This window comes from Polistes fuscatus, unplaced genomic scaffold, assembly GCF_010416935.1.
Source record: "Polistes fuscatus isolate 324 unplaced genomic scaffold, CU_Pfus_HIC Scaffold12, whole genome shotgun sequence".
NCBI lineage: Eukaryota > Metazoa > Arthropoda > Insecta > Hymenoptera > Vespidae > Polistes > Polistes fuscatus.
Window position 1 is genome coordinate 5,040,209 of NW_025113020.1, and position 65,244 is coordinate 5,105,452.

The 65,244-nt window shown below is 32.4% G+C and overlaps 4 protein-coding genes and 1 pseudogene across 4 annotated transcripts; 3 read left to right on the plus strand and 2 right to left on the minus strand.

Moving 5' to 3' along the window:
- Positions 1–1,683: 1,683 nt before the first annotated feature.
- On the minus strand, positions 1,684–8,520 carry LOC122513204 (facilitated trehalose transporter Tret1-like). Its single transcript, XM_043629469.1, has 5 exons — positions 8,398–8,520; positions 5,772–6,423; positions 5,404–5,637; positions 4,764–4,836; positions 1,684–1,837 (listed from the first exon to the last, which is right to left on the minus strand). Exons 1-5 carry the CDS (start codon positions 8,518–8,520, stop codon positions 1,684–1,686), a joined length of 1,236 nt encoding a protein of 411 aa, XP_043485404.1.
- A 16,330-nt stretch (positions 8,521–24,850) lies between these two features.
- Positions 24,851–25,538, plus strand: LOC122513205 (fatty acyl-CoA reductase 1-like). Its single transcript, XM_043629471.1, has 3 exons — positions 24,851–25,030; positions 25,167–25,312; positions 25,382–25,538. The coding sequence occupies exons 1-3, from the start codon at positions 24,851–24,853 to the stop codon at positions 25,536–25,538; spliced, it is 483 nt and encodes a 160-aa protein (XP_043485406.1).
- On the plus strand, positions 25,535–30,587 carry LOC122513206 (fatty acyl-CoA reductase wat-like). The gene is made up of 5 exons (XM_043629472.1): positions 25,535–25,683; positions 25,783–25,956; positions 26,062–26,076; positions 26,166–26,423; positions 30,362–30,587. Exons 1-5 carry the CDS (start codon positions 25,535–25,537, stop codon positions 30,585–30,587), a joined length of 822 nt encoding a protein of 273 aa, XP_043485407.1.
- A 1,217-nt stretch (positions 30,588–31,804) lies between these two features.
- LOC122513207 lies at positions 31,805–39,034 on the minus strand. The gene is made up of 5 exons (XM_043629473.1): positions 38,215–39,034; positions 37,691–38,133; positions 36,980–37,050; positions 35,711–36,937; positions 31,805–31,937 (listed from the first exon to the last, which is right to left on the minus strand). The coding sequence occupies exons 1-5, from the start codon at positions 39,032–39,034 to the stop codon at positions 31,805–31,807; spliced, it is 2,694 nt and encodes an 897-aa protein (XP_043485408.1).
- Positions 39,035–45,438: 6,404 nt separating this feature from the next.
- LOC122513208 lies at positions 45,439–47,398 on the plus strand (annotated as a pseudogene).
- The last annotated feature ends 17,846 nt before the right edge of the window (positions 47,399–65,244 follow it).

Sequence of the window (65,244 nt, forward strand, 5' to 3'; positions counted from 1 at the left end):
TTGAGCATCCACAACACAACTGGAAAGCCATGATTCAGAGACAGCAATAATGTCCTGATTAGTTTCTCTAAAAAATTCACGAAACTCTTCAATATGGGGAATAAGTGATTGTGCATTTAAGTGACATATTTTTAAATTAAGCGAAGATTCAGCTATAATATTACGCTGCTGAGAACCAATATTACAATATTATTTACTAAGACCATGGATATTTGATAAATCCATTGATGGCAAATTTTTACTGGTTCCGACCCGTTTTTAAGGTCTATGCAAACAGAATTAGCCGTGATCCAGATTTTTTTTGCTGATTTGAGGAAAATTCTTAATAATATTTTGCCGCAATTATATAATGCCGTTGGATACCGCTTATTTACAAAAATTGGAGTCTTTTGTGACCCATCGATGATTAAATTTGCTGTAACATCATTGCGCTTCCTCCTGCGGGCAATAAACTTGTCGACCAAATTTGATGAATGGCATTTAACGATGATGTCGCGAACGGAGTTTCCTCTAGCATTTTTTTTTATTTTGTGTCCGATTCTCTCTACCAATGAAAAACTATTTACACTAACGTCAGGAACCTCTAGAATTTTTCCGAGTTTAGCCACAGCAGCTGGTAAGCTCTCCAAAGCCGCCTCTGGGAGACCCGAAATTACAAATTGGTCGCGCAGTTGTTTAGATTCCATGTACAATTGACGCATTTCTATTTCTTGGATGGCTTGCAATTGAGAATTGATTGATTGGCCAACCATACCAGTTGCGTCCGATGATGACGCAGATTCAATTGCACCAACTCGCTTTTCTAAAGCTTTATAATCTTCATGTAGAGAGTCATATTTGGCAGTAAGTCGCTTTTCTAAAGCTTTATAATCTTCATGTAAAGAGTCACATTTGGCATCTATTCTGTCCAGTCTTGCAGTCATCCCATCCAATTTCATATTAATTTCCTCCAAAATAGAAATTGGGTACTCATTCTTCCCTGAACACATAGGACATTTGCTGGTAACAAAGTCCTTGACTTCGGATCTTGAGTGAAGAGCATATCTAACTTTGACACAAGCCAAGTGAAATTTATGTTTACAAGAATCCTGGGTCGTAGCAGCGAGATTATCAACAATTGGCCGTATACAAATACCACACCACTCTGTAGTTCTGTCAGGCATGGTGTAGGTGGCAATGCTAGATAATAATAATAGAAATAATATGACAGTACTGTCTGAATACGATATAAACTGTGGTTGAAAATCAACGGCCGAAACACAGATTAATGGCTTTTAACATACACCCAAAATAAAAAAAACTCCAATGTTACAAATAAAAATAACGAAGCACTATGTAAAGCAGTAAAAAAACATAAAAATTATTTTAATTATAAATTATAACACAACTAAACACAGCAAAATGCAGGAGCACGCTATTTAAACAGCCGTATACTTTACTACGCCATCTATTGTTATCTTTTGGCGTAATTAAAATGATTGAAGGCGTGAAAGAATGTTATTAATGAATTAATTATGAATTATATAATATATTAATGAATATATAATAATAATATATAATATTAATGAATTTTGAAATTAAGAATGGCATTTCAATAATTGTTTACACGTGTAAATTAAAATTATCAGTACTTTCAACATGGAGAAAACGTCTAAACAAAGAAACCATTTTAATGTATTAGATTCATACTACTGAAGTTTTAACTCTTTCCACTACAACATTCATATGTAATCTAACGGTATCAACGAGTTTAATCACTGTTGAGTTTGTTTTAAACTTTTCGAGAATCGTCTGCTCATCTGGTTCAGTTTTGAGTCCGCTTGAGTTAGGTTCATGACTAAAAGTTATTCATACATTAGTTGAACGGATACTTAATTAAAGAGAATTTTTTTTCAACTCTCCCATTCTGTAACAGCTGGCATTAATCACGTGACGTGAAGGACAACAGGGCTTAAAAGAGTAATCATAATAGTTTCAGGTATAGTTTTAAAACTGTACACGTTACAAAATCCGGACCGGTGTACGCGTGAATATCAGGCTGAAGGAAAAAGGTGAAGAAAAATAAAAACTAAGACCACCAATAAACACTCGCTGGAGCGCCAAATTTGAAAAATAATTTTACTGTATAAAAAAAAAAAATAATTTTAATGCATGCAATTGTATAACAAATAATGTTTTAAAGCTTTATTCTCAAAATTGGCTGGGCATTTGACGAAAATATTTTACCACAATAACACCTTAAAAGTATACTACTAATATACCAAAGCTCGTTAAAATCCGTTGGTATCCCAGTGTAAGGTTCCCTTGTGAGATCTGTAGAAAAATAACGGAAATATTGAAGTCATCTAACGCTAGTTTTCATACATGTGGGATTAGAATAAATATAGAAGCAAGAGGCGTTGAAATATGAATATTCAAGAATAATCGAGAATCAGGAAAAAGTTGTTTTTCGGTTAGGTATAGGTTTAAGAATTGTTTTTTTTTATTATTGTAGTATGAAGGGAATGAGAGAGTATGTATGTATGTATTTAGCGTGGTTGCGGGGAAGACAAAAGGAAGAAAGGACATAAGGTGAGAGAATGGGCAGAGGAGTACGAGTTGGACGAGTGTAATCTGAGTATATTGATGAGTTTAATGAGTATGAGTTTGATGAGTTTGACGAATGTATTAACGAGTGTAAAGAGTATCATTCATATAAAGTAAGAGTTTAAAGAGTAGAGTAACAATATCAGAGTAAAGAGTAAATTAGAGTATCAGTAGGTTAAAAAACTATTTCCTACATACATGTGGGAAGGGAAATTAGACAAAGGGGCTATGAATTAAGATATGAATATTCGAGAACGATCATTGCTAAACATATCCGTATTTCAAGGAAAAACAAAGTTGTTTGTCAGTTAGGAAGGGATAGAAAAAATTTAAGAAGAAACGTTAAGATAGGAATATTGGGGAACGATCGTTGCTAAATATATACGCCTTTAGAGTAAGAAAAAAGTTGTTGTTCAGTATGAATGTTCGAGAACGATCGTTACTAAATATTCGAATAAGTGAAAAGACATAAGAAATATCGCCCTTTATTGTGATGGTGTGAGGGAAATGAGATAGTATGAGTGAGTACGTTGCTATGTAAGTTAGTCATCGTATAGCCTTTAAGCAGCAAACAGCTATTATTGCATTTACATGGAAACATTCTATTCATCTTTGTATTGAATCCTACATATATATATATATAATAATAATTATTTTTTTTAAAGTTATTTTTGAGGTTATTGAGGTTATATTCGTTTTGGTACGGCAAAGAAGTATAACTTCTTACGTGCGTACATAAGTACACACACCAGTTTTTTTATTCTTTCTTATATATATATATATATATATATATATATAAGGTATATTCTATACAGTTCTTATAAGGATTATGTCTTGGAAATAACTGCCTTGAGTTTCTGCAAAGAAGCGTCTCTCTCGATTATTTTATTAATATTATTTACACTAAACTACATTATCTGCATTGCTTTAAATTGTACAAATACAAATTACACTTAAACTACACTATGTACATTAGTTGCATTACCTGCAAATAAGAGAAACAACATTTACAGCTAATATTCACTCTTATTTATTGGCATATTACTAGCTTCGCAATTTGAACTCTAACCGTCTCTGCTTAGCAAATTCCTAACCGTTTCTATATTTTCTGTCCCGTTATTAACGTTCCGAATCTTTCTAAGCCTAATACGCCTGCGCGTCTTAACTGTAAGACAGCAGCCAATTTAAATCATTAGTGAAGGTGACAAATATAAATGGTAATATTTCGTTACATATATATAATAATTATTATTTTTTTTTTAAGTAATTTTTTATTTGAAGTTTTTTTTTTAAGTTATTTTTGAGGTTTTTGAGGTTATATTTGTTTTCGTACGCCAAAGAAGTATAACTTCTTACGTGCGTACATAAGTACACACACCAGTTTTTTTATATTTATTTGATTACACTATTAACTCTTACAACAATGGATTTCAAGTTTGTAATAGTAAATTTCCAATTAAAATCCGATTAAAACTAATTCCGATTTAAATTTAAAGTTTAAATTAAAATAAAAAACAAATAAAAAATTGGACACACGTGGATTAAGTGAAACAATGTCGTTCTAAAAAGCGTCGAGTCATCGCAAATAAAAACAGAGTAAAACTTTTAACTTGGCATAATTTTTAATCTTAAAAATAATACTTAAACGATTGAGTTTAATTCGTGACGCAAAAATTATTGGCAATTAATATTGTTATATGCACGTGTGCACGTGTGCACCTTTTTCCTGCACGTGTGCGACCCGTTTGTCCTCTACAGTGCATGTTTTCTATTTTCTTTGCACATTCCTGTTTGCTTGTGCTGTCATCATCATTATTTCCGTCCAATCCGAGGCTTTATTGCTAATTCCAGGAGCATTTTTATTGTTCTTTACCGAGGGTAGTTTTCTAGCCTCGCCTCTGAAATCTCCTCCTTTGTCTGGGCTTGGAACCAGGTAGGTATTAACTAGGAGGTATTAACTAGGTATTAACGGAGAGTCTTGACGTCAACGGCACATCAACGGTTTTTTCTCAAGCGGTTCATCCATCCAAGCACTAATTGTGCTCAGCGCTGCTTAACTTACATGATCGAGCGGAAGCTAGTGCTGTCACCGCGCCATGGCCGTCGAATATTTTTTTTTTTTTATTTATGGCAACAACACACGGTGTTCCCAAGCGGTCATCAATCGAACTACTAACCTTGCTAAACGATGCTTGACTTTAGTGATCGGACTAGAACTAGTACTCTCAGCGCGGTAATGCTGTTGACTATCTGAAAGTAATCTCTCAAACACAAGCAGTTCCGTCAGATTATTTATAAAAACAACGGCCGTTAGTTTTTCGTGCTTTAATTTCGTCGCTCCCGAATAACTCGTCGGATTGTAATGTATTACACACAGATTGCGGATGAATTAATATAATCTTATCGATCGTGTTTTCACCAATTTTCTCCCAAAATTGATTCATCTTTTACTACAAACTATTTACATGCTAACTCATTGTGCAATATAAGTCACCGAATCTCATTTCAAATTAACGCCGCCATTTGTTTTCGTTAAAACTATTTTATATTTTTATTTACCAGTTTTAAGAAAATAACTGTCTGATATGGACATAGATCGCCTTAAGAAAACTAGGATTTAATAATGACGTTAGAACAAAGAAAGTTTAGGAACCGCTGCCGTCATTTCGAACAACACGATTCTTTATAAGTGCTTCAGAAATTTATTCTCATATTAATAATACAATCAAGAGTTAAACAATCAATAGAAAAGAATAATCAAAAAATGAGTTAACTTTCAAGCTTGAAGTTCTCTCTGAATCTCTATGAAAGTCTTGCCTTTGGTTTCCAGTGAAAAATGATACAACAAAGCCGTACTTAGCCAAACGAGAAGACAGAATCCAAAAAAAGGAAGACCATGACCATAATTCAAGGATATTGCTAAAAGAATATAAAGCTGGTCATTAATCATTGCAAGTATACCACCAATGATACCGAGAATACATGTACTAAGTACTTTGACTTCCGCAGCGAAGACCTCAGACATCATGATCGACAAAATACTACAGAAACCTAAATTACAGAAGAAGATTGTTGAAATAGATGCTATTATTGGTATAAGAAAATACGATGATACGTCAATGTTAAAAAAATCTTGGCATAAAAATAAGAGCTAATCGTTAAATCACAAATGCCAACGATGATACCTGATACGAGAATTATTAGTTTACGACCTAGTCTATCGACAAAACAACCAGTTACGATAGAAGATAGTAGCAACGTAATACCCGCAACTATATTTATTGTGTAATCTGAAACTGTACTTAATATTTCTTTAAAGATCAATTGTCCATAAAAAATTAACGGTAAGTAACTACTAAAAAAATTATTGAAGGTTAAGAGAAAAATAATAAAGAAAGCTCGTCGATGTCTCCTGATCATAAATATGTCTTTCAACGTGCTCCAAAATTTAATTTTGTTATTTTCTTCTTTTTTTATGAATTGGTCTATCTTTGTTAATTCATCGGATACATCTGTTCTTCCTCGAAGTTTTTGTAATGTCTCCTCAGCCTCTTCCATTCTTCCTCTCATCGCCAAATAATATGGCGATTCTGGTATAAACGAAAAAAGAAACACAAAACAGATCGACAGAAAAATGAAACTAGCCGTTGTGTTTCTTATCGAATAATAGGGCACTATTATAAAAGATACCAAGATACCAATATTGCACATGATGCTAATCATGGTTCCGTTAGCACCTCTCGTTTTTACCGATGATATTTCGCCTAAGTATATTGGAGCTACGACGAATCCTACTCCTACAGAAATGCCAGACAAAAATCTTGCTACGTACCACATCTGTAAGCATTAAAAGAGAGAAAAGAATATTAGACACTTTGTCGCACAAAATTTTTATTATTTAGATTCAAATCAGGTAAAGTTTATGCACAGTTACTCTTTTTATCTGATTCTATGTGATAAATGAACTAATTGTGTACAACAGAAATATACAGCAGACGAATCAAAAATGAATCTTTACGAACTATTTTACTAGAGCATATATTTTACTTTGAAAGACCAAAATAGAAAAGTGTCAAGATTAACATGCAGTATGTCCGAAATAATATTGTATAATAATAAACTCAAATATTTGGTCTTTTACCGACTGAATCTGTTGACATTTTACTTTGTGAATCTTGATGTTCCCAAATTTCGATGTTTTACGATAACATATATATATATATACAAAGTTTTTCAGCAATATTAGATAGCATAAATATATTTTTTGCTTATAGTTGTATGAAAAAACTATATTCGTAAAAGTGGCACTATTGAGTAAAGGAAATATAATATTTAGAAGAATTTTTCCTTAAAGTTTTTTTTTCACGAAATTTTAAGAATATTGATGTTTTTTCAAATGGAACCCTTTATTTTTGGCGATATTCATAACAATACGAGTTTAATAATTTTAAAATATATATTGTAATCTCGATCCTTTCTTACTGGGCCATTAGCAAAGATACTCGTCCTATTCTTCAACTGGACGCCTGCGATCTTACAAGGAGACATTATATTGAAGCACTAGCGGATTTCAACGAGCTTTGGCATATCAGTAAAATACTTTTAAGGTGTTATCGTGGTAAAATATTTTTATCCATTCGCAAGCAAATTTTTAGAAAAAAACTTTTGAAGTTCTGCTTTTTTATATATCCGTTTTATATTCTTTGAAATCTATCAATTAATTAAGCGGCACTCTAGCGTAAATAGTAGCTTTTTCGCTTCTTGCGTCGATTGTTAGTCTTCAAACCTTTTTGGGGGAAGTTTCTTTTGTATTAGTTTCTCCATCTATAAATTTAAAACTTTTTTGTCTCATTTCTTAATTTTTAATTATATACAGGGAAGAGAATTAAAATAATTACAAAACAAAATTAGAAGCAATCAACTTCTTAACAAGTATATAAAATATATAAAATTTCAACAGTAAAAAATAACAATCATATATACTCTATTTATTAGCACTCTTGAATAGCTAAAATCCGTTGGTGCTGCAGTGTAATGTCTCCTTGTTAGACAACCAGCGAAGAATCCAGACAGAAAGCGATATAGCAAGAGAATTACTTCCGGAACAAGTATATCAAATACTTATATCAACGATAAGAGTGAGACAGGAGCCATAGGTGAGAATCCTTAGTACTTTGTACACTCGAAGTGAGACGGGAGCTATAGGTGAGAGAACCTATAGTACTTTGTACACTTGAAGCGAGCGAGAGGCTAGAAACGAGTCCAACTTTTGTTTGGATACCATTACTTTATATTCGAGTTATCAACCAGGGTTTTTATGTCGTAAGGCTTTTCCCTGACGAGCCAATAAAAGATCACATTTTCTATTGGCTCAATCAAGTGTTTTAATCTTATTTTAATTCCACCTTTATTTTCTTCATCATTAGCTAAAACCAATCACCAGAGGACTCCGCGTTGAAGAAATCTGCGTAAATACAACAACTTTTGTTGATATCTGATTTAAAGAAATGGTATAGGAATATAATATAGGAATACTGGTAAAACTTAAACCCTAATCTTCTTGATAACGGCTGCACCTATGGAGTTTTTGATAATATTCGTGTACGTAGGGTCTGTAGCCTGAAGGAACATATATAAATTTATAAAATTTCATAAACGTCAAATAAATAACAACTTCGGGGCCCTTCTTGTAAGTGTTGACATGCAATTGGAACGGTATAGGGGCTTTGGTGAATAGCATGAGTATACATATATGACCGAAAAGATTGTAAATTATCTTTACTTCGTTACAAATGAAAATAAAATACTTACGTATGCGCTTCTTGTTATTAAAATTATACTCCAGCTTGCAACGATTGGGAGACCGCATAATAAGATCGTATATTTTCTTCCAATTTTGTCAATTACTAATACATTTATCACTGGTGCTAGCATATGACCGGCTGATAGCAAAGCCGTTAAAGTTGAAATATCCAATTTATTATCATGAATAGGCGAATCCGGTGATGATAACAACACGACCATTGGTGAATTCCATCCTACCACAATGCCAAGAGATAATATTAATAGTGTGCCTAAAATTTCATTTAAAATTCACATTTTTGCTTTTATCATGTCTATTAACATAATATAAAAGAAAACTTACAAGCGAATATTGAGAGGTATTCCCACGTTTTCGAGCCATGTGGTGATATGTACCTTCCTCTTCTTCTTTCCCAATTCATTTCTAATATTTAAGAATCACAGCTTTTGTTTCCTCACTTAAGACGAATGATCAAAAGACGAAATTCGTTAATATCTTTTTGTAAACAATTCTTTTATTCTGAATCGTCAAACTAATTAAGAAACTATTTTATTCAGCTGTTTCAACAAGTTACCTGAAATAATGCGATTGCCGTAAAAAATATTTTTCTGTAGCAACTAACAACTTGAATCTAACAAGGGAACTATCTGTGAGAGACACTCTCAAGATATTTTTCAACTTTGCATACTTGTAGTAGTCGATGCAAATATATATTGTGTAAATATAGCGTATCTATTCAGCCATTTGCGATAAATGGCGGAATGAAATTTTACGTAGATTCTTATTCTTTTAGTTGTAGTAGTGTATTAGTCTGTGGTTAGCAGTGCTGTCTGTGTCCTTGATGCCGTCGATATAAATATCTTATCTCGACAATGTCAAGTATGTTTTTTTTTTTTTGGAATTTACTCCTTAAGAATCGATTTTTATAGAAGGCGCCCGGTATGAAAAAAATATGAAGAGTAAAATTTAGTGATCGAATGACATCATTACATTTTTTGTGCGAAGCGTTTCATGCGCACCTTTCATTTTTTTGTAATTTGTGTGTATAACTTGTATACTTGTGTGCTGCCGACGTACACAGGGTATGTTGCGAGGCAGTAGACGCATTTAGGTATATATGTGTATATACCTATATGTTATGTATATATATACTGTACAGCGTCTATACAAATAATAAATATGTATATATATATATATAATATTTTATTTTATTGCAGTTATACGGATAGTGAGCATCATTTTTTTTTATTTTAAAGTTTTGTTGTGTTATTGATATTGATATCGATAATTAATATTATTATTATTGTGGATTATTAATATTTGTAATTATATTCACATAAAGTGAAGTGAAAATTATATAAACTATGGAAGAAACTGGTGTATATAATAGTGTCGAAACATCCAATGAACACGTGGGTGCTAGATATGTTATAATTCATGTATTATGCTCCTGAAATTAGTAGTAGATCCTCGGATAGGACGGAAATAGCGATGAAAACACGGCAAGCAAAAGGAAATATATAATGAAAACGGAAGAACATGAAAACGCTTAGAATAGGATGCTGGAGCGTAACTTCCATAAAAAACAGAGACCCGTAATTAATAGAGGAAATGAGAAAATGCAAAAAAACTAGATATCTGCAATTTTTCCGAAACAAAAAATAAAGGCAAAGGAAACCTTCGATATGGAAAATATATCCTATTCTATAGCGGGAAGACAAAGACGAAAGAGCCACCTCAGGAGTAGGCCTTGCTGGTAAACAAGAGATACGTAGATAATGTACTAGAGTAAAAATACATCAGCGACAGGATACTACAGGTAATGCTACAGCTCCAAAAGAAGACAAGACACCGCCACACACAATCAGTGTATATGCTCCAAATATCACAAAATCACAATACGAGATAGATGAATTTTACGATCTGCTGCAAGCGCACCTAGACAACATCTCTAGACGAGATGAGATTGTTGAAATACCCGGGAACTTAATAAATAGGACTATTGGGAGAAATTCTCGGCCGACATGGAACACGACCTACTCGAAGCACAGAAAAAAGTATGGAATATGCTACGAAACCGAAGAAAACATGTAAACGTGTCCATGCAGACCACCAAAATCACAACAGTTGAATAGGAAAAACAATGCACAGAGCTGTACAAAAACGAGACGGAGGAGACTTATAACAGATGCAAAGAAGAAGAAGAGGAGGCACTAAACGATTAAACTATCCCATCTGGAGAAATACAAAAAACATAGACATATTAAAAAACCGAAAAACACCAGGAACAGATTAGCTAACAAATGAACTAATAAAATATATGGAAGACAACTAACAGAACAACTAAGTACCCTATTCAATAAAATAGTAGAAAACATAAATGTGCGAACCCAATGGAAGGAGAGTATAACAGTTCCCATATTTAAGAAAAGAAATAGACAGAACCGAAGAACTACCGCGGAATTAGCCTCCGAAATGCACTACAGAAGGTGATAACTACTAGTGTGTGTACTTATGTACGCACGTAAGAAGTTCGGCCAATCAATTTAAAATTTGCCACTATATTAGTGTAAAGCTACAGAGTTATGCTGTTGTGTATTTCCTTCTCTATTACTTGTTTCAGAATCCACTATTGTCTGCCAATAAAGACGATCATGCGAGAATGTGTTACTCTTTGAAATTTATTAGAATAATAAATAAAAATAAGGTAAACAATAAGTAGATTATAAATTGAAGTATTATTATTTAAGGTTATAAGTAGTAATAGATAAAAAATATATTTGGAGTTATTTGAAGAAAAGATAGGAGAAGAGAAAAAAAATAAGAGAACAAAATATAGAGTTTTCTTTTCTTGTCATTATTATCACGCCCATATCCAGCTATATGCGTTGCAATGCCTACATTTAATTATAACAAGAGTGAAAAATTTCTTTGATACTCAAAAGCTTAAACGCTTTGAGACCGAATACTTTTTTATCTATTTTCTAACTAAGTATTCTAGTTTGAGTGATCTGGGTCAATTACTGGTTTATTAACTATAAACTATTTTAATGAATTTATTGTTGGGTGCTACTTAGATTATAAAACTAACATACCTATTATGATTTACTCCGGGTATTCTCAACTAGCTCGACTATTACTTGAGACGATCAAAAGACGGGTAGGACTAAATGATCTGAAAATTTATTTGTTGCGACAACAAAGGAAGCAATTTATTATTTTCTTAAACAAGAAATGAGATTAATTAAATGATACTTACCAGCGTTTATTCGAATTTTGAGTGCTAATCTGTTTCTTTGACGAATGAATCTGTTATTGCAAGTAGCAAAATGATAAAAAACGTATTTAGAAATTAAGATTATTCGAGATTGACTCAAGAGAAATCAATATCTAGTTACAAACTATCTACGAGACTCTTCTGGAGCTTACTCTCATCGCTCTAAGACGGACGGTGAATAACACGTTTACTTTTCGCACTTTATGACAGTCTATTGAGAAATATTCGTTCTTTGTCAATATTTCACAATCTATATAAATTTCGGCGTACATGCAGTACGTTCTAAGGCTTCCTTATCTAGCCCGTGAATTATTTGGCCGCATTACACAACTTGTTCTAGCTCGTTAATGCTATGCCTATCTTTGTCGGTAATGAAGATTTCTGTTTTCGAAATCTATAACAAATACAGTAATAAAAAAGATAGTATAGAAGATAAGATAATTTTAATAATTATAATCTAGTGACATAATTTACTTCGCTTGCGCTCAAGGAAATATGACGAGGCCGATGTCCTCGAGAAACGTTTCATTTTCTAATTTTCTGTGAAAATATATAGTGTAAAGTTTATCAAGTCGTAGCCTATATGAAAATAGGCGTATAAATTGTGTGGTTTCATGTATGAATAAGAAATATTTTTTTTTCCATAGTTTCTGTCAACATTGATTTCATTTATTTTAATAATATTCGTAATATCGATACGTTTCTCCATGAAAGTAACAAAACTTATTAATTAAATATAATATCAGCACGACTAAAGAATAAGGGTCTTAAATGCCTTACTAACACTTAAAAATGTAGTTAGAATAAAGATAATATAAGGTGATTTTTATAGATAATAATTAAGAAGAATCAGTTTTAAAACTTATTTCTTTTTTTCATGTTAATTCCTGCATATAGATCATGCATTAATATTTTACATAATAGTAAAAAATTAAACCTAACCAAAATAAATAACAATAGCGACACATCTCAAAAGAGAAACCGTCTACGTGCTATCTTTTTTTCACTTATATAACAATTTACCAAATGTCTATGGACAACTTGTAAAGATGTATGGATTAAGAAAAAATAAAGATAAACTTGTGTGTGAACTTATGTATCCATGTAAGAAGTTATACTTCTTTTGTGTAACAAAACATTTTTTTTTCAGCTTATACGCTTTACAACGTGCAGCGTTTGTTTTTGTTGGATACTTTCTTTTAGATACATTTTTATAACGGTAGTATTAGACATTACACTTCTCTGCATTAGTTTTAGAAATCTCGAAAACTGAAACCAAAATTTAAATATATACTGATACTGGTAATATAGCTGCAAGAGATTATAGTTTAATATGAATTATTATAAAAAATAATTTATAAATAACTAAGATGTACATTCACTTTTCAATTTTTTTGACAGAATATTAATGGATACGGTTTCTTCCTAGTGTAAATAAAAGAAGACGGTATCTTCCGAAATCTTTTATGATTTCAGTATCGTCGGCTTTTTCTTATCGTTGTTGAAAATAATAAGCTCTCTCTTTCAGTAAAATGATTGATTATTATGCGGAGAGAATAAGTTTTCTAATGCTTTGAATAAATATTTCTTAAAAGAATTTTCATATTTGTTTCTGTTAGAAGCAAGATTATTATTTTTACCTTTTAACAGAGTCATGTCTTGCTTATTCCTGTAACTGTTGTTGAATTTTATTCTCATAATAATTCACATGAAATCTCTACGAAGGAGACATTAGTTAAAAGAAATCTTCTCAGGGTTTCTGATGACCTGTGACTTAACATTTTTTTTTATATAAGAAAAAACTTTCTGTATGATCTATAAGGTAAACGATTCGAGATAGCTAATTCTTTTAAATTCAGAAACATTTAATACTAGCTTTCAAGCTAGCTACTAAGCTACTAAGCTGAAAAAGTCAAAAGATATTGCGAGCACGAGCGTACTGTTAATAAAGAGATATAGCCGTAGAATGCATATTTTGTAAATCAAGTCACGAGAGTCATGAGTTTTTTTCGGCACGTAACTTGAATCAGGACAAACGTAGAGAAATTGTTAAAAAAGTGCATGTTTGTTTAACCTGTCTAAAACCAGGTCATATTTTGAAACGGTGTAAGGTCAAGGTGAATTGCGACTGGTGTGCGGAACACCATGTTTTTATGATGTGTAAGAGGTTCTCAGGTAAAAGTGTAAATAGTAGCGAGGGGTCGAGGGAGGCAGAGTCGACGAAGAATCCCGAGAGAGAGAATAATTTGGCTACGTTTGCGGGAACTCCAGTGGTTTGTTTACAAATTCTCCGAATTCGTCTCTTCTCGGAAACGAGCGAAAAAATAGTGACGGCAATAATAGACACGGCGTCGCAACGGTCATATATACGGGCAGATATCGCAAAAGACTTGTATTATAAAGCCATTGGTAAATTAGAAATTACACACTCGTTGTTCGGTGGAATAAAATCTGAAAGTACGGAACGTGACATTTCTCTGATGCGCGCGAAAGATTTAAATGAGACCTGTCGGTGGAATTTCAAAGTTATGAGTCAGAGCACTATTTATGATACTGTACCGGTGATCAATTCGGCTTCGTGAATGAATGAGTTGCGTAGGAATGGTATAATTTTTTCAGACGTTGGCGGCGTGAGTGAGAACATAGACGTTTTAATTGGAGCCGATGTAGCTGGAAAGTTGTTCACAGGGAAAAAGCTTGATTTGGAAAATGGATTAACTGCTTTTAAAGAAAACTGCTTCTTGGATGGACAGTAATGGGAAAACTGCCAATAAAGAATAGTAGAAATGATACAGCAATTCTGGTTACATCAATGTTTGTAAAAGAGGCCGATCTAAGCGAGTTGTGGAGTTTGGACGTTCTCAGTATTAGCGATCCGATAGAAAAACAGCAAAAGTAGATGAGAGACGAACGTACCATGGATTTCTTGCTGAAAACAGTAAAATGCAACACTGACGGTCGATAAGAGGTTAGGCTACCGTGGGTGGAAATCACGCACCGATTTCGAGTAACCTCGAGTTGGCTCGGTTGAGACTAAGTGGATTTAAATATGTTAAATATTTATTTATTAAGTACCTTTATCAGTGCTCTTATTCATTTATTTTTTTGATTATTCTGAATGAGAGATGTATATTCTAACTGTATGTTCGTCTGCATTTAGCAGTTATGTTCATCTGCATATAGCAAGTATGTTTGTACTTATTGCGATTTTTAGATGCAATTTCAAGTGCAAGCAAGCCTTTTAAATTGTTTCATTTATGTACTAAAACTAAACATTTTTATTTCAAAAAAATGTATTAATCATCCTAATACTACTTATTGCATCCTCTCCATACATCTCTTATAAAATCTTTCTTTAAATATTATATATATTAAAAATACTCTCTACAATTCTTTCTTATAAAATTATTAATTCTTTCATTTGGTATTTATTTATAAATTATTTTGGTATAAAAATGTATATTTCGGACATATTAATATGCACTTAGAAGTGCTGGCTGCCATTTGTTTTAATTCGTTTTTTTGCAAGAATTAAACGCTTCTAATAAGAATGATTAAAAAACCTTTTCATTAATTTGCACTATGTGAATATAAATCAATTATTTTAAATAGATTCAAATAAAATATTTCATTATTTATTAGATAAATTTCTATGGTTAAAAATACTACTAGATGTTAGATTGAAATATTTAAAATATTATTTATTAGATACTTTTATTAATGTATTTATTCGTTCATTTTCGATCATTCTGAATGGGAAATATATAATTATACTGTTTGTTCATCTGCATTTAGTAGGTATGTTTGTACTTACTACGATTTTCATATACACTATTTAGTACAGGCATGTAATTACTGCGATTTTTATATGACCTCGTCAGTGCATTCTATCACCATGATTTAAATTTTATTTTAATTTGTTTGCAAATATCTAAAATAAAATCAACTGTCGTATATTCAATAAAAAAGAATGTATGAATAGGATAAAAGACTATGTAAAGAAAAGTGAAAAAACACTGGTGTGTATACTTATGTACGCACGCAAGAAGTTATTTAAAACAACAAACAAATCAGAAAAACTTAGCCAGAAGGTAGGATCAATAAATAATATACCAAAATTTGTTGCCAAACAGCCGCTTCCTTTTTTTTCAAATTGGGTCCTCAGAATATTAAAAACATATACGATAGTAATACCCTGCTTGATACAATAATTAAAGTCGAGCACACTAAAACTAAACAAGAAATACCGTAATGCACACAATGCCAAGTCAATAAACACACAAAAAAAAAACTGCAACAGAAATCTAGCCTGTGTCAAATGTGTAAAAAAACATTTAACAACACTCTGTACACGAGAGAACAAAATCGGTAAAGTCATATGTTTAAACTGCAACGGTATCCACCCAGCAAATGATAATGGATGTCAGAAAAGATAAAATTAAAAGAAAAAAGTATAGGAAAAAAAAGTATAAGAAAAAGCTATTCTTGACGATGCTAACAAGGAAACTCACAACAATAAAATAAACGTAAATGCAAACAGGGATAATATACCAATATCTGAACAAACTAAATAAAGAAAACAACGACGAAGTAACCAAAAAAGCACATACAAATACAAACGATTAAACACTGAGGAGAATCGGACATTAAAGGACTACTAAAAAATCAATTAAAAATACCGAAATCATAATCACACTGATAATAGAGCAAAATTCTCTCTTAAAACAACAAAGGAACAAATTACCACAATGTTACAACTATTAACAAATACGCTAATTAAAAATAAATATAGATACACAAATAAAAATAGCTGCTTGGAATAATAACGGATAACACAACGAATTTAATAAACCAAACAACTCATATACACGCACGACATAAACATTCTACTCATACGTGAAATTTTATTGCCACAGACTGAAACTATATACAATACACCCCTCTTTCCCCCCCCTCCCCCCCCCCTCCCCCCCCCCCCCCCCCCCCCTCCCCCCCCCCCCCCTCCCCTCCCTCCCCCCCTCTCTCCCCCCTCTCCCCCTCCCCTCCTCTCCCCTCCCCTTTCCCCCCCTCCCCCCCCCCCCCCCTTCTCCCCCCTTCCCTCCCCCCCCCCCTCCCCCTTCTTCCCCCCCCTCTCCTCCCTCTCCTCTTCTTGTCGACTTTCTTCGTCCTGTGTTTCCCTTTTCCCGGTGGTTCCCTTTTTCGTTCCATTCCATATAAAACCATGTTATGACAAAAAACATTCCTTCCTGGGTACCGCGATGGTGGAACTGCCCTAATTATTAAGAATGAGATAAAACACATCCTACACAGTAAAAACAGACCACGATACCTTCAAGCCACCCACAATTACCTTCGGAAATCAGGGTAATTCCACTACAATTCTCGGTTAGTTATGCACCGCGAAATTTCACATTACAATCGACCCACGGAAACAACTTTTCAAGGAACTAGCTAATAATTTATAGCTGTTGGCGACTTTAACGTCAAGCATCCAAATGGGGATCAAAAACACACCTCCCACGAGGTAAAATTTAGACACAATTTTAAACACAAACCTAGACATTCTTGCGACAGGTGAATCCAACCATTACTGGTCCTCAGCTTATAAAAAAACCCCGACTTAATAGAGTTGGCGTTCCTAAAAGCCCTAACCTATTCACTTTAACCGAATCATCACTTGCTCTCAGCTCAGCCATTCACTTATACTTTAACATACTAGAAACAAACATCATATATAAAAATCACCAACGCTGCGCAATGAAAGCACAAATTGGCTGATCTTTAAAGAAACTTAGAATCTAAATTAGACTGAAATATTCGCTCAAGACCCCTCTTTATCAAATACAAAAGCAGTTAATAATTAAACAGATGATATCGAAGAAGCAGCCTGGGCATCTACATTCTATAATTTTTTGTTCTGAAAAATTCCGTCTTTATCCTAGCATTATCTTGCCAAAACATAACGTAAAAGGCAAGTTAAAGTTATGTTGCCAGAAAATAAAACAAGTAGTGATGAAATTCTACTAAACAAAAAACCAAACGTTGTGTGTGTGTTGTTAGGCATAGAATACGGTATCACAACATGCCAGAATTCGAAAGACTCCTGACATCATTTTCCACCTCACGAAGATAAAATTACTCTCTCTGGGAACCAACAACAAAAAGATTAAAATGACCAGTGAACTCAATACCAGCCCTACGAAATCTTGACTACTGATGGGCCTAAACGCACAGAAAACAAGCAGAACCTTCGCAAACAACCTAGAAAACCATTTTCACAGCACACAACTTCAATCTTTCTACGTGCACAAGACACTAACGTAAATGACGTTCAGAAGCCAAAATAAAATCTCATGAAAACATTAATAGCACAACAGCTGAAGAAATTAGAATGCTACGAATTCAGAATCAAAATAAGAAAGGCACCAGGTTACGATCTAATAAATTGCAGCTACTAATTAAAGGAACTGCTACCTAAGGCAATTAGGACTACTCACAATAATATTTAATGCAGTATTACGAGTTCATTACCTTTCCAAGTACTTGGAAACTGCGGAAATTATAATGCTCCCTAAACCTATAATGATCCGCATAATGTAAATTCTTATAGGACTGATATCGCTCTTACCATTACTGCACTAACTGTACAACCTAACCGTACAGTCTAACATGCGAGAAGACACGGCAATGCGTACCCTAAAAAACACCTACAACTAGCAATTTAATTGTTACAAAACCATATCAACTCCCTTGAAAAAGTCGTTACGTATAGGAAGATCAAAGTAAACTCTACCACGTCTAAACATATTACGTGTACAACTGAGGAAATAACAAAATAAAGAACTACCATTATATATTACAGAAATTCTACAAAGTAACAACGGTAAGTATTTAAGATTACACCTAGATTCCAAATACATGGAGAAACGCATCTAAAGACCAAATCAAAAAAATTCGTTTAAAAATTCGACAATTGCTTGCTAACTTGCAAAAAAACTGAAACTAGAATAGAGTCTAAACTAAGAATTTACAAAACTATAAAACCAATCTGGGACATATGCCTGATTACCGATATAGGGTATAGCAGCGAAAAGCCACATTGCTAAGTCTCGAGGCTCAACAATCCATAACCCTACGCACCATCTTAGATGCTCCATGGTACGTCCGCAATGAAGATATAAGGAAAGACTTAAATATTCTCACGATAGAAGAGACATAAACCAAGTAAACCTACAGATCAAAAGAAGAATTAGTATGCACAATTTAGACTGTGCTAAATAAATCGACTATTTTTTTTTTTCGGTCCCATATCAAAATTTCGTTGAGAGTGACGAAAAAAAATTGTGTCAAAATTTGAGCCCTCTATCTTCATTTTTCAGTTAGCGCTCGCTAAAATAGGAATTTTCGCCAAAAAAAGTTTTTTTTCACTTATTTTTTGGTTATAGACAATTCAATATACCAAATATTAAAAAACCCTTGGTATGGTTTTGTAGGAAATTAAATTCTCTACAAAGATGATTTTTTATCGAACTTAAAAAGTCAACAGCTTTTTTTTTATAGCTGATTAAATTACATTTCGTTCTAATAATTTTCATTTTTAATTATTGATGAACACTTATTAAACTACTTCCTAACGAAAAGAACATACTAATGCAATTTTCTAGGAATATTTATGATCTAAAAAAATAGTTTTTATGCCGTAATGAATGTAAATACTGTTGAGTAATTTATTTCTTTACTTTTAAAATAATGAATTACATGTCAATTCTATTTTTTTTGTTTTTCACCTTATTGATTCAAAATTCGGTGAAATTTTTCTGTTTACAGTGAGAATTGCACAAACCTATGATTGTATAAAAAATCATTAGTATTTTAATAGAAATAGATAATTACTAAAAACGAAATATCTTAAAAAATTTTAATAAATCAAAAAAATGATATGCTAATCTTTATTATTGTCTTTATTCATATGTTTTACTAGTTTTAAAGAACTTACATTTTTAAATAAACATTAATATAATTATGATAGACACACTTTTAATCTTGTTATATAAATGAAACTAATAAGATCTTTACTTGAATTATTTTAAAATCAGTTATGAGATTCGAGTAAACATATTACTCACATAAATTTCGTTTGTTACAATTGGGATATTTTTTGCGATGCTCAGCAACAACTTGTAATAAAAACTGTTTTTGTTCTTCATCACAAGTGAGACTATCATTATTTATCAATTAACGCTACAGCTCTTTCGGCAATATCATTTATAACTTTTATCGATCGAACAATTTTTAAAGAAGCCTGGTACTCGTCATCGAATTCCCATTGATCTACAGGTAAATCAAGAAAACTTGTAGATAAACCGAACTTCTCGAATAAAACCATCGACTTTGAGTAACAAAATCACTTATATCTTTTGAGCCGAATGATTTTAAATCTTCTTGTTTTGTGTCTATCATAATTATATTAATGTTTATATTCTAATTATATCATAATTATATTAATGTTTCTATTTCTATTAAAATACTAATGATTTTTTATACAATTATAGGTTTGTGCAATTCTCACTGTAAACAGAAAAATTTCACCGAATGTTGAATCAATAAGGTGAAAAACAAAAAAAAATAGAATTGACATGTAATTCATTATTTTAAAAGTAAAGAATATAAATTACTCAACAGTATTTACATTCATTACGGCATAAAAACTATTTTTTTAGATCATAAATATTCCTAGAAAAATTGCATTAGTATGTTCTTTTCGTTAGGAAGTAGTTTAATAAGTGTTCATCAATAATTAAAAATGAAAATTATAGAACGAAATGTAATTTAATCAGCTATAAAAAAAAGCTGTTGACTTTTTAAGTTCGATAAAAAATCATCTTTGTAGAGAATTTAATTTCCTACAAAACCATACCAAGGGTTTTTTAATTTTGGTATATTGAATTGTCTATAACCAAAAAATAAGTGAAAAAAAACTTTTTTTGGCGAAAATTCCTATTTTAGCGAGCGCTAACTGAAAAATGAAGATAGAGGGCTCAAATTTGACACAATTTTTTTTTCGTCACTCTCAACGAAATTTTGATATGGGACCGAAAAAAAAAATAGTCGATTTATTTGGCACAGTCTAATGCACATAAACCCGCTACCCAATGAAAACTATAACAAACATATTCCTAGAAGGTTCAAAAGTCCACCCAGAAAACCTAGTAAGAACTAACTAAATGAAATAAACGACAATAGTGACGCTATTTTATTTGAAAAATCGTCCACGTACTATCTTTTTTCACTTATATAACAATTTACCAAATGTCTACAGACAAATTGTAAAGATGTATGGAGTTAATAAAAAAAAAAAATTTATTCTCGGAATTTTGTTCCCTATTCTATTATTAAAAAAAAAAAAATTGATGTTTATACTTTTGTACGCACTTAAGAAGTTATACTTCTTTGACGTATAACAAAAGAAATTAACAAATAATTAAATTTTTCCTCATTATTAAATTTTTAGATAAAAATATAAGAAATTATGAAGTTAAATTAAGCACACACAAAGACAAATTTAAAAAATAAAATGCTAATATAAAAAATATAATTTTTAAATTGAAGCAAAAGCTTTTGTAGCAATTGTTTCATTTTGAATACCAATTGAGTTAAGAGTCAGAAACATTCGAGACCTTATTTCTTTATTAGTACCTACATATTCTTTGAGTAACAAATATTATCTCTCGGAAGAAAATTCAGAGTGCTTATACTTACCTTATGGCCTCTCAGGGAGATTTTTCGACTAATTTCTTGCTGTTAATTTCATTTCGCTTTGCGTACGCATCGTAAGGATTCACTCTCATTATTTTTTCCCAAATTGCGCAAAAGAAGTATTACTTGAAAAATAATAGACATGTAATCACCTATTCAAAGGACTTTCATTTATTAATTTTAAAAAATATTAAACAATATTGTCAAATTTTGGCCACATTTTGTGAATTTGTGATACTGTTCGCTGTCTATATTGATGGTTTTCTTCGAAAGAGCGTTGCAGTCGAAGTGTTATTAGGTAACGAGAACGACTCGCAATGCGCTCTTGAATTGAAATTAATTATATACGCTATGTTAAAATAAACGAGAATTCTCACGATTAAAATGTAGTTTCCGGTTTTATTGTATGTATATTAAAAGTATGATTTCTGTTAATCGTATACGTTTGGGATTATTATATATAAATTCAGAGACCACCTAACTCAGATACGGCAGTCGAAATTTAACTGCAGTTGAATTCAGTTACTAAGAATAAGACTAACAGATTTTTTTATCTATAGTACGTTTATGATTCTTTGTTTCTTATAATCGTTTAAATCATTTACTAACATACTTAGTTCTTCATAAGATTCCAAGTAAGTAAAAGTTTTGTTTTTAATAGTTTAAAGTCGGAAAACTTATTATATTGAAGTATATTTTTTGTGCTTAAAGTTTTATAGATAAATAGATAGGTTTTCTACTTTTTAATATTTTTATCTTCCCAACTGTAATAGTCAAAAATTGCCGAATTTTTTGTAAATAAAATTAAAAGCAAGTGGAATTATGTTCACAGGTTTGACTTATTTTTTGAATAACATTAAATCGGCTCGCTAGCAAATAATTATATAGCTTTTTTGAATGAGATATTTTATAAATCATTGAGTATGAAAGTTACCTCAGTCATTGGTAATATTCCATACATGTTTCTTTTTACACGTTATTTTTAAAAATTTTAAATTCTACAATATAAGTATTTTTTAAGAATAAATATACTTATCTTATATATGTTTGTCATTATAATAGATTATTTTTAAATTCATTAAAACGAGATTTTCCAATTATCTAAAAACAAACAGCTTATGACCTTAATCATCATCAAATATTTCATATATTTCGATAAATTATAAATTCCTATTTATCTTTAAAATTTGCTTGGCATTGATTATTTTATTAATAGAAATTTTCTATTAATATTCTATGTAATACTTTTTTTTTTAATTAAAACAGAATTCAAATATTATAAAATAAAATTCAAAGTTATAAAAAAAATTCAATATTATAAAAAATAATTTTAAGTTAAGCAAATTCGACACGTAATTCAATTCAGGGGTCTGCGTGGGTCAGTGCACGATCCGCGGGTCATAAGTTTTCGATCCTGGTCAAAAGTCAATTACATGTATATATACGTGTAACGAGTTACGATAATAAATCAATCAATAAAATATCGATAATAAATCGATACGATTGTAAATATACAGTAACGAATATATATTCCTTTATTGTTTATCATCAATCGCTTATTGTCATTTTTTTTCTGAGTCTTTCTCCTTAACCATCATTTCTTTAGAATTCCAATTTTACACCATCGTTGATAACAATTGATAGTATAATAGCTCTGTTTTCAGTCACGTACCCATAAGCACGCACTCACGCACGCACATATACAATCACACTCTTATACACTAATGCTCATACTATCGCAAAACAATAAAATATAAGAAAACATTTTGCTTAGCTTTACTTGTAAGGACATCGTCTTTAGCTATTCTAGAAATATCTATATGTGCCATTCCAACAGTAAATATTCTATGTTATCTTAATCTTAATTAATCTGTATTTACATATACATTCACATGAGACTGAAAAAACTTCTTCCTGTTTACTCTTAAATTTTTTCTATTACAATGTTAGAGTTACAGCTAGTTAAAATAAATCCCCAATAAACTAATGTTTAGATGACACAATATACGCACATCTTTTATTTGTATACGTTTTTGAAAATAATCTTCATCCTCTTTAGCTAATTTATTCAAACGTTTAATAAAAAAGTCCTTTTGCATTCTACTACTTATTTATTTTGGTTCACGATAATTATTCTTTCTTTTCTCTTTGCTCTATTTTTCTCTTTCCTTCTATATGTAAACTTATAAAATGATATTTATTTAAATAATAATCTATTTTTCGCCAAAAATTATAATTACAAATGCATTGATATTAGTAGATGTTGTCCAGAAATAACAACGATTTATTTGCTGATAAGAGCGAAAAAACAGAAGGATTCGCAGACTCGATTCAAAGAGTATTTTAATGATGTTGTAAGTAAAGTTACGTAATTTGTATTAATTATTATGTCAATAAAAAATATCACTAATATTACGTATATTAAACTAAGTTTAGAAGAAAAGTTGGATGGGTTAAAAAAAAAGAAAGATCCGAATAATAATAAAAAATCATTAGGTTCCCTTTTAGTAAATAACTGTCAATAAAATAAATAAATGTGTTAAAAACACTAATATCAAACTAGCTTTTTATAACATAGTTAAAGAAAATTCTATTTACACAAAATTAAAAAACAAGGTTGATAAACTAGATCAATTGAACTTATTGTACAAAATACCATGTAAATATGATAGGTGTTATATAAGACAAACAAAAGAGAAACTCAAAAAAAGATTAGACCAGCATAGGAATGACTGTGAACCTACTAATGCACAAAAAAATAATACCAACTCGTTAGCTGAACATCATTTTAAAACAGACAATTTGGTACAAAGAAATATAAGTGAAATGTACAACATAAAAAATAATACAATAAATTACAAACTGACACAAATAATTTAAACAGCATTTACAATGGGATTTTAAAATTAATTTATTATAATAAGACATAGCAATGGAAGGCACCATAATATTCAGGATGCCTAGAATATTAAACAAAAATCTAGATTGAATCAGTATTGTTGGATTATGTGTTTAAACGTAACTGTTTTAGGATAACAATTTGTAAATGTTAAGTATTGTTAGTTTATGAGAATGTATGTCTTAGAAATATATAAAGACTCGTGAACAAAAACGATGGAAATAATATTAAATACCTTTCTTTTTAATTTTTAATTTTATATAATATGTATATTTCAAGATAAGTCATAATAAAATTTCAGTTGCTAATGAAGTTCCAATAAAAAGGACGAAACGTTCAACAATATCGAATTAAACGTTCAAAAAGATTTTTTTATCCGTCCAACTTTCCTACGACATTAGTTATATAATTTTATTTTCTGGACATAATAAAAACTAATTACCGTACATATTTAAATTTTCAGATTTTTGATAGATTGAAGAGAGAACAAAAAGATGTCGAAAAAAAAATTATTCTGATAGAAGGTGACATGAGTCAATTGAATTTAGGATTGTCAGAGAAAGACCGCGAACGCATTAAAAATACCGATTTTATTTTCCATAGTGCAGCATCCGTGCGTTTTAATGATAATATTCGTTTTATAGTTAATACGAATATTAGAGGAACAAGGGATCTTCTCTTGCTTGCACAGGAGATGACAAGTTTGAAGGTACTGTTTTCTAATTAAACCATCTATATAAAATCACGTTCGTTTAAGCGTTATTCCCTAAGTGATCCTTTTACTTAGACATTGAAATTACTTAAATAATAAATTGGTCTAATATATCAATAAATTTTTTCTTTAGGCCTTTGTTTATATATCAACGGCATATTCGCAGTGTGTATATAGTAAAATCGAAGAAAAATTCTATATGCCACCTATAAAGACAGAAGACATAATTAAATTGACAGAGATTTTGAGCGAAGATCAATTAGATTTAATTACCCCAAAGTAATAAAACAAGAAGACTATTGCTTTTTTTTAGAACTTAGTCGATTAGCAAATTCGTTAATTTTACAGGTTGCTTGGTAATTGGCCAAACACCTACGCATATTCAAAGGCAATCTGTGAAGATACTATACGGCAATATTCTAATGGAATTCCTACTTGCATCGTTCGGCCATCCATTGTTATCTCAACGGAAAAGGAACCAATCGCCGGTTGGATAAACATATGAATGGACTAACAGGTGTTGTTTTTGGTGGTTTTACTGGTGTTCTTCACACGTTATATTGTAATGAAAACTTTATTTGCGATATAATTCCTGCCGACTATGTTGTCAACAACATTATTGCTGCCGCATGGGACGTTGCACAAGAACGGTCATTTTTTACTTCTTTTTTGAATAATCTCTAAAATGAATTTTAAGTTCAACTTTTGAAATAACGTTTACAAATAATAAGAAAAAGCTATTATTGTAGGTCCATACCACAGATTATTAATCTCTCCAACAGTAACAATAAATATTTGCCCGTTAACGAAGAGATTCCAATTTATAATGTTGTTTCTTCAGTTCAAAAACCAATTACTTGGGGTATTATAGAAAATTATTTGCAAGATCATGGGCTTAATTATCCATCGAAAAATATGTTATGGTATTACACCCTATGGTTTAACCATAACTATTCTTTCCATATTTTTTTGACAATTTTTTTGCACTGGATACCAGCAATTATAATGGACTCGTTTGCTTATCTTAGTGGAAGAAAGCCAAGGTAATATCTGATATTATTTAAGATTAACAAGAAACTTATTATTCGTCGAAAAAAAAGAGCATTAATAAATTTATTGTACATTTGTTCAGATTGCTTAAAATCTACAGGAATATAGAAAAGTTTAAATATGTAATCAATTTCTTTACATTTAACGAATGGGAATTTACGAACGATAAAGTTTTGAAATTATGGGACAAGTTATCTGTAGTCGATAAACATAACTTCTTTTTTAATGTTTCTGATATTGATTGGGATTGTTTTTCTGATACTTACATAAAGGGACTTCGAGTATTTTTACTTAATGACCCAATGGAGACGGTTGAAGAATCAAAACCATTTTATAGAAGGTAACTTTTTGAAAATCTATTGTTTATAACAAATATTATTTATCCCTATTTAATATTTAATCATTTTTCTTATTATTTACAGACTAAAAATAGCTCATAATACGATGAAATGGTTGCTTTGTGCCTTGATTCTTTGGATCTTTTATTCGTTATTAAATTCACTTTTTTCTTCAATATTTTCTTTCTAACAATCTGTGAAAAACAAAAATAAAGAGATCCTTTCATAATTCATTCTTTTAGATAGAATAAGGTAATTTTTTGCTCATAGCATTAGTAGTTTTCCCTATACCTTAAACATTTTTTTGCAATCAGACGTGTTAACTCTTTATACGTACGAAAAGATATCTCCAATTTAAATATTATAGAAAGTATCTAAACATTTTAATTATAGTTAAATATTTATAACGGCTGATTTATTAAATTAAACTAAAAATATTGATAGTGAATTAGCAATCAAATATGACAAATAAATGATGTTAGACAAATCAAAATATTTTAATCAACTTTGTATATAAATTTGTGTACTAATAGTACTAATATATTTAGGTTTAATATACTATATAATAGAAATTTACAATGCCTATTACGTAGAAGAGGGTAAAAATTATCGAAATCTAGCTAATAAAAAGCTAAAAGATTCAGAGCCTACAGTGCAAAGGAGACAAAGTTTTGACATGTTTTCGAAAGGTTAAAATATGTTCATACTTACAAGGAATAAAGGAAGTAATACTTATATACAATTAAAATGTACTTTGTCTACTACGAATAGGACAACTAAAAACTTTGCATATTTTTCCTAGTAAATAGCGCAACATGTTTATCCGGCTAATAATATTTAAATTAGTAATAAACGTCAGTAAGAAGTGATGAAAGATTTTATAAACTTATTTTTTATTTATTCAATGTGAAAAACCGATCTTAACCATCGACATATTTAGACTTCTATTAAAAATTGAAAAAAAAAACGATAAAACTTTGTTTCGAGCGTTATGATTAAATTCCTTTTTATAGTATATATAGTTATAGGTAATCTATTGATACATTATGTATTTATTATTTTATCGTCTTTTATATTATATTAGTTTAGATGTATATTATTAGGTGTACAAATAAGTTTCCGCCGTTTTTTTTATTAAAAATCAAGTATTTATTCTAGAAGAATGGTAATTTTAAGGTTATTTAAAATACTGTCCATCACTTGCAATGACTTTTTCCCATCTCTCAGGCAACATTCGGATCCCACGTCGGAAGAACTCCTTGTCTTTTGAGGCTATCCACGAATCAACCCAATTTTTGGTATCTTCATATGATTTGAACCGCTGCTCCGACAGAGCATGTGCCATGGACCGAAATAGGTGATAATCGGACGGTGCAATATCTGGTGAATACGGCGGGTGGGGTAACACTTCCCAATCAAGTTTTTCCAAATACTTTTTCACGGGAGCCGCTACATGTGGACGAGCATTGTCATGCAGGAGAATAATTTTTTCGTGTCTAGAATAGTATTGAGGGCGTTTTTCCTTCAGAGCTCGGCTCAATCTCATTAATTGTGTTCGATAGAGGGCTCCGGTGATTGTTTCGCTCGGATTAAGGAACTCATAATACGCTACACCCAGCTGATCCCACCAAATACACAGCATGAGTTTTTTTCCGTGAATATTCGGTTTTGCTGTTGATGTTGACGCATGGCTTGGTAATCCCCATGATTTTCTTCTTTTTGGATTATCATAATGTATCCATTTCTCGTCACCAGTGATGATACGATGTAAAAAATCCTTTTTTTTATGTCTAGCAAGCAGTATTTCACTTAAGCATAATCGGCGTTCAATATCTCTCGGCTTTAATTCGTACGGAACCCAATTTCCTTGTCTATTAATCATTCCTAATGATTTTAAACGATGTGAGACTGCTTGCTGAATGACTTCTAATGTTACAGCAAGTTCTTTTTGTGTTTGAGATGAATCTTCCTCCAATATTTCCTCCAATTCTGCATCCTCGTAAATTTTTGGCCTTCCACTGCGATCTTTGTCTTCTACGTCGAAATCACCGTTTTTAAACTTTTGAAACCTCTCACGACACGTTCTCTCACTCAAAGCAGTCTCACCATATGCTTCTACGAGCAATCGATGCGCCTCAGCAGCAGATTTCTTTATATTAAAGAAGTAAACTAATATTTCTCGCAAATGACGCTTATTTGGCTCAAATTTGGACATTTTCAACTAAAAAAAATTATATTTTACCAATATGAAATCAATAATATTATTAGGTTATGTTGTTCTTAAACGTCCAAACTAATTTTTAGGCAGGATATCATCTGCGAAAGTTAACGGAAACTCCGCGCCGCGCTATCTACATTAAAACGGCGGAAACTTATTTGTACACCTAATATTTTATCGTCTTTTATATTAGTCTAGATGTATCTTAACATGCGGGATAATTGGAGTAATTTGAGATGTTATCTCGGAGATTATTGAAGTTATATTTTGTTTTGTTACGTTAAAGAAGTATAACTTCTGACGTGCGTACATAAGAACACACATGTGCTTTTGTTGATGTTACAACAGAAATAAAATCTTTCACAAATATGCCATTTCTATTACCAGAGATAGTGTCGGATTCAGACCGTCCGAGTTCTGTCCCATGTCAGGAGAAGCCTAATGAAACCGGTCCAAGTACGGGGAACCTGTCGACTAATAAGCCTCCTATTTATCATTACAACATACTACAGGCGAGAGTGATAATATACTTCTGCACTTACTTGAAATCTACATCGCAGTGCTTTATTTGAAAGTAGGATGAGGATGAAGATGCGAGAAAAACCCCGCTTCGTTGTCCAGCGTGTGCAATAGATAGAAAAAAATAATAATTTATAAAACAATAATTAAACCAATTAGGACCTATACAATACCGCTATAGGGTATAGCAGTAAAAAGTCACATTGCCAAGCTCGAGGCTAATCAATCCATAAACCCCCTACGCACAATTGTGAATGCTCCATGGTACGTCCGTAACGAAGAGATAAGGAAGCACCTATATATTCCTTCGATATAGGAAGAAATAAACAAGAAAACTTGCAAATATAAAAGAAGAATTGATACACACATAAACCTGCTAGACAACGATAACTAAAACAAATATAGGTCATTTCATCAAATAAGTACATTTTTACGGGGCGACCCTCGCGGATTAGGTTTAAAATTTGTGGAGGTGTTCTCTATAATAAGAAAAAAATTTCCTACAAGTTTCAGCTTTTAATATGCAGCGGTTCTGAAGTTATGATTTTTTGAAATTTTGAAGAAAAATTTTTTTTAACTTTTTTATTAATTTTTCTGATGAGGAATACTTGTTTATTAAAATCCACGGAAAATCGTATCTTGTGGGAAAAATTCTCAGCTTTTGAATGAAAATATCCATTTTATCATAAACACATCAGAAGACCCTTTAAAATCCAATTAAAGTGGAAGAATTGATTTTTCTCGATGTGCGGCTCAAGGTACTTCGAATTTGACTTTTTTTTCCGAAAGATCGGAGTTTTTGACACAAAATATATGGTTTTCACGATGTGCATATTTTTTGTTCAATCACAGTTAAATTAAACGTTAAATCCGCTAAGTGTTATACGATTATTCGGGATAGTAAAATAATTTTCTGTTAAATATTTAAAAATTTCAAACTGCTCGCTAAAAAATTGAGCTTATACGATGCAGATGGCGCTCACAACTCTCTCTATTTATTTTTTTCTTGCGAATATTTGTTGACTAATGTCTTTCTGTGGTTGCTTGACAGCTTGAAGTTAACACAAGTATAATTGCTTAAGTTAATAATTATCATTGGACTCCTTTGATTTTTGATCACAATGAGTAAGCGTATAAGATTTAAAAGCAATTTAAAAACAAAAAAGCATTTAGTAATTTATGTTATCATTATGCTGACTTTAGAATCATCGCTGAGTGGCATTTTTTTGCGACTGTCCATGGCAAAGGACTTTGCGACGGGCTTGCAGGTTCAGTAAAACGACATGCTGCTAGAGCTTCATTACAAATGGAAAATAAAAAACATATACTGACACAACAAGATTTGCATTCCTTGGCAATCAAGAATTTTACAGGCGTTGATTTTACTTTCATAACGAATGATGATTATTTAGACAAAAAAATGTGTTAGACGTACGATATTCTTCATCAAAGACGGTAAAGGGTACACAGACATTGCACACTTTTTTATCGATAAATGATGAAATTGGATATACTTTTATTAAAACTGTATCAACATCTGAAAAAAGTTCAAAAATAAAAGTATTTTAATTATAAAGATTTTACGTTTAATTTAATTGTGATTGAACAAAAAATATGCACATCGTGAAAACCATATATTTTGTGTCAAAAACTCTGATCTTTCGGAAAAAAAAGTCAAATTCGAAGAACCTTGCGCCCACATCGAGAAAAATCAATTTTTCCATTTTAATTGGATTTTAAAGGGTCTTCTGATGTGTTTATGATAAAATGGATATTTTCATTCAAAAGCTGAGAATTTTTCCCACAAGATACGATTTTCCGTGGAATTTTAATAAAAAAGTATTCCTCATCAGAAAAATTAATAAAAAAGTTAAAAAAAATTTTTTTCAATTTAAAAAATCATAACTCCAGAACCGCTGCATATTAAAGGCTGAAACTTGTAGAAAATTTTTTCTTATTATAGAGAACACCTCACAAATGTTAAACCTAATCCGCGAGGGTCGCCCCGTAAAAATGTACTTATTTGGTGGAATGACCCATAAATAATAATCACTTTCACTTTTTTTAAATTTTAATTTTTTAATATAATCATCGAAACATTCATACCAAGCTCTCTGGCTTTCTCGCAAACCATACAATGATTTTTTTAATTTACAAACTTTATCTGTTTCGTCCTCATAGCATTTCGGTTGTTTTACATATACTTCTAACTATACATAACCATTTAGAAAAGCTGTTTTTACATTCATTTGCATAAAATTAAGTCATTTTGGCAACATTAAAATAATAATAATTTCTAGGTCTGTATTCTAGATATTGGTGAATCTTCTAATCCTAATAATATCTTCTAATACCTTACTTTGTTGAAAATCTCTCACTAAAATTGTTGCTTTCTCACTATTATCAGATTTATTAGTGTATACCCATTTAAAATCTAATATTTTTTTATCTTTTATATCCTTTAACAAATTTTCACGTTTTGTTCTTAATCAAACAATTTATTTCTTTATTCATAGCTTCTTCCCATAAATGACTTTTATTACAATTTATTGCTTCTTTATAAGTAAAAGGGCTATCAGCGCTCGCAATATTAACATAAATATAATTTGAACTCAAAAGATTTACATTATATCTATCAGGTTTCTTTCATTCTCGCCTGGAACTTCTTGGAAATTCTCTTCCAACATCATCAGAATTTTCATTTACCTCTACTTTTCCATTACTTTCGTTCGATAAAGAATTTTCATCATTTTCAATATTTTCATCGTTGTCATCATCACTATTTTCGTCACAACAGAAACCAATTAAGGTTTTATCACTTTCAATTATATAAACATGTCTATTTCCTACTTTTTTATTATTTGTTAAAACTCTGTATCCTACACGATCATATCCTGATGAAATATATACGTCAGCTTTTCTATCCCATTTCGAATTTCTTTTTATTTCTTGTACTCTTACAGAGTACCAGTTTTTTTCTATTCAAGATTCATCGAAAATATATAATAGGCATAACAATTTATTTCCAGTAGCCTACAAAGAGCATGGTTTATATAAAATGACTAGTTTTATTGACAGGAAAGATTGTTATATTGTAGTGAAAGAAACAGTAGAGGAAAAAGAAAGAAAGATAAACAGAAAGAGAAAAAGAAAACAGAAGAGAAAAAGAAGAAGAAGAACGCAGAAAGAAAGATTTCATAGAATGTTATGCCATGTCAATTTCAAATATTTGGAATATATGTATAAAAAAAAAACTGGTGATTTTACTTATGTATAGTTATACTTATGTATACTTATTTCTATAGGTACATTAGGTATAAATTGTATTAGAATATCCTTATGTTTATTAGACGGCTCTTTTAAATCCTTTTTAAACAACAATCTGTCACAAACTGAGCATGGATGTCCTAATGAATTGCCCAAGAATTTTATTTTAAATTGCTTATGAGCTTGTTTAAATTGATGATAATTGCTATATGGTAAAGAAGGATCTAAATCCATATCAATTTGCTCGCCAGTGGAATGATTAATTACTAACTGGTTTGAAGAGTTAGAATAAATAGATTCGTCTGATTGAGGTAATTCCTGATCCCTGATTGTGTCTTGGTTTAACAAATTGCGTTCTTCATTCGGTACAATGTCTTGATTAGACAATACGTGTATAATCGAAGCATCAGCTAAATATTGATTATTTCGTGCTCGAGATCGTAAACTTTGCTCCATGTTTGTTGATGTAATGTTTTTTGATGTTATACGTTGATGACACGGCATAGAAGAATTGTCCATATGCACATCAGCTTGCACAATAATATAGTTGTGATTGTTATCTTTTGCAGTATACAACGATGCATCTTGAAGAAGTAAAAGTAAAAAATAAAGACCAAATCCCAATTGTATCAAAAGAAGTATAAATTCAAAAATAATAATTAGCAGTACTATTAGTTATTGCTGTGAATTTTAAATTATATAAATTTGTACCGGTAATCATAGGCTGAGCCGATGGTTCAGAAGTCACTAATAAATTCGAAGTCGATGGAGCGCATAAAGTTCCATTCGCAGACAATTGGTTTTCTTGAAGAAATAAATGTCAAATAAATGTCAAAAAATAAAATAAATGTAATAACTTAAAATAACTTCAAATAACTTTAAAACATAAAGATCAAACAAAAAGAAAAAATAATTAGCAATAATATTAGTTATTGCTGAGACATTTAAATTATTTAAATTTGTACCAGTAATCACAGGCTTAGCCGATGGTTCGCAAAGTAAATTAGAAGTTGACGGAGTACATAAAATTTCATTCGCAGGCAATTCATTTGCTTTTTGAATCATTTTTCTTCGCAGCCAATGAACCCTACAACGTTTTGCATTAGCGCGCATTATGTTTTCCTTATTTTCCTCATTATTTTCCTTATTTTCCTGATTCCTTTTCCTACGAAGACGATAATCTCTACATTTCTCTGCATTAGTTTTAAGCATATTGAAAACTTAAAAAGAAATTGAAATGTATACTTATCCTTGTCAATAAGAAAGCTGCAAGAGATTATAGTTTAATAATAAATTCAAAATTAAAATAATTAAAATAATTAAAATAATTAAAATAAAATAAATAAATTTTCAACAATAATTAATAACAAATAATAAAATTTAAACTATAGATAAATGTGAACGCTTAGTCTTAATTTTTGTATTGTTGGTAAGGAGAATAGTTGGAGATCTACGTCCGATCGGCACTATTGTTTTATTAATTTAAATCGCAACGTGTCCAGCAACTTTCTGTACGATTTTCTAGCCAATCTTTAGTGAATCTGAAAACTTAAGCCACACAACATTTACTTCTCCATCTTCATTGTATTCAATATGAAATAACTACAATTTTCCCGAATGCCAATATATACTCTACATTTGTAAATAAAATAAAATATAACTGCAATAAAAACTTTAATAAAATAAAGATAATAAATATAATTTAAATAAAATACAATTATTAACAAAATTAATAAAATAAAACAACAAATAAGAAAAAGAAAAACTCTTGGTTAAGTAAATACAAAGTTTAATACTATATTGGCTCGTCAGACAAAAAGCCTTGTAGCTTAAAATCTCTGGTTGATAAATTAAACATAATAAGGAATTGCGGTTTTAACAAAAAATTAAACACGTATCTCATTTCTTGCTCGCTTCGCTAGTATACGGATTCAACAAAAAGGTTCACCTCGTTTATGGAAATATAAGGAATACTTATACTTTTCTTATTTCGTTCTAGCTTAAATCACTTTGTTCGTCGCTTTCTTTGTAAATTCTTCGCTGCTCATCTAAGACGTATCGTCGTAGACGTCCAGTGGAAGAATAGGACGAGTGCTTTGTTTAATAGGCCCAGCAGGGCGCGTGCTTAGCAACGGTTTAAAAAGTGGGGAAGGACGATAAGAAAATTTCGTTATTTTCAATATTTTCGAAATGATTGAGCCGCATATTTCGAATATAAGCAAAGAATCTATAATCTTTATAAATGGTACATAAATCGTTATTACGTTGAGTGTGTTGATGCGACCGATGCCTTAATCGGTACTCCAGTGGATAGTAGTGAATCGAAAAATGCCCTTACGAGTGATATCGAAATTCCTTATTAATGGGAAGGAGGATAGGAAAATAAAGAACACAATAACAACTTTATTTGAGCCCAATCAGTACTAAAAAGTACGCTTTATTTGGCTAGTCAGGGAAAAGCCTTTCGGCATAAAAACCCTGGTTGAAAACGATGAAGAAGAATCCACAAATCCGGATAATTCTGGCCAAGTGCAGGACCCCGCCTTTGTCCCTTGTCGCTGGCCGAACTTAGATGATATGGTATTACGCAATACAAAGAATTCTCCTTGAAGTAGTTCTCGCAAGTCTCAGCTAGATGAATTTCGAGCGATGAATCCAGAGTGACAACAGGCGCAAAAACGCGCTGGCTTTTATACCAAAAGGCGATGCAATGCTGCACCAATCACCGAAAAGTCCGAGCATAACGCGGCTGTCGATACATATGATTGGCGTAATAAATGTAGTGGGAGAACGCGAGCTAGAATAAAGAAAGAGCCCTTGCAGGCATCTTAGCGCTACCGTGGTTACCACTAAAAACAACGATATTGCTTTGTTGCACGCGTCTAACGCTTTGGCAGGGCCGTACGCGCCTAGGTGCTTCGCCCTACTCACTCGTTGCGCGGGATACGCAACATACCCCCCCATCCCTTGAACGGGCACCGTTCAAAATTTAAAAACCAAAATGCGCACACTTAAATACAAATTATAAACTATATATACATACTGTTAACCGCATATTACAATACATATTCAGTAATTAACGCGACTGAATTACAAAAAAGAAAAATTTTTTTTTTTTTTTTTTTTTATAAATCGCTTGGCAAAGGAGAAAGACGTTTAATACCGCGCTTTACAAGACCGTTGGCAGTTTTTACGCTCGCCACGCGTGCTATACCGTCGGCTCCTTCATGTACTTCCGCGATACGTCCTAATGACCATTTGAGTGGAGGGGAATTATCTTCTCACAAGATGACTAGTGTACCCGGACTTTTTTTGTCTGCTGTGCTTCTGTGCCATTTTTTACGGACCGTCTGCTCGTTCAAATATTCCTTATTCCATTGGTTCCAAAAATACTGTCTCATCTGCTGTACGTGCTGCCATTGTGACAGGCGCCCGGATGGTATATCCCTGTATTCGTCTTCTGGCAAACTCGTAAACGAATTTCCAATTAGAAAATGCCCAGGTGTAAGAGCGTGCAAATTATTCGGGTCATTAGACAGAGGCGTGATAGGACGCGAGTTAAGAATCGCCTCTAACTCGAGGACGTATGTTAATAATGCCTCGTAAGATAGCAATGTCTCGCCTATAATTCGAACTAAATGATATTTAAATGATTTTACGGCCGCCTCCCATAGACCTCCAAAATGGGGGGAACGGGGTTGGATGAAATGCCACTTGATTCCTTCATTTACCAAACTTCGCAAGACGCGCGCTTCTAGTTCGTTCGCCGCACCTACGAAATTAGTCGCGTTGTCGGAATATATGTCCGAATATTTTCCACGGCGTGCCATAAATCTACGCAAAGCTGCTAAAAATGCTTCAGTCGTTAGATCATTCACGAGTTCTAAATGAACGGCCTTGGTGCTAAAGCAGACGAATACCGTCACATATATTTTCGCGCGACCACGGTTCCGGTGTTGCTTTTCCTTGATGAATAACGGACCGCAGAAATCTACGCCGGTGTGGATAAACGGACGATTCGGTAGAAGACGACTGGCAGGTAGATCACTCATAGGATATTGCGGCGTAGCGGGTTTTAAACGTCGACAAGTAATGCATTTATATATTACGCGCTTAACGCTACTTCGCCCATTTATTGGCCAAAACGATTCGCGAAGTGCGTTCAAAGTGGCTTGCGTACCACCGTGCCCTATTTGATGGTGCTTTTCGCGTATTATCGCGTTTGTAATTGTATGGTCTTTCGGCAATAATGCGGGATGCCTTTGCTCGTATGGCAAGTTGCTCCTTGCCAATCTACCTCCAACTCTTAATATTCCTAAATTGTCTACAAACGGGCTAAGTACGGAGAATGATGCGCAAACCTCTTTACCGGACTTGATTAATTTGATGATCTCGGGAAATGCTTCTTCCTGTATCAATCTAATCGCGATTATTTCTGCGCCTTTCAATTCGTCCACGGTTAACTCACCCATTATTCTTTTCTCTTTTAAATTGCGCGAGTTACGTGCGAATCTAACGCAATACGCGATAATGCGCTTTAACCCTTTAACTTACAAAGACGCCTCAGAGGCGTCGCAAGGTTTTGGGGCCAAAAACGAATAAGACGCCTCAGAGGCGTCGTAATTCTACCGGGCGAAAAAAACAAAACATTTCAGAATATTGTTTGGGCGGCCGTTCCAAATATGAATATAAGAATATTTTTCGTAACTCTAGTTTTACACTTTCTTACTCTGATATTCTTTCTCTCTACCTTGATTCTTTTCCCTCTTCACCCTTATACTCTGTTACTGTGTAATAAAGGTAAAAAATTTTTATTTGCAGCTTACATGAAGTGAAGAATATTTGTCGGATCGATTTGAAATTTTCAGAGAATATACTTAAATATATGTACATTCCGAAAATGAAAAAAACAAAAATCGATTTTTTTTAAATTCTAACTGCGTATAATCCCTTAAAATAAAAATGTTATTAATAATGGATTATTCAATTTGCAACAATAAGTCTTTTTTTGTTTAATAACCAACTAACCGTAATTATTTATCAAACATCTTGCGAAGTTAATTGTACCGCGCACGTGTATATACAAATCATAGGAAGTTTGAGATTAGTACAGTTTCGAGCGCTGAGCCAAGCTTGTGTTTATGTCGCTGCGCGCGACCGACTGGTGTCGCTTTAGGCCCGCACAGTTGGAAATTCGATCGTAAGGGAAAGGGTTAATTTGACGAACGAGGAGTACCGTCTAAATAGTTCGAACGGAGTAGCTACCTTTGCGTGAGTTACAATCCTTTTCTTTTCCGGGATTTCGATTGGTTCTAATCTACTATGCGGCCAATTTGATTCCGGCTGGATAAGCCATACAGGACCGGACTTCCAGAGCTTACTTTCACGGAGTTCGGCAGGTGTAACGCCGCGAGAAATTAAATCCGCGGGGTTATGTTCGGACGATACATGACGCCACAGCTCGCGAGCTGTGCTCTCTTGAATTTCAGCTACGCGATGTGCTACGTAGGTTTTTAACGTGTGAGGCGGAGTGTTGAGCCAATGCAAAACTACCGTAGAGTCCGCCCAAAATATTGTACGGCAGAAATCATTTCTATGCAAAGCGTTTTTAGTGGCCTTAAAGAGACGCGAGAGTATTAAGGCGCCGCAAAGTTCTAGTCGCGGAAGCGATTGCGTTTTAAGCGGCGCTACCTTGGATTTGGCGCAGACTAATCGTTAAGTGGGATTTTTTCCTAACGTTTTAACATAAATGCACGCGCCGTAAGCCCTTTCGCTCGCGTCACAAAAACCATGCATTTCCATTTCTTCTCCATCACCTGCTACGTTGCGCGCGAACCTTATCTCCTCGAGCGTGTGGAGATTTTGGCGGAACTCCTGCCATATTTTATATATATCGGCGGGGACATCTTCGTCCCATGTTGATTTTAATTGCCATAGCCGTTGCATCATCATTTTCGCGTTGATTACTACCGGTCCTAATAAACCTAGCGGGTCGAATAACTGAGAAATTTCGGACAATATAACACGCTTAGTAACCTTCGATGGATCAGCTGCTCGCTTTACCGTATAGCCTATGTTGTCTTCGGCCGCGTTCCAATTAACACCTAATGTTTTTATCGTTCCTGACGAATCTAAATTTATGATGTTATTATCTGCGGTATCTAAGTCCTTTAGAATCTCGGCGCAATTTGACGCCCATTGCCGCAAATGCATGCCTGTCCCTGCGGTTATACTTATTAACTCGTCGCGGACTTGCTTCGCTTCCCTAACCGTACGCGCTCCGGTTAACAAGTCGTCTACATAGAAATCTTCTTTAAGCGCGATGGCAGCTCTCGGGAATCTGTTAAATTCGTCGCTCGCGAGTTGATGTAACGTACGCGTTGCTAAAAACGACGCGGAGGCAGTTCCATAGGTTACTGTATTTAATCTATATGTTTTCACGGGATCACTTTCCTGTCGACGCCACAGTATAGTTTGATATTTGCGATCGCGCGGATCAATTATTATCTGCCGATACATCTTCGCGATGTCCGCGGTAATAGCAATAGCATGTGATCTAAATCTTACTAAAAGTGCAAATAGATCCTCCTGTATGGTTGGGCCAACCATTAATTCAAAGATTTCCTGTTGCTGGTTTTTGCCGACGCGTCGAACACTACTCGCAATTTGGTCGTAATACTAGTATGCTTTAATACAGCATGATGCGGTAAATAGAATCTATCTTCGTGGGGTCCCCCTTCTATCCTTGTCATGTGCCCTAGTTCTTCATATTCGGATAAGAATTTAATATATTCATCTCTAATTTTCGGCTTGCGCGATAATGATCGCTCTAATGCGTGAAATCTTCGTAACGCGCTCGTATACGAATCTCCTAACTGATTTTCTTCCTTAAAGGGCAATCTCACTATATATCTGCCAGTATCATCCCGTCGCGTGTTGCTTCTGTAATGTGCTTCGCACAAATTTTCCTCGTGCGACCTAATACTACTCTCAGCTACTTCCTCAATTTTCCAGAATTTTTCCAATTGTGAGTTCAAATCTACCGTGGCCGTGTGGCAATTAACGCTCTGCGGAGTGCGCGTAGCTCCTGTGCTCATAACGAGCCATCCTAGTACAGTTCCTTGTGCCATTAAATTTTCATTCAACCTAATGCTCTGACCTGCGCGCCATAGTGAAGCAAAAATCTCGACACCGAGAATCGCGTCGATATTCGCGGGCTCATAAAACTTGGGATCTGCCAATTGGATCCCTGCCGGTATAGTCAATTCTTCTTGCGGAATTCGTTGCGAAGGCAACCTATTCGTTACAGTTCTTATAATAAGAATTGTAATTCTAACGCGAAATTTTCTGTTCGCGATTTCAACGTTGCTAAGATTGCCTGTTTGACTCTAGTTTCCGTTTGGTTTACGCCAGAAATGGGTACATTCACGTCCCGTTTGGCTATTCGCAGAAGATTCGCGAACCGGATCGTTAAGAAATGTGCTTCGGAACCCGAATCCAGGAGCACACGACACTCGTGCGGCCTGCCGTCGCGATCCAGCAAATGCACCATTGCAGTTAGTAACAGCGCGGGTGCCTGCGAGTGATGGAGCTCTACATGTGCATTCTGCACCGCCGACGCCGTTCGAACGCAACAATTCGTGATGCCCGCCGCTGCACCTTCTGCAACGGCCTCTCTCACATGTAACAACTCATGATGCCTGCCCTTGCACTTTCTGCAGCAGTCATTCTTAACACATGTGTATACGCGGTGACCAGCTTGTAAACAATTCAACACAAATTGGCGTTAACCACGATTCTTCTGCGCTCCTCGGGCTCGGCTCTCAGTAGCTGCTCACACTCCGATGTGTTATGCCTCTCGCGACATATGCCACACGAGACAGTCGCGCTTGTGGAATACGCTTGAACTTGTCCTCGGTCGGAAATTCGCGGCCAATTTCGCGGAGAATTAAACCGCGGCTCGTTACGCATCAAATTCCTTGAGCGAAAATTTCTCTCGGGTCCTAACGGTGCGTTCCTTCTGCTATTGTTAATTCTTTTAGAATGTTCTGCCGGCTGGGAGTTTACTAGCGCATTTCCCCGATCGCGCAAAAATATCACAAATTCGTCTACCGTCGGTAAAGCATCTCGGGAATACCGTTGTTCCCATTGAAGCCGTGTTGCAGGATCCACTCGCGAAAGATGTGCGGCAATAGCAAATTGATCGACAAACACTTTTTTAGTCGCTACTAAAGCCCTATAATTTGCGCTTAGCGCATCGGACGCGGCAATTAAAGACGAGGGAAATTCACTGTCAATAGGGGGACCCTCTAAAATAGCTCGTACGTGCTTATTTATTAATATTAACGGATTGTCATAGCACTCGACTAAGGTCTTCCACGCAATCGGATAATTATCCGCGGTAATTTCCAAAACTCTTATTTTCTCCGCGTTCTCTTCTCTTTATTCTCCCGATAAACATGATTTCAAATATGCAAATTTTTGTATATCGCGAATCGCGGGATTATCTCCTATCACCGATTGAAACGTGTCCGCAAAACTCGGCCATTCCTCATGCTGCCCGTCAAAACGAGGTAATTGTACCGCCGGTATTCTGTAAATGCTATCTACGGACGGATTGCTAACCGTTGTGCTAACTGGAGACAATAGATTCGTAGTAGGCGCATTTGTGTCTAAAGTGGCTACCGATTCAGCTCTATTAATGATCAATTCCGCCTCCGCCTTGGCGTCGATGACTGACTCGACATGATTGTGAATTTCGTCAACCAGCGTTCCCATCGTTTCACCGTAAGTCTTTTCTATCAACTCCTCTAATATTGCCACATTCTTATCAACTTTGGAAATTCTAAGCTTTAATTTCATTATATCGCGCGGGTTGGTATATGGTACATATAACATCCTATAGATAATTTGTTGTAAAACTATCAAAGACATAACCTCTTTATTCTGATAGAAAATTTAGTTTTTATTATACGCTGTGGGAAAGTTACCTAGGTTTTTGTTATAAGGGCTATAAAATGCGAACGTTTAGAGATCTTATAGATATCTAATTCCTGCAAATCAAGAACACTGCTAAAATATTTTAATAAACGAAATAAGGCAAGTTATTTTTAATGCGAAAAAAATGCTAAAGAATAAGAAATAATTTCGATTGTTAATAGTACACAGACAACTTTCGCCGAAAACATATCGCATTGGAAACAAAAAGTACCCTTAACAAAATTTTAATATATTACATCGTTTAGGAAATGCCTGGTAATAACATCAAAGATTTCGCTCTTTTTTTTATAGCAAAAGCAATATTTGTTATTATTTGCTGTAGGTATTTCGCTTTAGGTGTTGAAAACAAGGCTATATACAACGTATTTTTAGATATCTTTTAGAATTCTAAATTGAATTTTCTAGAATTTCGCTGTATATATTTTTTCAGAATAATAGCAGATTTTTCTTCTACGGCGAAAAAAAATACTAAAAGCATGAATTAATTTCAATCGCAGATACAGAAAGCATGTTTTTCGATGGATAATCCTTCTGTACAAGACGAGAAATACTTTTAATTATAAGTAGTTAAATTATATTATATGTTATAAATAATTCGTGGTAAAACTATCAAAAAATACTTCTTTTTTTCGAAAAAAAAACCTTATTTTGAAATATACGCTTTAGGAGTCTTGCCTGGGTTTTCGTTATTTAGCCTATTAAAATGGTAGCTCTAGAGATCTTTTAGGTTATTAATTCGTATTGAACAAGAATGAAGCTTAAATTTTTATTGAACGTAATAAGGCAAGTTTTTTGGAAATGCGAAAATAAAAGTTATAGAGAACTCGAAATAAGCTCTATCGTTGATAGAAGAATGACAATTTTTATCGAAAACACATGGCACTTGAAACAAAATGTACACCTAACACAAAGAAATTTAACTATTATACATCGATCAGGAAATTCTTGGTAATACCTTGAAAGATGTCTTTCATTTTTTAATCGCGAAAGCAATATTTGTGATTATTTGCTTTAGCTGCAGGAGTTTTGCTTGGGGTTTCGTTATTTAGCCTATAAAAAAAGTAACTATGTAGATCTTTTTGATTTGTAGCAAGTATCGAACGAGAATTGTGCTTAAATTCTTATTGAACAAAATAAGGCTAGTCTTTTGGTAATGCGTAAGTAAAGTGCTAGAGAACAAGAAATAAATTCGATCGTTGATACAAAACAGACAATTTCCGTCAATAGCGCATAGCATTAGAAACAAAAAATACTAAATTCTACTATGTACTACTAAATTCTAACATAAAGAAATTTAACTATATTACATCGTTTAGGAAATTCTTGGTAATTCCTTCCAAGATGTTTCCCTTTTTTTAAACGCGAAAGCGCTACTTGTTATTATTTGTTGTAGGTATTTCGCTTTAAGTCTCGATAACAAGACTAAACATGTCGTATGGTAAGATATCTTTTAGAATTCTAAATTGAATTTATTAAGAATATTGATGGAAATTTATTTTTCAGTATAATAGCACATTTTTTTCGATTGCGAAAAAAAAATAATCAAAGCTTAAAATAATTTCGATCGCAGATACAGAAAGAATTTTTTTCCATAGAAAATTCTTTTATACGAGACGAAAAATACCTTTAATACTGTTTATAGAATATAAGACTGGAAGCAATTTGAAATGAATGTCGTAAGTTCGGAGAATTCAACGTATGATTCAGTAAGATAGAAAAGGATAAATAAATCAATCAACACAATATTACGCGATAAAGAGCACTTGCCTCAGCATAAAAACTCTCACGAAGTTTAAAGAAAAGCCGGGGCAAGCGAAGGCTTCATTCAAACAAATAATACAGTAAGTAGTACCCTGTGGATAAGTAAAAGAAAGAACGCATGCACAAACTACGTCGCGAGGTACCCCTTTTTTCATACGCTTGAGAGCTCTTTTACCTTTGTTTCCGCCGCAACGTATTAAGATACAGCAATCTACTTCGATCCGTTATCAGTCCTACCAATATACGATATACTCGTCACCAACAACCTTAACCTGGATTGTAGCCTTTGCAGCAATAACCCTATCCCACGTTTGTAGCCCGGCAAGAACTACAAAGAAACACCGCCGCTCTCATTTAGACAATGTCAATATTAGTTATTTACGTACTGTCTAAAATGGAAACCAGGAAGATTCCTTAAGAGAAGGAGTGTTATTTATCCGAACCAACCCTTTTTTAATTGATTTGGTTGAAAGTCTAAATGTATTATACCCGAGTCCAAGTCACAATAAAAGAACGTCAATATTGTAATTTCTATTTAGATCTAATGAGAAAGAGAGAGGGAAAGAAAAAGAGAAATTTTTAGACAGATGACTAAATCAGTTATTGGTTTATTATCGATCAAAGCGACACGTAGTTATTGATTTTATAAATTTCCTTTAGTTGCAATATCGATCGATAAACAGTTCCGAACTATCGATACGATCGATAAACAGTTTCGAGCTATCGATACGATCGATACAGTTTCGAGCTATCGATACGATCGATAAAGTATCGACTTTATCGGTCGATATTTTCTCTCTTTTTTTTTTCATTGTTTGCATTAGTATACATTAATAAAAAATAATAGACGATCTTTTATTTTATAGTTTATTAATCATTTTTATAAAAGTTATTTTTTGTTATTTGTCGATAATTACTGAACAAGTATTAAATACGTTAGACTTTTATCTACTTTCGTTAGAGAATACTATTTTGTGAGTACATCTAAAAGATTTTAACTTTTATTTGCATTAGAGAATATTTGATCTCATCCAATAAATTTCATGAATAAAAATAAAATTAAGACTTATTTATAATAATATAATTTAGAACTAACTTATCGAATATACAAGATTCAGCATTTGTACATTCATCAAAAATAAACATCGAGTGTATGCTACGGACGGATTCGCTGAGCGTCAGCTGTGTCAGACGGCTCGACCAATCAGAAAGGGCCATCTTTGAAGCGCTAGCAGCGACACCTATAAGCACGCTTGCCGGGCGCCTATTACTTTTGTGGCGTTCTCACAAGACACTCTTTCGTACCTGTTTCTTGACTTCATTTTAAATATATATTATTTTATTATTTATCTTTTTTACACGACTATCTGAAGTTCCTCATCGTAACGCATAATTTGAGTGAATTTAAAGTAATTCCATCGTTCGTTCGGAAATACAGTGCGATTAGGTCAAGGCGGGAAGCAGCGTTTGCAAATGGACGCGGAAGATTCGATGCATGTGCGTTCGTGTTGTCTCGAAAACGTTTTAACGCTGTTATTTCATATACAAGTGAAAAGAAATTATCAATAAGGAGACTAATGTACTCGTTCAATTCGAGAAAAACTTCGTCGAGTGCCTTTGTGCTTAATTATTGGAAAAATCGGATGTAATCCGGAAGACTCGTGGACCGAAGGAAGAGCTCAGAGACACCTTTGTTTGATCAAGGAAATCCTTCTTTCCTGAGAATGACATCAGTGTTTGTCCGATGATAGAGGTCAAGGGAAGTCCTTTTAAAAGTATTTATCGAAATGAAAAATTTTCCCCTTTTGAGGTTATGGTATTCAATAGAGGGCGTCACAGCGCCAGATTGCAAGCAGAGGTTGGTCATCGTTTCGCGCGCAGGTCTCCCGCGCTTCGAGATCCACGTCCTCCGATTTTTCCATGAAAATTTTATTCCAAATTCATTTACACTCAAACGTTACATATCTAAGGACTAGAGAAGATTTTCTTAAGATTAAATATTTCGAGTGACTTTAAGTTTAATACTTATATCGGATTAGAGTATCAGGGAAGACGACGTGCATTATGGCGATCGAGTGTGCCTGAACTTCGCGCGCTACCATCATTTTCGGTATTTTATAGACAATATTGTTCGATCAAATTTCGCTTTATTATCTTCAATATTTAGAACGATATCGGTCGATTGTATAATAAATACAAACATTAAATAACTCTTGGAAATATATAGAACTTAGCCAAGGTATCTCGGCAAGATGCAACAGACCAGGTGAGTGCTCGACCTTCTGTTCTATTAAAAGTTTTTTCCATTATCTCATTGGTTTTCATTAAGAACAAATTGATACTCATTATAGCGACCTTGGATCACTCTTAGCAAACATTCGATTACTTTTTCTCCCTTAGTTGTGGCTTCAATTTATTTTATATAACCTTCTCTTGTTACTATTCACATATAGAGATTTCTAAAAGAAGAAATGCTATAGCAAATTAATTATAAACTTAACAGAGATATAATAAATGACAAATTATAGTTAAAATTTTCCACATTGCATCCTGTATTGGATGTTTAATTGTTGTACTTAGGTCATTCATTTTTTATACGTTGTCTCAATTATATCTTTATGGTAGGAAAACAGTAGTTGTATAATTTTTTTCTTTTTCATTTATCGACAGCTTACAAGAGAAGAAACCTTCACATACCTATTTGCAATGTGGTAGAGAGATGCAATCGATGAAGCGCAAAAGGAGTACAGCTGAACTTTCTGAAGATTCAGAAAATATATATCCCCCTAGCAAAGTACCAGCATTAACTCACGTGCCATACAATGAGTCTTGTAATGGTGCGCTTTCCATGGAGAATCCATGCACGCCTCTTCAAACATCTCCAACGCCTTTAAAGGAACAGCAGGAGCCAGTAACTTGGTCCGAATTAAAAACGCGACTTGTTTCTTAACACCTTCCGGCTCTAGCAATGGAACAAATAGGTCATCTCCGCTTCCAGTCTTTTCTTGGGCAGATAGTAGGCACGTATGGAGCCGTATGTGTTTGGCAGATCAAAAGACTCATAGTCAAAAAGATTCACATATGTTTCAAAGGCATCCGACATTACAACCACGAATGCGAGCTATATTGTTGGATTGGCTTATTGTAGTATGCGAAGTGTACAAACTACACAGAGAAACTTATTACCTTGCTATGAACTATATAGACAGGTATCTGTCTATTCATCAAAACATACCAGAAAGTCAATTACAACTTATAGGTATTACATGTCTGTTCATAGCAGCTAAGGTACGTATTCTTTATTTACCTTTTTTTTTGCATTAATATCTACTCATTTCAAATACTTTATTTATAAATATAACAATCTAATGAAACATTTAATTTATTTTCAGGTCGAAGAAATTTATCCACCTAAAATAGCTGAGTTTGCATACGTCACTGATGGAGCTTGTACCGAGGAGAGATTTTAAAAAAGAGTTAATCATTTTGAAGGGATTCGGATGGAATCTATCATCCGTGACTGCTTCCGAATGGCTTAATATTTACATGCAAATAGAATGCGGTGATTGGTCTAAGCCCAACGGTTTATATATCCACAATATGGCGGATTACATTATACGCAAGCTGCTCAGCTTTTGGATTTAGCAACTTTGGATGAAGGCAGTTTAAAATTTCCTTACAGCCACCTAGCTGCAGGATGCATTTACCATATACAAGGACGAGAGTGTGCTTTAAATGTGTCGCGTCTTTCTTGGGAACAGTTGGCCCCTTGCGTCAAATGGTTAATCCCATTTGCTAAAACAATATTGGAAGATGGTCCAAATTTTTGTTAAGTTCCACTGTATCTTCTGTAAAATCTAACTCTGGATCTGGACTTAAAGCAACAGTACCTAACATAGTGATAGACGAATCGCATCGAATCCAAACTCATGTTGTAGATCTGAACATGTTAGAGAAAGCGCAACAACGATTGATAGAAGACCTAGAAGAAATAGAAAGTAAAACTGAATCCGATTTAAATAGTAGTCCAACTGAAAATTGTCTTTTAACTCCTCCTTCTAGCGGTCAAAAAAATTATCCATCGACTCCAAGTCATCCACCACAGTTTCGCCCGTAAACATAATAATTATTTGCTAACTATTACTCATCTCTTTGCGAATAATTTTTTTTAAATTTTAGAGTTATTATTTTGAAACAGAAAGAAAGAGATTTATTATTGATAAGAAAAAAAAGCTATGAGAAATGGAGGAGATAGAGAGAGAATGAAAAAAAAAAAAAACACTAACAGCGCTCACGCGATCAAATCTTATGCTCGTGCGTACATTAGTTGTTACATTTTATTTCGTAAATAATATGCATAATGTTAATTCCTTTATGTACATTGATCGATAGATCAAATCTTGAACAGTCGTTTAGTTTGAGATGGTGATTGTTGTAGAAAATAACTCTGTAAAAGGCATTATTATAAGAAAATATCCATTCTGAGCACAAATTTAATGTAATATATATTTAGTATAAATAATAAACATTTACATTTAAAAAAAAAACAGAAAAAAATAAGTGCCTTGTTTTAAAGCAACTTAAACTTAAATAGGAGCCATATTAAATGGTAACTAATCTCTGTAATTATATCCATACAGTAAAGTTTCACGCAACATATACTTTAACAAATCATATTTAATTAATATTGTTCTATTCTTATAAATATTATTATTATTATTAGTATTCTAATACATATACACCATCAAAAAACAAAAAAAAGTTATTCTAGTGCCTATGAAAAATCTTTACTTGTAGTTCTTTTTATTTATAGAAAGAACATTGTTAATAGTATTATATATTATATATTGTAAATAGTATATATAATATAAGCATAATATAAGCGATATATACATATATTATTATTGTACTATGTAATGCGTAATATATAATGTACTATGTAATGCGGTAATATATTAATGTACTATGTAATGCGGTAATATATAATGTGTTGTTCGCGTGTGCAGTTTTATACATATTATATATATAATATATAATAATATGCATAAAAAAAGAAGAAAATTTCGAGTGAGTGGATGCGCGTGAAATTGTGCGAGAGAAATTAGCATGAGTAAATTGACAAATAAGACTTATAACCACCATATCTCGTGGTGATATTTTCACACTGCCGTTCACGTACAAACGTGATTGTTTATACACATTTGTATGAAGCTTGAGAATACATTTGTTAATCTATAGGGTATTCAAAAAAGAGCTTTTACCATTAATCATTGTATTAATAATAATTATAATAATGCCTTATTGTAATAATTCGAACAAATTATTGTATACGATTATAGTATCGCATGAATTAATTCTAAATTTAGTAATAGAAACTTGTAAGAATAATATTATATGTTTAGTTAACATTATATATCTCTTTTTTATATAAACAATAAAAAAATGCAATAAAATTCATACGTAGTGTGGGATGCGAGCACCTCCAAGCCAAACACTTAAAAGGCATTCGTGAGGAGATTGGACGGTGGGCCCTGGATAGCTCAATGGTTAAAGAGCAGTCGCCCGGAAAGCGGAAGACCCCGGGTTCGAGTCCCGGTCCAGTCTGTCCAACGGCCCATTTTTCACGAATCCTATAGTATGAAATTTTGTCGCGCATTATCATTAAGATTCCTAGAAATCTATATTACCGACTGTGAAAATAAAAATACAGCGCCATTGCATTTAAATCAAACAAATAAATCACTCGTTCTGATTGGTCGTTGGAATCATCTTCTTGTTGCAAAATTTGCTGCAGTGTTAGAAAAAGTGTAGTACGGTTATATTTGTATGATATAACATGGAAAAAGAATTAAACGAATCTAATGAGATCAAGTATGTTGTACGGTAAAGAAAATGTATACCTTTATTTATTATATATAGAAAAAGATTTTTCTGAGTGGAGATCATTCTTCTAATCAATTGAAACCTGTTGAGCCTTCGCAAGTACATAGTGTTTAAAAACTCGATATTTAAAAAATTATTTAGTATAAATTAACAAATATCATTAAACAGCAACACGAGAAATCGTAGTTACATTTATCTGTCATAAAATTCAAGATTAAGATCCGATCTATAAACTATTCTTTTTTCTTTCTTTGTTAATTCATTAATTCATTCAATTTTGCATAAGAACTTTAATATAAGTAAAATTTAAATATTTTACTGTTACATATATACAGTATTATATATTTAGTAACCATTATGTATTTCATTAAATAAAAATACGATAATACGTATATATATGCTAATTTTACAATTAAATAAAATTAAAGAAATCTGTATTACCAATTTTTATTGGTCGAGAAAATGAATTTTATTCTTTATCGAGAAAATGAATATTATTCTTTATCTGTTTTCATTTATTTTTATTCTTTATTTATTTATCTTTTCTTTATCAGTTGGATTTTCTCCTAGAAACAACTTTTGAATAGCTCATCTATTGATGCTAGGTTTTCTTGATTATAATTCTTTAGTCTTCCTCTGTGATTTTTAAAAAATTAGTGGGGGGGGGCGTCTTCTCCTTTTGCTAATTTTTGCCATCGGTGGGATCCTAATTGCCGGGAGTGAAATATCTGTCAATAGGATTTTCTTTTTTACTCGTTTGTTTCTTGTTGTTTTTCCATTTTCTTTCAAACATTTTTCGGACGTTCGTGCCAAAATATAAAATTATATTGACCATTGTTTTCTATTTCTGAACTTTGCATTTTTTAAGGGGGAAATACGTGTAGAGGCTTCAAAAAATCAATATTTTTTTTTATAAATCGCTTGTAAAACTATTAAAAAATTCAGTCATAAAATTTCAAATCAAAAATCAAAATCGTTCGAAAGTTATAAGCGATTACGTGAGCGTCCGTCCTTCAAGTGTCGGTACGCGTGGCATGTAATACGGAGCGGTCGGGGTTTTTTCAAACGCACTTTTCTCGAAACTGTGTACACTCTAGCTTAAAAAGTTTTCTACGATCATTTTGAAACGTGGTATACAGCTTCTTCATATAAAAATTGCGGATTTCAAAATGTACACAATCTGCTCAGTCAAGTGATGAAAACTGATATCTCCGTTACTTTTCGAGGAAAATCTTAGAAAATTTTGGGAATATATTAACAAATGTAGGTGTAAAATAGTCTAACAATATTAATAAATTACATAAATTCCTTATGTATTAAAAAAATTCAAGAATATCACAATGAAAAGATCGTTTCACAACTATTTCTCCCCTTAAACGACATACGTATACCTTTCTCGTTTTTTTTCCTATGTCTATTAGATAGCATTATTATTCTCTAGTAGCTCTAATATTTTAAAGGGACCGTTGTAAGTGTTATCGAATTTTAATTATTTTACTGCCAGTAAGAAGACTTCATCTTCTTTTTATCGTAATAAGTTTTACTCCTGAGCTTTGCCTTTTCTAAATTCTGTCGCGCAAGAGATTGTGGTCGATTTATTTCATCGAAATGATCATTTGGATATTGGTTGTATGTGAGATCCACGTCTTCCTCTATAGGAAGGAAAGATAATGATAGGCAGGCAAGTTTTGCAAACACTAATTCGTAAAGTGTATGCTTTGTTCTCTCATGTACACTGGTATTATAAGAGAACATCACAGAATTCAACCACAAGTCCAAATCATTCTCTTTATTATTATGTAGGTGTTGAGGTATTGTAATAGGACTTGGTGCGACCTTTTGAGAGATCGGTTAAATTACGAGTGATATGCAGTTGTAGTGAATTGTTTAACATTACATCGTTTTACTAACCCTCTAAATACAGCGGATATTAAATTTCTCCCTTGATCGGTAATAAAGGCGCAGGGTTCGAAAAGGATGATGAATTCTTGGTAGAAAGCATTCGCTGTCGCGACAGCACTAATTGTGGTTTGAGGTACATCTCGAGAATATTTAGTGTAGCCGGGACCAGGCAGGTTTGTCTTCTAGAGGTCGAATAACGATAAAAGATAGCAAATGAGTGAGGATGCAAGGTAAATGACGGTGATGGAAGGGAAATGGTACAAGGTTGTAAAAATTATAAATTCCGATAGCTCTGATTCACTGGAATATGTAATTATTATTTCGTTTACTTACTGAAAAATGGGGGAGCAAGATCCTTTTTAGTAGTATCCAATCAGTAGTGATTGCTTTAGGAGTGCTTGGGCTGGTCGCTGGTTAGCTTCTTTCCCGATTTGCACACGTTTGTATAACACTTACAGTAAAGAATCAAAATCGAGCTATAGTCAGAATGGAGCTAATCACTTGAAAAACAAAGTACAGCTAATTACTGGAACTAAGGTCAGAGTAAAGTCTTGAGGGCAAAGTCCTCCTAGTCTTTATAAAAACCAGAGGTCCTGTCGTAGTGGGGATGGTCCTTTCCCCATCCTTTTGACGCAAGCCAACCCAAGCCTTCCTGATGCATCACAGCTACTACAAAATTCTTATGAAGGCTTACATATTTTCCTTAATATTACGTAGATAATTAATACAGTTTCTTATTCTTAAAATCTAAGTCTTATTTAATATTTCTTCTACATATTTTTATTGTTCATTCTTATAACATGCAGTAATTTTCGTTCTTTCAATATTCAAATCTTATTTAATTAATTCCGACGATATTCATATAATTATCTTTTCTAAACTCAATTTAAATGTTTAACTTTATTTATTATTCTGTAATTATATTTATATAGTCTTTTTATTTGATGTCTTCTAAATTTCTATATATATTTTATCTATTTATTTATATTTATTTGTACGTATTCTTTCTTTTGTTTTTTTTCTTTTTTATGTTTTAATTTATTTATTTATTTTTTTTTATATTATATTATGTACATATAATATTTATTTATTTATACTTATCTTTATTATTATGTATCCTTTTTATGATTTAATTAATTTGTTTATTTATATTTATTTTATTTTACTATCAGTATTACACATTTATACTATCTTTATTTTATCTTTAACTTTCGATATTTTTTTTTTTTTATGTTATAATATGTTATCCTTGTAAAAGTTTAAATAAACGAAATAATCCCTTTTTTTATTATTCATTAATAATAATCCCATACTTCCCTTTTTCATTTATTCCTTTATCGTACGAGTATACATAGAGGATTCGTATGTCATCAATCTTTTTAGTATTTCTGATTTTCTAGAATTCAAATCTTAGATATTCAAGAATCTTTTATAATCTTCCATTAAAATCATTCGAGAAAGTTCTACGCATTTCTTTAAGTTCAGAATTATTTAAGCTTAGTCTATCGGTCGGGTGACGATTAGTTTTAGTTCAATATTTATGTCTCGGAAAAGATCGACGTGTTGGTTTTGGTTTATGTTAGGCTTCGGATATTATGACGTTGGCGACAGTTTCAATGTCTTTCGTAGGGAGGATTCTAATCAAGAGTTCTTTAATAAGTGAATGGCAATGTATTCATGGCGACAATAACGTCCGGAGACGTTAGGAGAACGTTGATCCTTTCGATCTTAGATTTCACGTTCTCCGATCCTCCTGGCAACGCGGCCTACGGTGTTTTATGGTTAGCACGTATTGACGGGCGAGGGTTGATAGTAGGAGCCGAATAGCTATAGAATTCTTAGACATTTTCTAGTGACTTATCGTGGTTTCTTTTGTATCGTTAGAAGACGTATTTTAATAAAATCAGTTAGATTTTGAGAACAATTGTTACGCGCTTTTTATAAATTTGTTATGATGAGTCAATTCTTCATCAATACTACTGTTGTAATTGTTTTCGGTACTTACTACTAAAAATGATTTTGGTTTAAATTTATATAAATCACTGGAACGATGTCGCTATTTGTTAATATTATTCGACTCCTGAAAAATTAAAGGAGGTATGCGTGACGGGACGTCACAATATAAATTTCTTGCTCTACAAAAATTTATTTGTATATTTTTATAAAATATAATGAAGGCAAAGTTAGTCGCTAACGGTGAAAATAGCAATAAATTTTTATTTTTCTGAAAATGTAAAGAAATTAAATGGTTTTATTTTTCCAAGTGTACTAGGTGATTTCTTATTAAAATGAAAATTATGTTTCACTGAAGGATGGGTCGAACATTGAACGAAAATAATATGAGACGGAGTTTTTATGAAACACAAAATCTATTCATTTATTCACATTGTTTCAAAAAGGGTATTCGATTTCTACATCGTATTCCTGCCCATTTTCGTCAAATTCCGCGTAATCTTAATCCTCCGAGTCTACACGCGTTACATTTTATTGAAAAAAAAGTTGCATCTAAGTCGCCGGTGACTGTTCAAATTTGAACTGTTTTAAGTTTTCATTCTGTATTGAACGGTAGTACGCTTCGAAGCAGAAAATTCGTTACAATGCTATATATCTTAGTTCGCAAAAGTCTAGTGCTGTGTAAGTTTCGTGAAAAAATTGGGCCGTTGGACAGACTGGACCGGGACTCGAACCCGGATCTTCCGCTTTCCGGGCGACTGCTCTTTAACCAATTGAGCTATCCAGGGCCCACCGTCGAATCTCCTCACGAACGCCTACTTAAGTGTTTGGCTTGGAGGTGCTCGCATCCCACATATATAAATACTCCGCATTATACCATGTATGAAACAAATCATCCTTCACGTAAAGCGCATGGTCGAATTTCCATAAATATAATGAACGAGATCAAATATTATTTACACAGTAAAACAGCCCACGATTATCTTCAAGCTACAACAATTACTTTAAGAACTCAACGAAATTTACTTCAAATCTCAACTATTTATGAGCAACAAAAATTGAAAATTAAAACCAATCAATGAAACAATTTTTTCAAATAATTATGTAATAAATTTGAAGCAGCTGATGACTTCAATGCTAAGCGTCTAAATTGTGAATCAAAGTTAACATCACTACGAGGTAAAAAAACTAGATTCATACTTAAGCAACACAAATCAAGACTTACTCACGACAGTTGAACCAACCTACTGGCTCTCAGCATATAACAGCACTCCCGACATACTAGACTTCAGACAAAATTTAAAAAATTTCTTTAAAAAAGAAACAAATGGCTTTGCTAACTGAAAAAAAATCTAAACTTAACATAGAGAAAAAACTAATAATCTACAAAAAATTATTAAAACCTATCTGGATCTATAGATTACCGCTATTTGGTATACTAGCTAAAAGTCATATTGCCAAGCTCGATACTCAACAGTCCATAACCCTACGCACAATCCTGAATGCTTCATGGTACATCCTTAACGAAGAGATAAGGAAAAACTTAAATATTCCCACGATAGAAAAAGTAATATCAAAGTCAGCCTGCAGATACAAAAGAAGAATTCATACGCACATAAACCCGCTATCCAAAGATAACAACAACTAATATATATCTAGAAGGCTCAAAAGAACCAACCCAGAAGACCTAGTAAAAACAAAAACTAAATGAAATAAACGACAATAGCGACGATATCGCATTGAAGAAACCATCCACGTGCTATCTTTTTTCACTTATAACAAATTAGCTAATGTCCATGGAAATATTATAGAGACATATAGAGCTAATAAAAAAAATATATATATATATTCTGTGTACTTATGTACGCACGAAAGAAGATATACTACTTCAGCTTACCAAAACATTTTTTTTGCCGCCTATAGGCCTTAAAACGTTCCGCGTTTGCTTGAGAAGGATACTTTCTTTTAGATACATTTTTATAACGATAGTAATAGATATTACACTTCCCTGCAATAGTTTTAGAAATCTCGAAAACTGAAACAAGAATTTAAATGTATATTGATACTGGTCAAAAAGTTGCAAGATATTATAGTTTAATAAGAATTATTGTAGAAAATAATTTATAAATAACTAAGGAGAACATTCTTTTTATAATTCTTTTACTAGAATACTTATGCGCATAGTTTCTTCCCAGTGTGAATAAAAAGAAGACGGTGTTTTCCAAAATCTTTCACGATTTCGAGATGAACGAAAAAAAAATTGTTAAAATTTGAGCCCTCTATCTTCATTTTTCAGTTAGCGTTCGCTAAAATAAGAATTTTCGCCAAAAAAAGTTTTTTTTCACTTATTTTTTGGTTATAGACAATTCAATATACCAAATATTAAAAAACCCTTGGTATGGTTTTGTAGGAAAATAAATTCTCTACAAAGATGATTTTTTATCGAACTTAAAAAGTCAACAGCTTTTTTTTATAGCTGATTAAATTACATTTCGTTCTATAATTTTCATTTTTAATTATTGATGAACACTTATTAAACTACTTCCTAACGAAAAGAACATACTAATGCAATTTTTCTAGGAATATTTATGATCTAAAAAAATAGTTTTTATGCCGTAATGAATGTAAATACTGTTGAGTAATTTATATTCTTTACTTTTAAAATAATGAATTACATGTCAATTCTATTTTTTTTTGTTTTTCACCTTATTGATTCACACAAAATTCGGTGAAATTTTTCTGTTTACAGTGAGAATTGCACAAACCTATGATTGTATAAAAAATATTAGTATTTTAATAGAAATAGATAATTACTAAAAACGAAATATCTTAAAAAATTTTAATAAATCAAAAAAATGATATGCTAATCTTTATTATTGTCTTTATTCATATGTTTTACTAGTTTTAAAGAGCTTACATTTTTTAAATAAACATTAATATAATTATGATAGACACACTTTTAATCTTGTTATATATAAATGAAACTAATAAGATCTTTACTTGAATTATTTTAAAATCAGTTATGAGATTCGAGTAAACATATTACTCACATAAATTTCGTTTGTTACAATTGGGATATTTTTTGCGATGCTCAGCAACAACTTGTAATAAAAACTGTTTTTGTTCTTCATCACAAGTGAGACTATCATTATATTTATCAATTAACGCTACAGCTCTTTCGGCAATATCATTTACAACTTTTATCGATCGAACAATTTTTAAAGAAGCCTGGTACTCGTCATCGAATTCCCATTGATCTACAGGTAAATCAAGAAAACTTGTAGATAAACCGAACTTCTCGAATAAAACCATCGACTTTTGAGTAACAAAATCACTTATATCTTTTGAGCCGAATGATTTTAAATCTTCTTGTTTTGTGTCTATCATAATTATATTAATGTTTATATTCTAATTATATCATAATTATATTAATGTTTCTATTTCTATTAAAATACTAATGATTTTTTATACAATTATAGGTTTGTGTAATTCTCACTGTAAACAGAAAAATTTCACCGAATGTTGAATCAATAAGGTGAAAAACAAAAAAAAAATAGAATTGACATGTAATTCATTATTTTAAAAGTAAAGAATATAAATTACTCAACAGTATTTACATTCATTACGGCATAAAAACTATTTTTTTAGATCATAAATATTCCTAGAAAAATTGCATTAATATGTTCTTTTCGTTAGGAAGTAGTTTAATAAGTGTTCATCAATAATTAAAAATGAAAATTATAGAACGAAATGTAATTTAATCAGCTATAAAAAAAAAGCTGTTGACTTTTTAAGTTCGATTAAAAATCATCTTTGTAGAAAATTTAATTTCCTACAAAACCATACCAGGGGTTTTTTAATATTTGGTATATTGAATTGTCTATAACCAAAAAATAAGTGAAAAAAAACTTTTTTTGGCGAAAATTCTTATTTTAGCGAGCGCTAACTGAAAAATGAAGATAGAGGGCTCAAATTTTGACACAATTTTTTTTTCGTCACTCTCAACGAAATTTTGATATGGGACCGAAAAAAAAAAATAGTCGATTTATTTGGCACAGTCTAATGTCCATGTTTTTGTTTCGCCATATTGTGTCATTCAAACAACCCGCTATTCGGGATGCCTTCATTGTCTGTTCTCTTACCTCTGTTACAACATCACCATACCCTGAGATTTCTATTCCTAGGTACTTAAATCTTATTTTCTGCTGAATAACCTTCCCTTCAATTTCCAGTTTGCACCTTAACGGTGTCTTTGATGTTGTCATGCATTTAGTTTTCTGGGCCGATATTTTCATATTGAATGATTTGGCTATGCAGTTAAATCGGTGTAGTAGACGTTGTAGATCATCCTCATTTTCGGCCACTAATACAGCGTCATCAGCATAGCATAGGATGGTTATTTCTTCGTTGTTAATCTTATATCCTTTTAGCGGTCTTACATTTCTTATTATTTCGTCCATAATGATGTTAAAAAGCAGGGGACTTAGGGAATCCCCTTGTCGGATACCACGACATGCATCAATCGGTTCAGTCAAGGCACCATTTATCTTTGCTTGGATCTTATTGTTTCTATAGATTTCCTCTATGGTCTTGATAAGATTATTCGGAATTTGCCGGTTATAGAGGAGGTGTATAACATCCTTTAACTGCACTCGGTCGAATGCCTTTTCCAGATCAATGAAACACACATATGCTGGTCTGTTGTATTCAATTGATTTTTCTGTTTTCTGTCTTATGATGAAAACCGCGTCTGTGCACGATCTGCCTGATCTGAATCCCTGTTGTTCGTCTTCTAGATTCGTTAAGCTGTTAATTTTGTTCGTTATAACCTTTGTTGTTAGTTTCAATGAAGTGTTTAAAAGATTTATTCTCCTGTAATTTGTAGGTAGTTTTTTGTCTCCTTTTTTAAACATAACTATAGTTGTGCTAGTTCGCCATTCGTCAGGTATTTTGTGTTGGCATAGTATTTTTTGGATTAGGAAGTTTAATTGTTGTGTGAGACGTTGGCCACCATATTTTAGTAACTCGTTTGGGATGCCATCTTGCCCTGAGCTCTTCCTATTCTTAAGTTTTCGAATAGCTGTTTCTACATCACTGGACTCAATTTGTATGTCGCTTTTAGTTATTATTTCTGGCGTATTTAGTTCCGCTTGAGGTTCTTCTGATTTATAGAGCTCTGTTAGATAGTTAATCCAATTTCTCTTTGATCTGATTTGTTTCGATCATTTCGTTGACTTCCTTTCTTTGATTTCTAATAAATCGCCAGATTTGTTTTTGGAGTCCAAAGAAGTCACTCTCCATTCTCTTCGAAAAAATCTCCCAATGGTGTTGTTTTGTTTGCCTCACTAACGTCGCTGTTTGATTTCGGATTCGTCTATACATTTCATATGATCCAGGTGTTCGTAATGTTCTATAGTTAAGGTATGTTATTTTCTTTTTTTTGCATATCTCCTTAATCTCTGGGCGGAACCAAGGAGTTTTGATCATTCTAGCCCGGTTTTTTACATTTCGTGTTCCCAGGGCTTCATATGCAGCTTCTAAAATGTTAGTTTTTAGTTTCTTCCAGGCCGTGTTTGCATTATCCTCTTCTTTTATTGGGTTTATTTTGATTTTATCCTTCAACCTGTTCTCATATAGTTGTTTAGTATGTAAGTTCCATAGTGACTCGATGTTTATTTTCGATTCTTGAGTTGCTCGGGCAAGATTTCTTTGGGGTTTAAACTTCATTATTATTTTTTGCTAATAGCAGGCTATAATCGCTTCCTAGAAAAACTTATAAAAAAAATAATTTCCCCACGAAGAATCGAACGTTAAATACCCAGCGCGAGAAGCGAAGACGTTACTACTTACGCTAACGCACCACTTGGTAATTGTTCAATTTTTTTCGTACAATTCTTAAGACTTCGAAGATGAATCAGAATGCTTTACTGTTTTCTTATAACATAATAAAAATGAATTAAAATTATGTATAGACAAAAATAAATTCCACGTTTTTAGAATATCCTTTCATATATATCTTGAATTAATTTTATGTGTGGTTATAAAATTCTTCTTTTTCAAATATGTATTTAATCTGATAAACTAATAAATTTTTACGAGACAAAAAGTCAGTAATTTAAAATTTTATAAAATACATAATTTAATAGGAAAAATATTTAAATTTTAAATTTCGTCTTAATGAGAATACGTATTCAATTTGATATAGAAATAAATTTTTGTGAGGCAAAGAATTTATATCAATTAATTATTCTAATTAATTTTATGGCGAGACACAAAATTAATTTATTATTTTTACTCTCAACTAAATAATAATAGTTTTGTTAAAATGAATTATTTTTTTTTTACTCAAGGTTCATTATTTTTGACAATAAATAAAGAAACGGTGTGCCATAAGCATCAAGATTCGATTTAAAAATGCCGCGCTTGTACGCCGATATATATAGATATACAAAACGCTCGACGCTCGATGGCCAAGACGTAAAATTCTGGCTACCAAATGAAAAAATAGAAAGAGAGAAATATCGGTTTTCTTTCTCACTCGCACTCGTATACAAAACGCTCGACGCTCGATGGCCAAGACGTAAAATTCTTGCTACCGAAACAAAAAATATAAAAAGAGAAATATCAGAACGCTCAACAATCGGTGGCCAAGGACAATAATACTCGTTATCGCATGATAAATAAAAAGAGAGAAATATTAGTTTGTTCTCTCACTCGCACTTTCATTCAAGACCGAGAGTCCCGAAGATTGCCGAAGATCCTTCGTTTGTGTATTAGTGCACACGGACGCTCGCACGCACACTAGCCCGCTCGCGTGTAAAAGCCGACTGAGAGGCGGGACTTGCTTCCCCACTCTTACAATTATTTTCCCATCTTCAATCCAATTTTATTCGCTTATTTTTGAAAATACGAAGATAACTCATAAAACATTTTTTATGTATATTTTAATTCCCTACAACTTTTGTTTAAAACTTTTTTCGATTAAATGCCTAGATTCTAAGATAAAGCAATTTTTTACCAATTTTTATCCTTTTTTACCCTTTTTCTCAAAAACGGCACAACTCAGATCAAAAAAATTAGCACCATTCGATTCAGCGTCGCCTATTTACCCTTATATCAAGTTTTTACCTTCTTTCCTGAGATTTCCGGAAAAACGGCCCCCGTTGACTGGACTATTTGTCGCACGCGTCTAATGCTTTGGCAGGGCCGTACGCGTCTAGGTGCTTCGCCCTACTCACTCGTTGCGCGGGATACGCAACAATCTTCTTACATTAGAAAATATTATTGATCATCAAGCAGGGAAGCGAAACAGGTTTCTTTATCAACTATATTCTATGTAAAAAAAAAATTAATAATAATAATAGTAATAATGTAATAATAATAACATTAATTAATAAACTAGAAAAATTAAAAACTAACAAGGAAAATTAATAACGATAATAATAATAATAATATGTTATTATTATGATAGGTAATCTGTAATTAATTATAAAAATATGGAGAGTGTAGCATAAAAGAATGGAAACGTATTGTGCAATATGAATTTATTGTGATTGTTTTGAAGTTATATTTCTTTTTCAATACTAAATAACGAGCGTAGCCTGGCGAGGATTTCCTTCAGAATTCGTGAGGCACTCAACGTAATAACGATTTATGTACTATTTATAAAGATTATAGATTCTTTGCTTATATTCGAAATATGCGGCTCAATCATTTCGAAAATATTGAAAATAACGAAATTTTCTTATCGTCCTTCCCCACTTTTTAAATCGTTGCTAAGCACGCGCCCTGCTGGGCCTATTAAACAGAGCACTCGTCCTATTCTTCCACTGGACGTCTACGACGATACGTCTTAGATGAGCAGCGAAGAATTTACAAAGAAAGCGACGAACAAAGCGATTTAAGCTAGAACGAAATAAGAAAAGTATAAGTATTCCTTATACTTCCATAAACGAGGTGAACCTTTTTGTTGAATCCGTATACTAGCGAAGCGAGCAAGAAATGAGATACGTGTTTAATTTTTTGTTAATACCGCAATTCCTTATTATGTTTAATTTATCAACCAGAGATTTTAAGCTACAAGGCTTTTTGTCTGACGAGCCAATATAGTATTAAACTTTGTATTACTTAACCAAGAGTTTTCTTTTTCTTATTTGTTGTTTTATATATTAATTTTGTTAATAATTGTATTTTATTTAAATTATATTTATTATCTTTATTTTATTAAAGTTTTTATTGCAGTTATATTTTATTTTATTTACAAATGTAGAGTATATATTGGCATTCGGGAAAATTGTAGTTATTTCATATTGAATACAATGAAGATGGAGAAGTAAATGTTGTGTGGATTAAGTTTTCAGATTCACTAAAGATTGGCTAGAAAATCGTACAGAAAGTTGCTGGACACGTCGCGATTTAAATTAATAAAACAATAGTGCTGATCGGACGTAGATCTCCAACTATTCTCCTTACCAACAATACAAAAATTAAGACTAAGCGTTCACATTTATCTATAGTTTAAATTTTATTATTTGTTATTAATTATTGTTGAAAATTTATTTATTTTATTTTAATTATTTTAATTATTTTAATTATTTTAATTTTGAATTTATTATTAAACTATAATCTCTTGCAGCTTTCTTATTGACAAGGATAAGTATACATTTCAATTTCTTTTTAAGTTTTCAATATGCCTAAAACTAATGCAGAGAAATGTAGAGATTATCGTCTTCGTAGGAAAAGAAATCAAGAAAATAAGGAAAATAATGAGGAAAATAAGGAAAATAATGAGGAAAATAAGGAAAACATAATGCGCGCTAATGCAAAACGTTGTAGGGTTCATTGGCTGCGAAGAAAAATGATTCAAAAAGCAAATGAATTGCATGCAAATGAAATTTTATGTACTCCGTCAACTTCTAATTTACTTTGCGAACCATCGGATAAGCCTGTGATTACTGGTACAAATTTATATAATTTAAAATTCACAGCAATAACTAATAGTACTGCTAATTATTTCTACATTTATTTTATTTGCCATTTATTTTACATTTATTTCTTTAAGAAAACCAATTGTCTGCGAATGGAACTTTATGCGCCCCATCGACTTCGAATTTATTAGTGACTTCTGAACCATCGGCTCAGCCTATGATTACCGGTACAAATTTATATAATTTAAAATTCACAGCAATAACTAATAGTACTGCTAATTATTATTTTTGAATTTATACTTCTTTTGATACAATTGGGAATTTGGTCTTTATTTTTACTTTTACTTCTTCAAGATGCATCGTTGTATACTGCAAAAGATAACAATCACAACTATATTATTGTGCAAGCTGATGTGCATATGGACAATTCTTCTATGCCGTGTCATCAACGTATAACATCAAAAACATTACATCAACAACATGGAGCAAAGTTCACGATCTCGAGCACGAAATATTCAATATTTAGCTGACGCTTCAATATACATGTATTGTCTAATCAAGACATTGTACTGGATGAAAAATGCAATTCGTTAAACCAAACTACAATAATGGATCAGGAATTACCTCAATCAGATGTACACTCTATTTATTCTAACTCTTCAGACCAGTTAGTAATTAATCATTCCACTGGCGAGCAAATTGATATCGATTTACCAAATAGCAATTATCATCAATTTAAACGAGCTCATAAGGAATTGAAAATAAAATTCTTGGACAATTCATTTAGACATCCATGCTCAGTATGTGACAGATTGTGGTTTAAAAAGGATTAAAAGAGCCATCTATTGAACATAAGGATATTCTAACACAAATTATACCTAATGTACCTATGGAAAATACTAAGCTTTGTAATACATGCATACAAGCTTTAAACGAAGAATATTCCAGTACTGTCAACATATAACGGCTTCAAATATCCAGATGTACCTCAGCATCTACCACCTTTAGATTTAGTTTCTGAAAGATTAATTTCGCCTCGTATTCCTTTATGCAGATCAGACGTCTGAGACGTGTTTATTTCTTATTTCTTATTTTCGTTTATTAGACGTCTGAGAAGTGTTTTATTTCTTATTTCTTATTTAATTAAACCCTTCTTCTTCCTCATGTATAAATAAATAATATTATACTTATTTTTTGAAGTTATTTTTGATGTTATTGATGCTATATTCGTTTTGGTACGCCAAAGAAGTATAACTTCTGAAGTGCGTACAAAGTACACACACCAGTTTTTTTATGTTTAGATATAAAATTCTTTTTTTTCAAATAGTATTCAATTTGATACACAAATAAATTTTTACAAGAAAAAAATCAGCAATTTAAAATTTTATAAAATACGTAATTTATTAGGAAAATAAATAAATTTTAAATTTCGTCTTACAAAGAATACGTATTCAATTTTATATACAAACAAATTTTTGTGAGACAGAAAATTAATATTAATTAATTATTCTAATTAACTTTATAGCGAGGCACAAAATTAATTCATTATTTTTCCTTTCCAATATATAATAATAGTTTCTGTTAAAATGAATTATTGTTTTTCTTTTATTGAAGGTTCACTATTTTTGACAATAAATAAAAAAACGGCGTGCCAAAAGCATCAAGATTCGATTTAAAAACGCCGCGCTTATACGCCGATATATATAGATATACAGAACGCTCGACGCTCGATGGCCAAGACGTAAAATTCTGTCTACCGAATGAAAAAATAGAAAAAGAGAAATATCAGTTTATTGTCTCACTCGCACTCGTATACAGAACGCTCGAAACTCGATGGCCAAGACATAAAATTCTTGCTACCGAAAGAAAAAATATAAAAAGAGAAATATCAGTTTATTGTCTCACTCGCACTCGTATACAGAACGATAAACAATCGATGGCCAAGGACAATAATACTCGTTATCGCATGATAAATAAAAAGAGAGAAATATTGGTTTGTTCTCTCACTCGCACTTTCATTCAAGACCGAGAGTCCCGAAGATTGCCGAAGATCCTTTCGTTTGTGGATTAGTGCACACGGACGCTCGCACGCATACTAGCTCGCTCGCGTGTAAAACGCGACGGAGGGATAATAAGCTTGCTTTCTCCCACTCTTACAATTTTTTTCCCATCTTCAATCTATTTTATTCGCTTATTTTTGAAAATACGAAGATAACTCATAGAACATTTTTTATGTATATTTTAATTCTCTACAACTTTTGTTTAAAACTTTTTTCGATAAAATGCCTAGATTCTAAGATAAAGCCATTTTTTTCCAATTTTTATCCTTTTTTACCCTTTTTCTCAAAAACGGCACCTTTCACCTCAAAAAAATTAGCACCATTCGATTCAGCGTCGTCTATTTACCCTTATGTCAAGTTTTCACCTATTATCCTGAAATCGAGGCAAACGGCCCCGTTGACTGGACTAATAGGACGAGTGCTTTGTTTAATAGGCCCAGCAGGGCGTGCCTAGCAACGGTTTAAAGAGTGGGGAGGGACGATAACAAAATTTCGGTATTTTCAATATTTTCGAAATGATTGAGCCGCATATTTATAAATGGTATTTATAAATGGTACATAAATCGTTATTACGTTGAGTGCCTAACGAATTCTGAAGGAAATCCTTGTCAGGCTACGCTCGTTATTTAGTTTTGAAAAAGAAGTATAACTTCAAAACAATCACAATAAATTCATATTGCACAATACGTTTCCATTCTTTTATGCTACAATCTCCATATATATTTTTAATTAATTATAGATCACCTATATCACAATGATTACATATTATTATTATTATTATCATTATTAATTTTCCTTGTTACTTTTTAATTTTCCTATTTTTTTTTTTAATTAATGTTATTAATATTATATTATTAGTAATATTATTATAAGTTTTTTTTTTACACAGAATATAGTTGATAAAGAAACCTGTTCCTCTTCCCTGCTTGTTGTGATAATATTTTTAATGTAAGAAGTTATTTTTCTTTTCCTATTTATTATTCTCATTTATTTATTGAAGTTATTTAATTTTATATAAATATATATGTAGGATTCAATACAAAGATGAATAGATTGTTTCCATGTAAATCAATAATAGCTGTTTGCTTCTTAAAGGCTATCGTTGACTGATCTAGATCTTTTTGCTTCCCTCCCACTGTTCTTGCATAGCAACGTACCGCTGCACGTCGCTACCTCCCAACGGTCCTACCAACCATACCGTGTTTGTTTCGTAGCCCCTTTGTCTAATTTCCCTTCCCACACGCGAAATATCTGCACTCCTTCGGCCCCCGAAGGGAACTCTTCGAACGGTTTCATGTAATCCGCCGCCGTTGTGGTGATCTTTGGTCCTTCA

Bases quoted from the DNA above. Each gene is read 5' to 3' on its own strand.
- LOC122513207 (XM_043629473.1), bottom strand. From the start codon at position 39,034: ATGGTTGGCCCAACCATACAGGAGGATCTATTTGCACTTTTAGTAAGA. The intron at 38,134-38,214 runs GTTTTTGTGACG...CTTAACGATTAG, and splicing joins AGAAGAAATGGAAATGCATG to TCTGCGCCAAATCCAAGGTA. The intron at 37,051-37,690 runs GTAGCTACTCCG...TTCGCCCGGTAG, and splicing joins GGATTGTAACTCACGCAAAG to AATTACGACGCCTCTGAGGC.
- LOC122513205 (XM_043629471.1), top strand. From the start codon at position 24,851: ATGAGTCAATTGAATTTAGGATTGTCAGAGAAAGACCGCGAACGCATT. The intron at 25,031-25,166 runs GTACTGTTTTCT...TTTTTTCTTTAG, and splicing joins AGGAGATGACAAGTTTGAAG to GCCTTTGTTTATATATCAAC. The intron at 25,313-25,381 runs GTAATAAAACAA...TTAATTTTACAG, and splicing joins TTAGATTTAATTACCCCAAA to GTTGCTTGGTAATTGGCCAA.
- LOC122513204 (XM_043629469.1), bottom strand. From the start codon at position 8,520: ATGCTAGCACCAGTGATAAATGTATTAGTAATTGACAAAATTGGAAGA. The intron at 6,424-8,397 runs GTAAGTATTTTA...TAATGCTTACAG, and splicing joins TAATAACAAGAAGCGCATAC to ATGTGGTACGTAGCAAGATT. The intron at 1,838-4,763 runs GTTAGTAGTTCG...AATAACTTTTAG, and splicing joins GTCAAGCATCGTTTAGCAAG to TCATGAACCTAACTCAAGCG.
- LOC122513206 (XM_043629472.1), top strand. From the start codon at position 25,535: ATGAATGGACTAACAGGTGTTGTTTTTGGTGGTTTTACTGGTGTTCTT. The intron at 25,684-25,782 runs GTCATTTTTTAC...CTATTATTGTAG, and splicing joins TGGGACGTTGCACAAGAACG to GTCCATACCACAGATTATTA. The intron at 26,424-30,361 runs GTAACTTTTTGA...TGCTGACTTTAG, and splicing joins TCAAAACCATTTTATAGAAG to AATCATCGCTGAGTGGCATT.